This window comes from Camponotus floridanus, unplaced genomic scaffold, assembly GCF_003227725.1.
Source record: "Camponotus floridanus strain SB8 unplaced genomic scaffold, Cflo_v7.5 scaffold182, whole genome shotgun sequence".
Lineage (NCBI taxonomy): Eukaryota > Metazoa > Arthropoda > Insecta > Hymenoptera > Formicidae > Camponotus > Camponotus floridanus.
Window position 1 is genome coordinate 129394 of NW_020229306.1, and position 67743 is coordinate 197136.

At 38.6% G+C, this 67743-nt stretch overlaps 1 protein-coding gene, 2 non-coding genes and 1 pseudogene across 3 annotated transcripts; 3 read left to right on the top strand and 1 right to left on the bottom strand.

Moving 5' to 3' along the window:
- Positions 1-14947: 14947 nt before the first annotated feature.
- Positions 14948-15648, top strand: LOC112637610. The gene is made up of 2 exons (XM_025407662.1): positions 14948-15175; positions 15232-15648. The coding sequence occupies exons 1-2, from the start codon at positions 14948-14950 to the stop codon at positions 15646-15648; spliced, it is 645 nt and encodes a 214-aa protein (XP_025263447.1).
- Positions 15649-30293: 14645 nt separating this feature from the next.
- Positions 30294-31770, top strand: LOC105254363. Its single transcript, XR_003122624.1, has 5 exons — positions 30294-30397; positions 30499-30776; positions 30931-31486; positions 31568-31666; positions 31759-31770. It is a non-coding gene; the product is annotated as a putative nuclease HARBI1 (transcript).
- A 2369-nt stretch (positions 31771-34139) lies between these two features.
- Positions 34140-35547, bottom strand: LOC112637611 (annotated as a pseudogene).
- Positions 35548-58622: 23075 nt separating this feature from the next.
- Trnaa-ggc lies at positions 58623-58694 on the top strand. The gene has a single exon. It is a non-coding gene; the product is annotated as a tRNA-Ala (tRNA).
- The last annotated feature ends 9049 nt before the right edge of the window (positions 58695-67743 follow it).

Sequence of the window (67743 nt, forward strand, 5' to 3'; positions counted from 1 at the left end):
CCCCCCGCCCCCACCCCCACCCCGTTGCAAACCCATGTGAAATTCGGGATGGTGGTCAATCGGGATGTGGTCAATCGGGACGGTGGTCAATCGGGACCGTGGTCAATCGGGACCGTGGTCAATCGGGATCGTGGTCAATCGGGTCGGTGGTCATTCGGGACGTGGTCAATAGCAACGTGGTCAATCGCAACGTGATCAATTTCAACATGGTCAATCGGGACGGCGGTCAATATTAACGTGGCCAAACGGGACGCTCCCTATATATATATATATATATATATATATATATATATATATATATATACAGGGTCTACCAAAAGTGTGGAAACCCCTAAATATCTCGGAAAATATACGTTTTACAGAAAAGTGTTTCAGACAAAAGTTGTATGGTTTCGAGGGGGACATAAGATGGTACCATTAATTTGATCTTGAAGAGTCACATGAAGGTTACGTGAAGATCATTTTCAATTTCTTAAATGGAACACCCTATATATTTTTGCATATTCTTGTAGCTTATCTCGAGAGCTTTCCAAAACACTATAAATAAACATTTTTTCATCAAGTACTTTTCGAATTATGAGGCTTGAAGTAATTTCCTAATTTTACATAAACCATAAAATATCTTGTAAAATATTCATTTTTCGATTATCTTACCTTAATATTTTTATGTACAAAATAATGAGAGGAATCAATTGGTGTAAAGAAAACATACAGTTGTTTTTAAGAAAAAATATGGAATTGTTAATTGCAAATTACATATTTTTTTCTTAAAAACAACTGTATGTTTTCTTTGCACCAATGGATTTCTCTCATTATTTTGTACATAAAAGTATTAAGGTAAGATAATCAAAAAATGAATATTTTACAAGATATTTTATGGTTTATGTAAAATTAAGAAATGATTTCAAGCCTCATTACTCGAAACGTACTTGATGAAAAAATGTTTATTTATAGTGTTTTGGAAAGCTCTCGAGATAAGCTACAAGAATATGCAAAAATATATAGGGTGTTCCATTTAAGAAATTGAAAATGATCTTCACGTAACCTTCATGTGACTCTTCAAGATCAAATTAATGGTACCATCTTATGTCCCCCTCGAAACCATACAACTTTTGTCTGAAACATCTTTTTCTAAAATTAAAAATAAGAAAGTTATTTGGGGTGGGGCATTAAAATGGGACACCCTGTATATATATACAGGGTGTCAATTAAGTCCCGGGACGGCTGAATATTTTCTCATGTAAGGTATTTTTGAAAAAGGTCAAGGTCATTTCTGAAGTAATTTTCAACGAGGAATTCAACGGTGACCTTCAATTTGGCCTTGAGCTTGACCTTCAAGGTTATTTGAAGGTCAAAGTGTTTTTTTTAAATAGGAACCCCTATTTTTGATTGTATATTCTTATAGCTGACCTCGAGAGCTTTCCAAAACACTATAATAAAATATTTTTCCCTCAAGCATTTATCGAGTTATGATGCTTCAAATCATTTCTTAATTTTACATAAACCGTAAAATATCTTGTAAAATATTCACTTTTCGATTATTTTACCTTAATACTTTTATGTACAAAATAATGAGAGGAATCAATTGGTTTAAAGAAAACATACAGTTGTTTTTAAGAAAAAATATGGAATTGTTAATTGCAAATTACATATTTTTTCTTAAAAACAACTATATGTTTTCTTTACGCCAATTGATTCCTCTCATTATTTTGTACATAAAAGTATTAAGGTAAAATAATCGAAAAGTGAATATTTTACAAGATATTTTACGGTTTATGTAAAATTAAGAAATGATTTGAAGCATCATAACTCGATAAATGCTTGAGGGAAAAATATTTTATTATAGTGTTTTGGAAAGCTCTTGAGGTCAGCTATAAGAATATACAATCAAAAATAGGGGTTCCTATTTAAAAAAAACACTTTGACCTTCAAATAACCTTGAAGATCAAGCTCAAGGTCAAATTGAAGGTCACCGTTGAATTCCTCGTTGAAAATTACTTCAGAAATGACCTTGACCTTTTTCAAAAATACCTTACATGAGAAAATATTCAGCCGTCCCGGGACTTAATTGACACCCTGTATATATATATATACATATATATATATATATATGTATATATATATATATATATATATATAGAGAGAGAGAGAGAGAGAGAGAGAGAGAGAAAGAGAGAGAAAGTAATGTCATAAAAAAATAAATATAAAACTCTTAATATAATTAATATAATAAATTAGTTAATATAAAACTTTTACTGAATAATGACGGGGAAATTTCGTCTTCTATGCATATCTGTGTATCTGTATTATTTCTTGTATGAAATTCTTCATTTACGTCTTTGATTACTTGTACATTACTGAATATTCTAAAAAAAATGATAAAATTCAATTATAAGATATAATACGCATGTTCCGATATATACTGCCAGCACTAAAAATCTTTAATTTATAAAACCTATAGATTTTTAATACTGACAGTGTATACCAGAACATGCCTAATGTCATATGATTTATTGTATTCAAAATTTTAAGCTTACTTTCTGTGTTCTGTAGTAGGTTTCAAAAATTCTATTTGTTTATAATATTTCCAAGTCATTATTTTATTTGTAGCTGCGCTGCCACTTGCAGTATAACTTTTTTCATCTTTGTATTTCCTCAGAAATGTATCTCGCAAATTTTTTCATTTTTTTGACAAATTTTGGGATCTTCATCTATTTAAGAAGAAATGACATATTATAATACATTAAGTTATATGTAACAATTTATAAACTTATAGCAACTAAAGTGTACAAAAAAACAAATATACATATTAAGAGCTCGATCCACTTCTTCCCAAGCTTTTCGAGTTCATTCCTCTCATTTTAATGTCCAATCTTTGGTCCCATAAATGGTCTTTCTTGAACCTCTAATATTAAAATTTCTTCAAATACTTGTGAATTAAGATTTGAAGAATCATCTGGCTGAAAATTTTATATTGGGATCTTGAATAAGTTCTCGCTGTTTTCCAACAGATAGTGTTACCAGAACTGCGTGCGTGTAATTTAAGATGGTAACGCATCTATAGGGAAGTACTATAAGCAAGCTTGAAATTCAGTGTGTCATTGCGCCGAAGTGTAAACAACTTTTTTTTTTTATAGTGTTAACATGTCGAGTTTCGTGCCAAAAAAAGAGTATTTGCGGGGAATTTTACTGCACTACTTTATTCAAAAAAAATCTGCAGCTGAAGCACACAGAATTCTTGTTGCGACTTACGGCGACCAAGCTCTGTCGGAAACAACATGCAGAGATTGGTTTAGACGCTTCAAAAATAATGATTTTGATGTTGAAGATAAAGAACGCTTTGGCGCACCGAAAAAGTTTGAAGACGAAGAATTGGAGGCATTACTTCATGAAGACTCATGTCAGACGCTAGATGAACTTGCCGAATTAGGAGTTGATCACACAACAGTTTCGAAACGTTTGAAAGTATTAGGAATGATTCAAAAGCAAGGACATTAGGTGCCATACGAATTGAAGCCGAGAGACGTCGAACGGCGTCTTTTCACGTGTGAACAGCTGCTTCAACGGCAGAAAAGGAAAGGTTTTTCGCATCGTATCGTGACTGGCGATGAAAAATGGATACACTACGATAACCCTAAGCGTAGAAAATCATGAGGTAAGCCCGGCCATGCATCAACATCGTCGGCAAAGCCGAATATCCATGGTTCGAAGCTTCTGCTCTGCATTTGGTAGGATCAGCTGGGTGTAATTTATTATGAGCTGCTCAAACCGAACGAAACCATCACAGGAGATCGCTATCGACTACAATTGATGCGTTTGAGCCGAGCATTGAAGGAAAAACGGCCGATATACGAGCAGAGACACGACAAAGTGATTTTGCAACATGACAACGTTCGGCCACATGTTGCAGAACCGGTGAAAACCTACTTGGAAACGCTTAAATGGGAAGTCCTACCCCACCCGCCGTAATCACCAGACATTGCCCCTTCTGATTATCACTTGTTCCGATCGATGGCACATGGCCTGGCTGACCAGCACTTACATTCTTATGAAGATGCCAAAAAATGGGTCGACTCTTGGATAGCCTCAAAAGACATGTCGTTTTTCCGACATGGAATTCAAATGCTGCCAGAAAGATGGAAAAAAATAGTGGCTAGCGATGGACAATATTTTCAGTGACATGTTTTTTACGACTTTTTTAAAATAAAGCATTAATTTTCACGAAAAAACAGCGAGAACTTATTCAAGGTCCCAATATATAAATATAAATAATATATATATATATATATATATATATATATAATATAAATATAAATAATATATAAATATAATATAATATAATATATATATAATAATAATATAATATAATATAATATATGTATATATATATATATATATAATATATAAATATAAATAATATATATAAATATATAAATATATTTATTTAAACTAACTATTTATACTAACTATTTAAACTAACTATTTATACTCACAATTATATTTTCCGTGTCAGATAGTTCCAACTCGAGATATTTATAATTTTCACAATCTTGTCTGTCAGCCTGATATATGGTACATTTACTGTATACTTTTTTATATGTACTAGCTAATACGTTGTAAATATAATTAGAAATATAATCAGCTTCACTTATCCGAGCTATTATATACATGCATATACATATACATGCATATACATGCATACACCAGGGAAAAAAACGAATAAACAATCGTATCTCTGAAAAACGAATAAACAATCGTACCTCTGAATCACTCATCGCGCGCGACAAATCTTCAAACTTGATCAACTTTCATTGCGACGTCGCACTCTACAGTGCGACGGATATAACGTGCGGAAAAGCTGTATGCTCATTGGATATCGCGCATCGTGCCATCGCGCTGGTCTGCAGGAGCCATTACGCGTGCGAGAGACCGTTCGAGGCCGATGACGTTCGCGTGCGCGATCACTTTCACTTGACTCGTCGTTTCAGAGGTCGGGCGCATTCCTCCTGTAATATGAATTACAAGGATTCCTACGTCATACCCGTTCTTTCACAATCTATCGGGTTACGACGCGCACTTCATTATCAAGGATGTGGCTAACGCGTATCCCGGCAGCATCGAGTTGTTGCTGGTGACGAAGGAATCGTACATAGCTTTCTCGAAGACCGTTCGAAACACCGCGGCGGCAGAGGGGGACGAGGGAAACGCCGCGCGTTTCAGATGCGTTAAATTACGATTCGTGGACTCATTCAAGTTTTTAGGCGCCAGTCTCGAGAAGCTGGCATCGTATCTCGACGAGAGCAAACTGACGACCGCGCGAGGCGATGTTTCGCGATCTCGCCTTCCGGCTTCTCACGCGCAAGGGCGTGTTTCCGTACGACAGCGTCGAGAGATTGCGGGAGACGCGTCTCCCGCCGCGCGAGTCCTTCTACAGTTCGCTGACAGGTGATACCGTATCGGAGAGCGACTACGCGCACGCACGTCTGGGAGCGATTTAGCGTCGAAACATTGGGCGATTACAGCGATCTCTATCTAAAGACCGACAGTCCACAAAGTACACGGGAGTCCGCTTCGAGCTGCTCACCGATATCGATGTGATGATGTTCGTGGAACGCGGAATACGCGACGGTCTGAGTCAATGCTCGAACAGGTACGCTCGCGCGAACAACAAGTACATAAGCGCGCACGATCCGTCGCGACCATCGATCTATCTGATGTATCTGGATATTAATAATCTACGGTTAGGCGATGTGTCAACCGTTGCCGTACGAGCGATTCGAGTGGGTCGACGACCTCGAGAGTCTCGATGTAATGTCCGTGACGGAGGACTCGGCCGTCGGCTACATTCTCAAGGTCGATCTCAACTATCCGGCGCTTTTCGCAGTCGTCATGGTTACGCGGATATGTGGAACTTAATACGCGCTAACGCGAGTAACGATTTCAAGAAGAATCTATACAAGTTGATGAACAACACCGTCTTCGGCAAGACCATGGAGAACGTGCGCAATCGCGTGGACGTTCGACTCGCGACTCAATGGGACGGGCGATTCAGAGCCGAGGTGCTCATCTCCAAGCCGAATTTTCACAATAGAAGCGTATTTTCGGAGAATCTGATGGCCGTGAAATTGCGCAAACTGGAGACGAAGGTCGACAAACCGTCGGCATGTTCATTCTCGATATATCTAATTGTAAGATTCGTCTGTACGCGTTTCACTACAAATACATATTACCGCTCTACGGCGATAAGTGTAGAATATTATACATCGACACAGACAGTCTCGTGTATAGAGTCGAGTGCGAGGACGCGTACGAGCGAATGAAACACGACATCGATAGATTCGACACGAGCGATTACGCCGTCGACAATCCCTATGGCATGTCGCGCGCGAATAAGAAGGTTCTCGGTCTGATGAAGAACGAGAATAACGGCGCTCTCATGCTCGAGTTCGTCGGACTCAGAGTGAAGATGTATGCGTTGCGAGTCGAGAGTAGGGGCGACACTAAGAAGAGCAAAGGTATGAGCAGCGTCGTCGCGAGGACGTTGACGTTCGACGATTGCGCGCGCTGCCTGAGACGCGAGATCGAGATAATCTGCGAGAAGTCGTGCCTGAGATCCAAGTTACACGAGGTGTACACTGTGCGCGAGTCGAAGGTTACGCTCGGTCCATACGATAAGCACTACGTCGTGCCGGATTCGACCGACACTCTGCCGTGAGGGCACTACAAGATACCTCTGTGAGAAAGGGCGTGGATAGATCGTAAGCGCGATGCGACGTATTTTTTTATAGATATGCGTAATGTATTTTCTTATCTATAATATTACACAAAAAATACATATTCGTTACAATGCGTTACAACATGCGTAATGTATTTTCTCCTCTGTAATATTACACAAAAAATATATACTCGTTACGATGCGTTACAATATATCAGCTTTATTAATCCACGAATTATGCGACTTGTCCATTCCCAGTCACTTCACGAGAACCGCGTCGCCCTTTCGGCGCAGCACTCTCTCCACGAGATACACGTCGGGATTAGAGACTCGCTGCAACTCGTGCTCGTAGAATCCGCCGGCTATCGGCTCGCCGTGCGAATCCGTCAGCAGATACGTCGCGGGATTCGTCCTTCGCACTTCAGCTACATGGAAGATCTCCGCGGTCCAATTCGACGTATACCCCTTTTCGAACAGCGTCTTGTAAGTACTTACTCACGCGCACGGGATCGTTCGGCCGAAATTTTCTCGGAGCGGCGATCTTCGAGCGGCTGTACACCGTCGACAGGAGTCTCGACGCTCGAGCGGGCGTCACGTCGATCAGGCGCATCCCGATGGTCCGATGCTTGTGAGCGTTGTACTCGGATATTAGACGCACCAGCGCGTCGAACCATTTGTACGTTCCATTCAACGTGAAGTTCCATCGTGTACTTCCACAATCGAATTCTTGAGCGTGCGATTGAAATGCTCGACGATCGACGCTTTCAGCACCGAATACGTCGATTGATTTCGTGTTTATCGATGAATCCCCGCACCTCGGCGTTGTAGAACTCCCTTCCCTCGGTTTGCAAGTTCTTCGAACGACGCCCAGAGATGCGCGTTACGCTCGACAGGGCTCGAGCGACCTCGTTGCCGCTCTTTCTTTTGAGCGGTACCGCCCATGCGTACTTGCTCAAAGCGTCGATGACAGTGAGTATGTAATTGTGACCTCTGTTGTGTCCGGCGTAAGGGCGCATCTCGACGACGCTTGCCACAGATCGTCGTATCCGCGCACCGCGACGCGACGGCAGAGGAAGTTCTTTCTCGCGGGCGCATGCAGTTCGTTCACGAGTCTCCGTTTCGCGGCGCTCATCTCGCTCTCTCTATTTTGTTTTTTTCGTTACAGAAAAGATTCGTCGCGACGCTACCCTCTCTTCGACTGTTGCTTATTAGGAGTTTTAGCGTTCAGTTTTATAACCATCTTATTCGAATCGATCGTCCTAGGAATCGCCGCCGCCGCCGCCGCCGCCGCCGCCGCCGCCGCCGCCGGCCGCCGCCGCCGCCGCCGCCGCCGCCGCCGCCGCCGCCGCCGCCGCCCGCCGCCGCCGCCGTCGTCGTCGTCGTCGTCGTCGTCGTCGTCGTCGTCGTCGTCGTCGTGGTCGTTCCCCTCGCGAATTTGTTCACGTCTTTCCTCAGACACGACACCTCGGCGTCCAGTTCCCACAATTTCGTGTTAGAAGTCAGCGCCTTCGCCGTTAACTCCTACAGCGTCCTGTTGTGACCGCTCAACGCGGCGCGATTTCTCTCGTTGTTCGCCGCTTCATTGTTCACGTGCGACAGAGATCTCTCCAAGGCGCACACTCGCTCTCCTTAAGGCTTCTCTCGTCGATCTCCTTAAGCCGTACGATTGAGGTCTCCAGATCGTGCAACAGTTTGCTCGATGCGTCCCCGTTCGCTCGATTCGTCTAGACGGAGCTCTCCAGATCACTCAGTCGCTTGTCAGCGATCGCGCGCTTCCGCAAGGCTGATCTCTCCGCTTCGGCGACCTTGGATCTTTGTCGCGGCGAGCTCTTGCAGATTCTCCAGCGTTTGCAGCCGATTCTCGAGAGCGCTCCCCTTCGCGCGAATCTGCGAAACGTCGGTTTCCAAAGCGCGACCTTTCGGCGCTCTCGAGAGCGTCGATCCTCTTGTGCAGAACGACGATTTTCTTCACCGACGAGTCCGCGCTGTTTTCCACTCGCATCATCATACCCGTAATATTCTCGCGATAATTGGCCACGTCCACTTTCACCCTGCGTATAACGCGTTCGATGTAACTCTTGTTCGTCGCGTCATCGTCGTCGGTCGGCCAGGCCACTCTTCGTATTTTGAGACACCGCGCGTCATAATGCGACGCGGAGGGAGAGACGTCGGAGACGGTCAGACACAGCGCGTTATCGTGCACGTAATTTCGCAGAGATTTCACGCTCGCGCGCAATCTGCCGTTCGTCGCGTCGCAGCCGTATCCGCGTCTTCTCCGCAGCAACACTCCGAACTTGTTCACAGACATCGCGTCGTCGAATGGCGCGTGCGCACGCGCCACTGCAGCGGTCTTCCGCGATCGTCTCACAGTATCTCGCCCGCCTCGCGAAGCTCCTCGATTATCGACAGGATCTCGTATATATAAAGTATTTAGGCCATATAATAAAAAATGATACAATCACTCCACTGAAGGATAATTTAACCGTTATAAAAGATTTTCCTGTTCCGAAAACACAAAGAAATGTTCGACAGTTTCTAGGTAAAATAAATTTTTATGGAAAATATGTGCCAAATATATCAATTATATTAGATTCTTTACATAATAAATGTTAAGAAAAGGACACACATTTTTTTGGTCAGAAAAATGTCAAGAATCCTTTGAAACAATAAAAAAACTACTTTGTTCAAAACTTATTCTAGCAATCTTTGATCCAGATCTACCGATACATATTTATACAGACGCCAGTATACAGGGTATAGGCGCTATCTTGAAACAACCACAGCACAATGGAGAAGAAAAACCTTGCAAATATTTTTCGAGAAAATTAAACGACACCCAAAAAAAGAAAAAAGCTATATATCTGGAGTGTTTATCAATAAAAGAAGCAATAAAATATTGGCAGCACTGGCTTATGGGAAAAAAATTTACGATTTTCTCTGATCATAAACCTCTAGGAAAAAGAATATTAAGGTTAGAGCGGATGAAGAACTGGGAGACCTCACGTATTATCTATCTCAATTTAATTTGGAATTAATATACTGGAATTAATATACTTGGAATTAATATTTGGAATTAATATACTCTCCAGGAAAATACAACTTAGAAGCAGATAGTTTGAGCAGAAATCCTGTATTAGAACTATATGAAAATCAAGATGAAAGTTTAAAACTTGTGAACGTAATTAAACTAGAAGACATTCAAAGAAAGAAATGAAGATATAAAGCAGAATAAAAATAAATAAAATTAAAAGATAAAATATACTATAAGAAAGTTGGGAAAAAGGAGAAGATTGTACTGACTGAGGAATTTAGTAAAAAATTTATAGAGAATATACATTATCTTTACTGTCATATACAACAATATAGGACTACAGACTAGAACAATATAGGAATACAACAAATGAAAAACAAAATTAAACCATTCTATGCAGCGAAAAATTTAACATGTAATATGAAAAGAATCTGTGACAACTGTGAAATCTGCATAAAAAACAAATCTAGAGGGAAATATAAATTTGAACTAATGTCTCACTTGGGTCCCGCTATTTACCCTTTTGAAATAATATCTATAGACCATATAATATCTATATACCATTGGTGGATTTGATGGTTCTACAAAAACATATTTACACCTTCTGGTAGACCACTTCACGAGATATGTCTATATTTTGACTCAAAAACTCAAAGTTCGAGTGATTTTATAAAGCTAATTCAAAAAGTGACACATGAAAATAAAATTGGCATGATTCTATCCGATCAATATCCGGGTATAAATTTAAAAGATTTTAAAAACTTTTTAGATAGAGAAAATATACCCATTATTTTCACTGCAGTAAATGCACCATTTTCAAATGGTTTGAATGAAAGATTGAACCAAACATTAGTTAATAAAATTAGATGTAAAATAAATGAGAGGAAGGATAAATTAGCCTGGACGACTATTGTTCACGAATGTACCCAAAGATATAATGAAACGGAACACACTGTGACAGGATTTTCCCCAAAATATTTATTGGAAGGAAAAAATGTTGATACTTTACCGGATTGAAACAGGAAATAACACATAATGATTTATTGCAAGATAGAAAAATCGCATTGGAAAATACTATAAAATCACACAACTATAATAAGCAACAATTCGACAAAAACAGAAAAAAATGCGAATTAAAAGTAGGAGATTTGATATATGTTGAAAACGGAAATCGGTTAAACAAAAGAAAATTAAATAAATTAAAAATTGGCCCATATAAAGTTTTAGAAAAATTGTCAAACTCAGTTTACAGAATAAACACAGGACATAAGAAATATGAATCCAATATTTTCCACATGACAAAACTTGTTCCGGTACCAGAAAGAAACATATCCCTAGGGGGGGGGGGAGATATAAATTAAGTCTATCGCACTTCATTAAATTTGAATTTGCCGCGCATTAACTTTGACGTATCATTTATGCTCAATGGTAGTAGCTTTATAGAGTTGGGTAGTACAATGATAGGATGACGGAGAGGTTATGTTGAGAGAAAAGCGCAAGTAAATAAAAACGGTTAATATAATAAGTAAAGGAATTTGTGAAATAGCTTTAATGTTGTTTCTCTTTTCAGGTAAGCTTTGTAGTTAGGTTCTATAAAACGTAATGTAAAATGTAAAAAGAATTTTGATTAATAAAAATATCCTCTTTTCAGAGCAACTCAATTTAGTTTTTGTTTCGCCAATCCAATACTACATAAAGTGTTTATAAAAACACATTATTTATTACACGATATTTAGATTGATGCAACGATTTCGAGTAAACATACACGTTCTCGAATCGCACGCCGTGAGGGCTCTCTAGAAGGCTTATAAGTACGTTCGTTTTACCGCAATTAGGGGGATCGCAGATTATCGCAGCGAATCGCGATCGGTAAGAGACTACCATGTTTTCGCAGTTCTTTGTTCATCGAGCGCGTCGTCGACGTTGGACACTCTTATCGCGATCGGCTAACGCACGAAACGCATCGTTTTTTTCTCTCCCTCTTTTTACGATTCTTTCCCGTTGTCGCGCGAGCGAACCTGCGCGTCAGTGCGCAGGCTCACGCGCGAGCAACGAGCGTACATATAGAGGGAAAAACGATCGCGCCTTAGGTGTGTCCGATCGACGGTGACGCGCTAAAGTTACGCGCGTTTGACGCCTGCGCGCGCGCGATACTTCGTCATGTTTATTCTATTGGTGAACGATTCCGATATTCTCGAACTCAGCGTCGATCAGTTGCAGTACGTTCCGAAGAAGCTTCTGCTGGACAAGTACGGCGATTTCGTCGATCGATTGTGGGACAGATTGCCCATACATCTGAAGGACGATCCGGACGTGCAGCGTTATCGTCTCTGTCATAAGCATCACAATCAACCGTGGCAAGAGACGCACATCGACGGTCCGCCGCTGTGCATCAAAGACTGCGGCATGTGCCAGGAAAACGAAATGGCGTAACGATGAGCGCGTCGACGATCAAAGTGTATGAGATACGCGGAGGACGCCGCGATAGCCGTTGTCGGCCGTAGAAGTTTACTCAATAGAACTATAAACGCCCTTCCTTTCGAACTATATATACCGGGATATCAGTTTTGCGATCCCGGTACTCGTATCGCGAAGCGGCTCGTGCGAGGCGATCGAGGCGTTAATCCGCTGGACACGGCTTGCCGCGAGCACGACATCGCCTATTCACGGAGCGGCGATTTTGCCGATCGACACGTCGCGGACCGAGCGCTCGGAGCGAGAGCGTTCGAGCGTATCCGGGCCGGGGATTCTACTCTCGGCGAGAGAGCGGCGTCGGCCGTATGGGCAGCTATGAAGGCGAAGGCGAAACTAGGAATGGACATGATTGGAGTGCAAAGAGGCGCAAAGAAGAGCGCAAAGAAGAGCGGCGGCGGCAAGAGAAGAACGACCGCGACGAGGAGGATGAGAAGACGAGCTCTTCTCGTGGCGAAACGCGGCGGCTTCCTGCCGCTATTGTCGGCGCTCGGAGCGTTGGGATCGCTGATCGGCGGAGCGGCCGGCGTGGCGAAGATGGTGAGCGACGGCAAAGCCACGCGTCGACAATTGGAGGAGCTGCAACGACACAATCGAGCGATGGAAGATCGCGGTTTGTATCTTGCGCCTTAAGCGTGGCGGAAGCATCGCGAGGCGAGGTAGGCGAACGGTCAAGAAGAAAAAAAAAGTCGCGCGTCCGCGCGCATTAGACGACGTCGTAGCTCCGATCGGCGTTACGACGAACGAACAGTTGAATAGCGCGGTCGCGCGCGCTCGCGTGCGTCACTTCAGAGGTGTGTTCATGCGCGACGCATTGCCCGCGCGAGTTCGTCGCGATGAGAGCGGTATCGTGAACCTGAACGACGCTTCGAGGCCGGGCACGCATTGGATGGTGTATATTAAAAGGGGAAAAGACGCTATCTACTTCGACGCTTTCGATAATCTTGAACCGCCGCGAGAACTCGAGCGCTATCTCGGACGCGACACGCGCATCGCGTACAATCGCAACTTTCAGCAGACGTACGATCAGAGCGTCTGCGGACAATTGTGCCTGCGCTTCCTTCGACGAGTCGATTGGAGAGGAAGGAAGCCCTTCGGTCTTCGACGGTGATCGCGCGCTATCATGTCGCTGATTCTCACGCTGACCGGGAGAAGCAACTTTTTCACGGAGAGCTAATTTCTGCCTCTGGATCTGAGCGACGACGGTTACGAGCTCCGTCTGACCAATTTCGAGACCTACAACACGATTCTGAACGTGAATTCCTCGAACAATAAATTTTACTTCGACGACAACGACGAGACGATCACGATCCCGATCGGATCGTACGAGCTGCGCGACATAAGCGCGTATCTGAGAGTCGCGATTCTTCGAAAACGGCGACGGCAACGACGAGCGCGAGGACCGGGGAGAAAGACGACGGCATCAGCGACGACGACGGCAAATATCTGTATGACATCGAGGAGGAGGAGAACGAGAGCGGCGGGGGCGACGAGCGTGTTCTGACGCTACGCGGTAACGATAATACCATGAGAAGCGAAATTAAATGCGCGTACCGAATTAATTTCAGCCTGACAATATCGGATCGTTATTAGGTTTTTCCACGTCTCGCGTATTATGATCGAACAAATGGTACGCGTCCAATGAGCCCGTGAGCATTATCGCGGTTAACACGATTCGCGTGGAGTGCAACTTGACGACGGGCGCATACGTGAACGGGAGATCCGCCCACGCGATACACGAATTCGCGCCGAACGTTCCGCCAGGATATAAAGTGTCGGAAATCCGGAGGCAGATCATTTATCTGCCAGTCATCGCGCGACTCGTGACCGACATATCACTGCGCGTCGTCGATCAAGATGGTCGATTGATCGATTTCCGCGGCGAGGAGATCTCGATTCGATTGCACGTGCGACGTAGACGATAGAACGAACGCGGCGAGATACGAGGATGGGGAGAATAGGACGATGCTCGTCGTGAACGGAGCTAACGGTACGACGTCGCATCGCGACAGCAGCGGCGGTGACCGTAGTCGCGTCGCGGGAAATTAAGTCGCGCGCTCGAGGGAGAGGAGTGTCGGAAGGTTATCCGTTGCCAACGCCGCTTTTCTGCGATCCATAGGTTTTGCCGTACCGAGAGTCGCGCGATAGTTCGACGATATGCGATTCTGAACATCGGCGGGGAACCCGTCTTTGACGATCGCATCGTGAAGATCGAGAGTCACACGTACAATCGTACGCCAACACCACTTTCGGATACAGCGACGAGATACGTACGAATACCCATACAACAGCAGGACCTATACACACTGCCGTGCGAGAGTTTCCTCTACGTCGAAGGTAGACTACAGATGAAAAATAATCCGCCGCCCGCATCGAGCGGCGAGTCGGGTAAGCCGGGCTCCGCCTCTAAGGAGTCGTCCGCGTCCTCGACATCGGCATGGCTTGTGAACAACTGCATCGCCTTTATGTTCGAGAAGATACGATACGAACTCGATGGCGTGGAGATCGATCGTAATCGCAATGTCGGAATAACGAGCACGATCAAGAACTACACGTCATTGACAGCTGAACGAGGCAAGACCTTGAAGAACGCCGGATAGGATCTCGCGGCTGGATCGAGCAGCGTCACGGCGACGGGCGACTTCAACTTTTGCGTTCCTCTCGACACGTTGTTGGATTTCTGTGAGGATTACAAACGCGTCGTCATCAACGCGCGTCACGAGCTGATTATGATAAGAGCGCGAAACGACAACAATTGTCTGATATCGCGCGAGGAATACGAGCCTAGAGTCGAGCTCACGAAGATACAGTGGCGCGTGTCGCACGTGGTGTTGAATGACGTCAATAAATTATCGCTGTTGCGCGCGTTGGACAGCGGCCGATATCTGAGCGCGCCCTTTCGCTCGTGGAATCTCTACGAGTTTCCGTTTCTGCAGAGCACGGCCAAACACTCGTGGGCCGGAAAGCGACCACGCAGCTCGAGAAACCACGTTACGTCATCTTCGCATTGCAGATCGGAAGGAAGAACGTCCTGTCGCAGGACGCTTCCAGATTCGACGCGTGCAATCTGACCAACGTAAAGTTGTATCTCAATTCCGACTTCTATCCGTACGACGATATGAATTTGGACTTCGATAAGAACAAGATCGCCGTACTGTACGATGCCTACGCGAGATTTCGACGATCGTATTATGGATCCGCGAGCGACGAGACGCTCCTGACTGTGAACAAATTTCTATACTGCGGCCCGCTCTTAGTGATAGATTGTTCCCGCCAAAATGAAGTGGTTAGGAGCGCCACTGTGGACGTTCGTCTGGAATTCGACTGCAAGGACAATGTTCCTTCTAACATCACGGCGTACTGTTTAATCATTCACGATCGCGTGGTGGAATATAATCCGCTGACGAACGTCGTGCGTAAGATCCTGTAAGACGACGCATCGAATGGGGGGAGAGAGAGGAAACTCGAAACCGCGAAGATATCGGGGAGAGACGCGAATAAACGTCAGTCTCTCTCGACGATGATCGCGATGACGGTCACGGGCGATATCACCCCGCTGATCTTTGTCGATCTGCAGGGCTTCGTCGTCAACGAGCGATTCGTGACGAAGGAGATAGCGATACTCGCGAACGGTAGAGATCTGACGCATCACATCTTTCGCGCGCCGATGTCGTGGAATCTGCTGACGAAGAGCGAGAAGTCGCAGGCCTGTTGGCTGACTCTGAATCACCACGAATTCCACTGGACCGACGGATATGTGGAATATAGGCACGCGAGGCAGATCGTTCGCGACGCGCGTCTACCACGCGAAGAATTGCGCCTTAGAAAACGTGTGCAAACTGCACAACTTGTAGTTGGAGAGACGCGATCAATTGGGCGATATGTGAATAGAGACGCATCGCGCTCGCGTTTGTATACATGTAAAGATCTGCGCGCCTCATACGTTTCCTACATCGTAGATTAGTTTTATGCATACTCTTATCGACTTATTAGCGACTAATTTTTTTATCGCGCCTTATGCGTTTCCCACATCGTAGATTAATTTTTTACATACTCTTATCGACTTATTAACGACTAACTTTTTTATCGCGCGTACGTCGATTTATCGCCTACCTAGAAATATATTATTTATACTTGAAAAAATAATATTAATACTTATGAAATAAGCGTTAATTCGTATCGCGCGTACGCGGTTAAACGCATTTTCCCGCACTTCCTCGAGCAATCGAGAATTTATCGCGCCTCATTATATTACCTCGTTACATTTCCGCGTTGCATTATTTTTTCATACCACATTAGATTATCGCGCTAGTTTTCGACGGAATTATAATGACCTGACGATAGTAATATCGCAGGTATAAATTAACGCCGAGACTTTTTCCTCAGAACAAGTTTCGCGATCGCGCTATTAAGTGTTCTCAGTGTTCTCAGTGTTATTTTTTGTGCGAACGATGGAGGATTCAGCCCTTCGAAGATTACTCACTGATTGTATGTTCACAACGTGGATAAACGTGTGGAAAATGAAACACATCAAAAGTTTCATGGACGCGATTCTTAACATAGTGGTGACATGGAATGTGAGTATTTTTTAATTCTTATTTTTATTTTTTGTTCTCCTTCGAAGAAATATACGATAGTCGTTAATCGCGCGATATTTTTTTACAGTTCGAGTAGGAGATAGAGATCAAAGGATTCATCAACATGTACCACCGGCGTTGGCTGCAGAGGAAAAGGCGGGCGCAACGCCGATTCTTAGACTTACTGTGGTGTGACCGACCATTTTACAAGAAATGGGAGAAGCGCGCTCCTAACATCTTCGTCGATATATTTTGCTTGCGAAGATTATTCGACATGGAGCCGCACGTCCCAGATCACGCGTTCAAGTGTGAACATCTCTACACGACGATTCTTCCATAGAAATGTGGAGCGGTGGTATGAGCTCGATAGATGGAATGAGCTCCGTCCACACGGGCGACGACGAATTTTAATCGAGGTACGTATCTCTTTTCGTCTAACGCGCTCTTTCGTTCCGTGTACCTCGGTACGATCTATTAATATGATACTTTATATATTTCAGACATCTTGCCGATTTCGACGCCCGAAGGACAGTGCCTTCCCTCCCGATCTCCGTTCGCATCGCTTTACGCATTTTTGCATCGCTTCACGTACAACTATATGTATTAATCTGCGTATCACCCTATATCATTCCACGCGTCACATCGCTTCGCGCGATCATAGGATGCGTTGCTCTATACGTTACCTCGTACCTTAGTTCATATCGTTTTTTTTTAGACAGTACTCTACGTATCAATCTGCGTATCATCCTATATCATTCCACGCGTCACATCGTTTCGCGCGATCATACGATGCGTCGCTCTATACGTTATCTCGTACCTTAGTTCATATCCATTCGTGTATTTTTCGTATATATCTCTTTGCGTACGATAAAGATTGAAAAACTTTTATAAGAATAAAGGATCACTCTTTTTTAAAAACAAACGATCATTCTTTCGATTGCCTTTCTCGCGCGTCCGAGCGTATCTTCTCCCCTCCTCTTCTCCTTCTCCTTTCGTCCGACTTCCCGTCTGCTTCGTCCGCTTTCTCGCGCTCTCGGGGAGCGAAGTATCGCCGAAGGACTCGCGCGCGTGCGATAGTTCGCGATCGTCCCGACCCCCGCGCGCTCGCCGCTCGCGAGAGTCATGACGCGCGTCACGCTATCGCTCGCGCTAGCGATATCCCTGTTTGTCGCCGTCGCGGCGACGCTGACCGACGATGAAGTCGCGGAGGCGTCCTGTTATCTGCGAACCTACGGCTTTCTGGAGAACGAAGAGAATCATCAGCAGTCGTTGTCCTTGGACAACGCGACCTCCCTGAGCGACGCGTTGTCGTTATTTCAGGAATACTATGGTCTGCCGGGAAACGGCGTTCTGACCGTGGAAACGATTCGCGTCATGTGCAGGCTGCGATGCGGCGTCGCGTATATTCACGCTTACAACCCGTTGACGCGAAAGTGGCCGAAGACGCATCTCACTTCAGATTAGCGAGCAGAGATACTCTGCGCACGACTCAGAGCGCGTTCGATCTATGGTCCGAGCAATCCTTCCTGACGTTCTCGCGCGACACGCTGCGACTCGATATAATGATATCCTATCAAGCTGGTCCTCACATGTACGAGAACAGCGATAACGGGGATTCGTGCGCGTTGCCGTTCCGGAATCGGCCGTCGCTTACGTGTTCTTTCTGACAGGAGCGCCCAATCATGGAGATACACGTCGACGAGACAGCCATGGCACATCACGCTGGCGAGACCGCCGTCGGATAAGCTGTATCTCCTTCAAACGCTGACGCATGAGATCGGTCACACTCTGCGTCTGATTCAGTCTGAGGGAAGATTCGGTCATGTACGTGTATACGCCTTCGGAGGAAAGGCGATATCCGCTTAGACTGAGCATAGAGGACGTCAACGCGCGAAATCTTTACGGATCGAGAGAGACCGCGAATCCTACGATCGTCGGCGCTACTCCGACGATCGCGGCGGCGACGACGATGACTACGACGGCTACGACGACGCTCGCTCCCGCCAATACCGTGGATCTATGCGCCTTGACGCGCATAGACGAAGCGTTAATCATGAATCATCGCTTGTACGTCGCGCGTAAATGCAACGTATGGCCTATCGATATGAGGGAGAGACGCTACAAAGCGCCCTTCTCGTTCGCCGACTACTTCAAGTTTCTCCCCCGCAATCTCACTCGCATATCGGCCATGTATCATAGACCCTCGGGCACGATATTCGCCGGCGACTCCGTCTACCTCGCCGATTCGAATTTTCAACTTAAAGCAGGATGGCCGAGATCCGTCGAATACGTCCGATTTCCGCGCAAGGCTAGGATAAACGCCGCAATAAACACGCACGCTGGACGTAGCTACATCATATACAACGACGATAAAATAACCGAGATAAACGACTGCGCGATGACCGCTACGAGGCACGGCGCTCTGTGAGATACGTTTCCCAGGATACCGGCCGCGATAACGGCAGCCTTCCGCCACGCCGACGGTAATCTCTATTTCCTGAAAAAACGCGAGTATTACGCGTACAACGAATTCACGGACGCGATAACCTCGGCCGATCCCTTCGATCTTCGTATACTGGGAATAGAATGCCCCGCCGATGGCATTCTGCATCGATTGAGCGAACTCGTCTCCAAGCTTTATCGTCTGGAATACGCGTCTTTCGAAAGACCGCGCAACGATGACGACGATGACGACGACGACTAAGATCAGGAAATCCTGAAACCTAACATTAAGATTACATTTAACATGCTATTCTAAATCGCTTCCGCTGCATTAATTAACGCGCATAACGTGTACGTCGAGAAAAAAAGATATCGAAACAGCGATCGAAATCGCGTATATAAGACGCGTCTCGATCGCTGCGCGCGATATTTCCCGCGATACTCCAGATTAACGCGCGTCCGAATCTAAGCGAGTGTCTCCGACGAATCTATCTCTCTCCTCGCGATAACCGACATTAACGACACCGCCGCTGCCGCCGCCGTGTTTCCGACGAGCATCGAATCCTTCTTCGCGAGACCGATCATGTTCGCGGGACTCGGACAGGAGTACCGCTGAGTATTCGGGGATCCATCCGTGACGCCCGCGACTCCGTCGGCGCCGCCGACAGCGAGCCCCTTAGTCACCCCGCCGCTCTCGCCTAACCGTCGAGACGACTACCCGGCTTTCGCCAAGGACGAGGATACCTCCCGCGATCCGACACCCTGCTCGTGATCAAGAAAGCTCGACTGTACACCGAGGACGAATGAGTATACACGACGCTTCGTGAATTATCTCGCCCGAGCGCTCGAGTTTCGATTTCCGTCACGATAACGCGTCGACTTTTTTTTCTGATCTCGACAGGTGGACTAGAAATTGGCTGTTCAAACGCGAAATCAATTTCGCGAAATATCTGATTCGCATATTGGGAAGACGATATCCGCTGACCAAAACGGTGTACAAGTACATCGACATCGCTGTCGTCGTGAAGCGCGAATCTCAAGTCGATATCGTTCTAGGAGACTGCCATGGAAAGGAGATATCTCTGACGCCCGACATGTGGAAAGATCTGCTCACTCTGCGCAACGACGTACTACCGTATTTCGAAACCGACTTGGACGTGCCCAGGCTGTGACGCATCCTCCGACGTCCATAATCGTCCGTGACGCTTTTATTCGGCAAGATAAACAATCTAAAAACGTTGCGATTAGAGACGCCGAAAAATCGCATAGCTATGTCGCACTCCACCATGAAGGCGCTGTTGACTCTTGAGCTATGCGTCAATCGCATCGTCGCGTCGTTGACCGGCGTACTCGAGGTCGTAGACGCCAAGTTATCGCGTTTCCTAGATATCGCGACGGAGACCGACCACCCCGGCGATATTCCGGACGCGATTCGTCGACACGAGCATTTCAACGCGAACTACCTGATCGATTGCGAATTACACGCTCTGCTCTTCAGACTCTATCACAATTTGTAAAACTCTACGCGCGAATCCGTCGTCTGCGCGCGACGAATAAATGTATCACGATTACGATATCGATCTCGACCTATATACTTACCCGTATAACTGCGTTCGAATGAGACGAAACAATTGCGAATACCGTATTATTCTCGACATATGTATCTACGCATGTAACTTTATAATATAATAAAGATTTTACGTAATTTATTCTCTCTCCTCGATATAAGTCACATTTGTCTCTCCTCGATACGCATCCGATTTCTCTCTTCGATTTACGACGAATTTGTTCATCCTCGAAATACATCTAATTTATATCTCTCCTAGATTTACGTTGAATATATCTACTTTTTTATTAACGTCAACTTTATCTCTATCTCTGTCTCGCGCGTCGAAACGACGCGAGCCGACGGAAGCGCTCGCGGTCGCCTATCGCGCGCGCCTCGCGTCCGAGGGAAGAGTCGCCGCTTATCGCGCGCGTCTAGGGTGCCGCGTCTACAAATGCTCCCGACGCGTCGTATCCAGGGACGCTCTCGACGTGCCGCATTTAAGGACGAGCGCGCGCTCTCTCCCTCTCTCGCCCTCGCTCGCCCCTTCGCCTCACTGCCCCCTCGCCCTGCCCGCCGTGTGACGTCACGACCCTCCGTTTACCCACCCGACGGCGAGCGGCTCCCCTCGTCCTACCTACCCCTGCTCACCCGCACCGCCATTACCCTGCCCCTTAGATATCTTTCTATCTCTCTCCCTCTTACGGCGCTCTCTCTCGCACCAATGGGAAAATCGAGTTAGAAACGGCCTCTCCTCCCTACTATATATTGTTACGACCGCCAGTTCGATATATGTATCGAAGCGCGTTCGCAGCGCGACGCACTCTCGGCACACGATTTCGCTCGCGCACCCGCACACTCGTAAATGAGAACACGGTTCTAGGAACACTGGCACTTTATTAACAACACAGGAACACAGAACGATAACACGAAACGATATTATAACGGCTCGAAATGGTAATACGTCAGCTCAGCTTGACAGCCGGGTTCGGACTCAAAATGACAGACGCTGCTGTCTACAACCTCTTGACGACGAACTTCTTCTCTTTTCAAAACGGACTCGATGGCGACTCGAACCAGGGATGTAACAATATAATAAATAATATCCAAATTTTTCACCATCAAATGGATGTTTTAACAGAGTCATTCCTGATTACGCTTATTACTAATCGGACATAATATTTCTTGATTGAACAAATCTATCGGATCGATCATCTATCGATCAACAAATCTATCGACAATCTTGATCGGACACCAATAGAACATATTTCTGATTGAACACATGCAGTTGAATACAGTCTCGATCGGACATAATTTCGATTAGACAACTGTATTTGATAGAGACTGTGTCAATCTACAATTTTACACATTTGCGATCATATATGTTTACAATTGGATACACACTTGGTCAAGCACAGTTTCAATTAGACACAGTTCCGATTATACACAATGCCAATCAGATATAGCTGCTATTTGATACAGTTATCGACAAGATAAAGTAAACTTTGCTGTGTATGATAAGTTACAAACTTATGTATTATTGTACAATTATTATTGATCTCGTCAATATGGAAAGTATTAGTCTATATGAGTGAACTTCGCTTTACATAGAAAATTTGATTAGGACTACGCTAGTTGAAACTAAATCTGCAATTTCCAATTGAGATTGTGTCTGATCAAGACTATATTCAATTGTATTGTATCCAATCGGAAATGTGTCCGATCAAGATTATATCCAATCTAAACTGTATTCAACTGAAACTATGTACGATCGAGACTGAGTTCAATTGGAAAATATTATCGTGTCGATCAATAATATGTGCAATCAGAACAATCCTTTAAGAATATTCATTAAAATTTTTGGAAATTGTTATGATCATTAGTCAATATTCATAGTTTTTTTCTTATATTTAAAATCATCTTGAGTGTGATCTTAGATTCGGTGGTCCGGATTGCGGTTTTAAGATTCAATCAATGAAATAGTTAGTATAATATTTAAACTTCATTTAAGACGATCTTAATGAACAGACTATAAATACTGGCTATATTATCAATATCAAAATCATTGGAATTGAACTCCATTTTCTAAAATTTTACTAATTTATTAATTCATGAATTATAATTTATTAATATTACTTTAATTTATTAATATATTACTATTAATTTAAAACATTGCCAATTTATTATTTTCAAATTATTTGTAGATTTAAAATAAAGTAATATAACAAGTTTCTATATTGTCTTGTATCTGTAACTATTACTTTTTCATTTTCATAATCAGCTAATATATTTGCGAATCATAATATTTTTTATTTTTTTGAAATTTAAAAATAAAACAGTGATAAAAGAATAATATTTTCTATGTAATAATAGATTGATTATAAATCTACTTGTAAAATTACATACACTTAATATCTTTATTTCTAATAACACAAATGTAAACATTCAATCATCCAACTGACAAAGTAAAGCTAATCCTCTTTTGATCCAGTGATTCACGGGATAATCTGTGTCTATAAAAATTGATAATATATAATTCGAAGAATGTCCTGTAGTCTTGAGTACACCAAAACGCGCCGACGTTATATAAAGAGGACACTCGTATCGGTCTCCAATACAAATGAACGCCGCTTCGCAAGGTTTGATCCATACAATTGGCATAGGGTCCCACAATATTTTTGGATAACTTTCGGCTAGCAACATTCGCTGGAAGTCCCATCGAGCTCCGCTTAAAAACGTTCCATAAATGTAAGCTCCATCAATGGACGGTATTTTGGATTGATGCGTCGAAATTACCTAAAGAATGTCGATTTTCATTCATTAGCTAAACAAAAAAACCTTTGTAATTTGTTTTACAAAAATAATATATATAATTATCTGTATTATATACAGGATGGCCCACGTAAAGTGTTACAAATTTATATCTCGGAAACGAAGCATTTAGAGAAAAATGTTTCAGACAAAAATTGTATGGTTTCGAGGAGGACATAAGAAGGTGCCATTAGTTTTGCCTTGAAGAATCACCTGAAGGTCACCTCCAACTTTTTAAATGGGACACCCTATATGCTTATGCATATTCTTGTAGCTCATCTCGAGAGTTTTCCAAAACATTATAATTAAGTTAGTTTTCATTAAGTACTTTCCGAGTTATGAGGCTTGAAATCATTTCTTAATTTTACATAAACTGTAAAATATTTTGTAAAATATTCATTTTTCGATTTTCTTACTTTAATACTTTTATGTACAAAGTAATGAGAAGAATCAATTGGTGTAAAGAAAACACATAATTGTTTCGAAAAAAAAAAGTAATTTGCTATTAACAATTATATTTTTTTTCTTAAAAATAACTATGTGCTTTCTTTATACTAATTGATTCCTCTCATTATTTTGTACATAAAAGTATTAAGGTAAGATAATTGAAAAATGAATATTTTATTAGATATTTTATAACGTCTAACGGTAGAGGGACAGAATCTTGGAAAAAGTCAATTGATTATGCGATCAACTAATTCGACATTCGACGGACAAAACGGAAATCGACAATCACGAAAGACTGACACTCAAATAAATTACGCGGTCTTAATAAAGAAATATAACAAATTTATTAATAAGAAAATAATATAAAAATAAAATAAATAATAAATCAAAATAAGAACGGATATTCACAATAAGTTCAAAGCTCATATGAGATAACGAAATATATAACAGATCAAATCGATAGCGGTAGTAATAATGATAATTCAATCGAATCGAATGTTCGCTCGAAATCGACAACCTAAGAGAGCGCTAAGGCATTTCTGTTATTTGCCCGAGCGCGTTTTTATGGCTGGAGTTCACCAGGCCGAACAATATTTCCCAAAATGTAATGGAATTTCGGCACCTAAATCGACGTCTTATCGTACCTTTTTCCTCGTAATTTCTTAGCTCGCTATTCCACAGCAAAAGGTTCGACAGCTTGACTAATAATTGAGCGATAATAATTACGGATTCTGCAAAGACGAATGATCTCGTTTGCAACAGGCACTGTTACGATTGATTATCGATCGCCGTCGGACGCAAATTACGCAGCTCGCGCTATACTTCTCGACTCTTTACTCACGTTATTCTTAGTGCAACCGACTCAAATTTCGACAATAACTGAATTTTTCGGCGATTATCTCGCACCGCGACACATTCAACGCACGATAATTATTACGAAATGAACGTAGTCCATAGACGTAACGAGTACAACAGAGACGGAAAGACATTAGTAAATGTATCACTAGACACTCACATACATACACTCTCAATAGTCGATTACACAAAACGCTGCTAGAAACGACAATCGCTCGTAGATCGTTTGCGAGGATGTTTTACGCGGCAACGACAGCGATACGACAACATAGGTGGCGTACACGTTCACCGCGATTTACCGCGCACGCGATCGATATTCGGTAGCCGGTTGCTACACGTTTTTAACACCCCGAAATCCGGAGAGAGACGAACGGTACCCTATCTATTACTGCCGACTGTCCTCGATACCTCGGTCGCTTGTCTCCGGTCGCCCGAAATACACAAAAAATCGACAGCTCGGCACAAGGCCTGAGCGGCAATAAGACACGAAAATGGCGATGGCGACAGAACGGCTGATCGTCGGACCGAATCGCGTACATGGCTCACACAATAATAATGGGCAACTTCACCGATATGTATCCTCGCTGCTGGGAGGTGATCCTCGGCTCCGTCTTTTCCTCGATCACGACAGCAATAGCGACACACAAAATACGACAGCGACAATTTCTTTCTAAACGACTAATTGCGTCGAGCGCCCGCTAGAATGATTCCCTAGATCTTCCGATCCAGATCCAGTGTCGATAGTTGCGTCAATTACTACGCGCAGCGGTGCGTAGCTTCGCGGCCAATCACGCCGCGATATCCTTGCGCCTCGCAACACGCGAGGTATTTCTGCGCCTTGTGAGAATGCCGTATTGGGGCCGTAACGGCCCCGAATATTTAAATTCCGGCTGTCGTGGACCCTGTTTTTGGTGATCCTGTGGAGGCCCATCCTTTGTCCTCCACTTTTGGAGAGTAGTGCCGATCGGGTCCTTCCTTGCTTAACAAGAGGCGATGTTCACCCATGGCGTCTCGTGGCTCGGTTATTCGGGCGCTAGTTCCTCCGCTCGTCGGCGGGGAGCGCCGTGTCGTAGGCCGCATAGGAAATTCCTCAACATTATTTTCGCTTTCCGGATGTTCTCCGGCGGGTTGTCCGAAATTCCATCAGATACAAATTTTTAAAAATACAAATTTAAAAAAATACAAAAAAATTAGTAAGGGCGCGAAATACAAAGAATCGCTCGTCTCTCCGGAGAGTTCGATATCGTTTTCGCAATCCTTTTTCTGGCGCGGCCGCTCGGCTCGCGCCCCGTTAAGATTGCCGGGGCGGATGAACGCGCGTCAAAACGGCAACGTCACAATATATATATATATATATATATATATATATATATACACACACACATATATAGGGTGTCCCATTTTAACTTGGACAGTATAATATCTCAAAAACTAAGCCCAGCAAACAAAAATGTTTCAGACAAAAGTTGTATGGTTTCGAGGGGGACATAAGATGGTACCATTGGTTTGACCTCGAAGAGTTATTTGAAGGTCACATGAAGGTCACCATCAATTTCTTAAATGGAATCTACAATCTTTTCTCATTACATATTCTTGCAGCTTATCTCGAGAGCTTTCCAAAACATGTAACGATGCATCCCCAGTGCACGTTACGAATTCCCGGAACGAAGATCAGCCGGAAGTTGCCGCCCGGAAAAACATCCGTCGGGCAAAGGCAGGGGCGCGCCGCGCCAAATCTCTGTTAAAAATTCGAACATCTCGAACGGGTTAAACCGAAACGAGCAAGAAAACCGGGGGCGCCCGATTTACCCCGGATAGAAACCCCGCGCCGGAACCCGCCACGCCCCACCAAGCGGGCCCATACCGTTACCGTTTTTTAGTCGCTCAATGGAGGCACCCGTTTTTGTACGCCGGCGCGGGATTAATTAGCCGGGGTATAAAAAAGGCCCTCGAGTCAATCCAGATACCAGATCCTGGTTCCACTTGCGACAAGCAAAGTAATCCGGATCACAACCCATTTCTAGAGCAAAGCCAACCAAGCACCGAATAGAAGGTAGAACGTACTCTGTCTCAGCTGAGTTTTCTCAGTTTCGGACTTAGAGCCACGCTTTCTAGACCAAATCTAACTCTGTCTAAGAAAACCGTGGAGAGTACTCCTGCACCGTCGAATAATCTCGACCCAGGCAATATATCCCTTCACCGTATCGCCGTTGCAAATTTATCAGGAGGTAGAGAGCAGAGCTGCCTCCGACGAGTGTTCTCGTTCGCACGGCGGAATCCCGCGGCATTCATCCATGGCGAAAACTTATTAAAACAATTAATTTAAACCTAATTCCCGCAAACCGAGCGTCTCGAATATAGGCATTTATAAAAGCCGAGATACGAGCCGCGTCTCGCGAGGGCATTGCCCTCAGGCAAAACAACAACACAGCTGACGTTTTTTTTGTATACACGTCGGGCTTTAAACGCATTCTAATTCCCGAAACTTGCGATTTATAAACGATATTGATCTACTGCACCGATTATCCGTCACATTGTACGCACCGGCAGGAACGGTGTCCTGCTATGCTTGTGTTGACGCTCACTGACGTCACACTCACACAAGCGAAGCGCACATGTACGCGAGCCGGGTAGCGGGAGAGAAAGTGGGGGTAAAGTAGTGGGGGGCATTCCAATGTTCCGTCATTCGCGCACGACATAAGAGCGAGAGAGAAAGCACTATGAGACGTGATACCGAGTTAGTGATGTCCGACAGCCGTCTCTCTCGCTCGGCGCTCGAATGAAAGAGTGCAAGCGAGACAGCTATATACCGCACGGGACACCGCGCTGTCTCTATACGCGACTCCCGCGCTTTAATATCGATATCGATATATTTTTCATTTCTTTCTTTAACGGAGTGAAAATGCGGTTGAACCGCGTGCACCGGCGTATTCTATTAAATATTAAATTAAATAATAATTATATTATATAAAGAGAAAATTTAATGAGCAATAAATTCTTATAACTAATTGTTATAATAATTAATTTTTATAATAATTAATGTTGTAATAAATCTCATAATTCATTTAATCATTTAATTTTGTAATATCTTTAATATCTTTAATCTCTTTAATATATCTTTAATATCTTTAATATCTCTTTAATATCTTTCATATTTTTAATTCTTAATTCTAATAATTCTAATAGATTTTATGATAATAAATTCTTTCTTTTTATCCTACAGTCACTCAACAGTCCTTCACTCACTTAATATTCGAATAAAGAGTGAGAGTAAGACAATTATGCTGGCCAGACATTGCCGTTTGTGCGCCATAGCTGTCTCACTCGCACTGTCTACTCGACTATTCGAGCGAGTGAAACGCCTATAGGCGCTTCTCGCAGTGTGAAAGTTTTATTGGCCCTGAAAAGAGTCGATCGTGGGACAAGCTGCGGAAACATGCATATCAATAATCCGTCTAGTATCCGGACCGGTCTATTACTTGATTGAGTCGATTAGGTATCGAATCGAGGAAATTTGGTCGGAATCGAAGTTCTTCTCAGATTTCTTTCGCATGGTTGACTAACGCTGCTATCGTCTCCTTTCTTGGTTCTCATCGTTGAACCATTTGTGCCCAGACATTTTCGATTAAATTTAGATCTGGCGAACGAGCAGGCCAATTGACCAATTGTATCTCCGGATGATTCCGAAACCATGTTTGTGTCTCAAGAGAAGTATGGACTGCGGAATTATCTTGTACTAATCAGATCACTGGCATGTCCTCTGCGGAGTAGATTGCGCGTACTGATGGAAGAAGAACATCTTCCAGTATGCGAATATACTCCGCAGAGTTCATGCGGGTGGGAATTTCCACCAGTTCACCGATTGCAGTACCAGAAATCCAACCCCACATTGCGCAAGAAATCCTTCCACTTCTTTGTAAAGGCACAACACGGTTTGGATGCAACCGTTGATCTCTTGGTCACCATACGTGAGGTTGATGATCGGCAGACGATACAAAAACCTTTTCATCGGTCCAGATTATTGCCTCTCATTCCTCACGACTCGTTGCCAGGTTTTCCAAAGCGAACGCGATGCACTGCCCCCGATTATCGGAAGTCAACATAATTTTGTGGGCTGGACGATGAGTGATACCCAGCTTCGTTAAGTTGTCGCCGGGCGGTCCTCTCGGATGTCTGAACGTTTGCCGCGTTGAGATCCTCTTGCACAGTGCCGAAGGGCTGCTCAATAACTGCGACAACGATACGCTCGTCTTGTTGAGCCCTTGTTTTACGAGGACTATTGCGTCGATAATCATGCAAAGCATGATCACCGTTCTCAATGAATCGTTCTATCCATCGTCGAACAGTTTTTGCAGAACAGGGAATTGCAGCAGCAATTTCTGCTACTGTTTTTCCCGCCTGCTATTGTCCAACAATACGTCCTCGTACTTCAGGACACAAGTTTTCAGGCATCGTTATATCGCGATTTTGCACTAAGGTCAATGCTATGGCACGTCCGTTCAATGCTATGGCACGATAAATAATTTAAGAAGAGAAAAGTAGAAAATGAAAGTAGCAACAAATGAAAAGTGCGTGGAATAAATAGAAAGCGCGCAAAATATGAAGCCTCTTAAAACTCCGCACACGATAAAGAAAATATTAAAAATAGAAATAAATATTAAGAATTAATGAGATTAAAGATATTAAAGATATTAATTATTACAAAATTAATTGTTATGAGATTTATTACAACATTAATTATTATAAAAATTAATTATTATAACAATTAGTTATAAGAATTTATTGCTCATTAAATTTTCTCCTTGTATAATATAATTATTATTTAATTTAATAGAATACGCCGATGCACGCGGTTCAACTGCATTTTAACTTCGTTAAAGAAAGAAATGAAAATATATCGATATCGATATTAAAGCGCGCGAGACGCGTATAGATACAGCGCGGTGTCCTGCGCGGTATATAGCTGTCTCGCTCGCACTCTCTCATTCGAATGCCGAGCGAGAGAGACGGTTATCGGATACCACTAAGGGTCGGTTGTTCCAACTCCTTGGTAAATTTACTTGTGAATTACCTGTTAGGTAAATATCAATAACTGTTGTTTCATCTATTGGCAAAGTTTACCTATGGGTTAAACTGTTATTACCAAGAGGTAATTTTACTCGGTACTCTAACCACCGAGTAAAGCCTCTATGTTTCAGGTAAAGTGAAAATCTTAGGTTATGTTTTACGTATTATTGAAAATAATGTGACATTTTAGGTTCTGTTTTACTTACTACAGAAATGGCTTTAGATGTATATGCAGAACTTTTTGAACATGAAGATGATGAGGAAGATTATAATATAATAATTTTAATTCGTAAACCATATACTGTTCGACCGCGACCAGATCTTTTAAATATGTATGATGAAAACGAATTTATTGCACGATTTAGATTGTGTAAAGAAACAGTTCTTAGAATAGTTGATATTATTCGTGATAAAATACAAATAAGAACAATGAGGTAAGTACAATAAGTAAAATAAATAGAATATCTATTATAATTGTATTATAAGATATGATTGATTATAATATAATAAACTTATCTCTTTTTTATTTTTTTAGGAACAATGCTGTAACACCATTACATCAATTATTATTGACATTGCGTTACTATGCAACTGGAACTTTTCAGATTGCTATAGCAGATTTTGCAGGAATTCATAAATCAACTGCATGCAGAATTATAAAAAAAGTAACAATAGCTTTGGCTTCTGAATGTCATCGTCATATACATTTTCCAGAAAACACAGAAAAAACACGTCAAGAGTTTTACAACATTGCTAAATTTCCACGTGTCATTGGTGCAATAGATTGTACTCACGTCAAAATTCAATCTCCAGGTATAGTAATTAAATCGTAGAATTTAGATATGCAAATTAAAATAAAAAGATTTTTATTAAAATAAAAAGAACATTACTATATATTATTATTATGTAAATTATATGTTTTAATAATTTTATAGTTATTGTAAATATGTTTTTATAATTTATTTAGGCGGAGAAGAGGCAGAAGTTTTTCGAAACAGAAAAGGTATTTTCACTATTAATGTGCAAGCTGTGTGTAACAGTAAATTGCAATTTCAAGACATAGTAGCTCGATGGCCTGGTTCAACTCACGATGCTACAATTTTTGATGCTAGTTATTTGCGTGCCAAATTTGTTCGGGGCGAAATGCAAGATGGAATCTTACTAGGAGATATCCCTGTATAAAATTTTTAATGACTCCTTTATTGCAAACACATAATCGTGCTGAAGAATTGTATAACGAGTCGCAAATACGCACTCGAAACATTATTGAACGTGCCTTTGGAGCATGGAAACGCAGGTTTCCTGTATTAGCAGTAGGCATGAGATTGTCCATAGTTACTGTTCAAGCTATTATAATTGCAACTGCAATATTACATAATATTGCTCGTCAAATGAACGATCCTGATCCACCAGTTAATTTCGACATGGAACAACTAATTGAAGCACTGGAAAATGATGAAAATAATGCAATATTAAATAACGCTCGAGCTGATACAGCTAGAACAGTATTAATTAATACATATTTTAGCAGGTTTGTAATATATTTAAAATATTATTTAAAAAAATTCTTTTTCAATATTAATATATTTATTTTTATTTTTTAGATTATGTTCGCGAAAGACTTAGCCGTGGAGACAGGCGCGACGATAAATGACGGCAATGAAGACACCACAACTTCTTGCAATAAAGACGAGCCACGACACGTATATTTTTTTGTTCTTTTTATAGATTTTTTATTTTTAACACCACACAATTAGAGAAATAAAGTTTACACAAAATATATATTTGATTACAGACACTGAAGTGAAGCGAGAATAACGAAAAGTCCGAGTGAGTAAGCGGTCGTGTGCAATAAGCGGTTTTTTAGCGAAGCGGTTGAACTGAGAAAGCGGTTTAGCGAAAAGTGCGAGACTTCTTCGTGCCCTCGCGCTGGGCCCATTATATACCGGGCGGATTTTGGGCCTCGTTGCGACGTGGCCCAATTAACTTTAAAATTTGGCGGTGACCTCATGGCGCCGCACATAATTGGCCGCCGATGAGGTCAGGAAATAGGCGGTTAACATTTGTCATGCGTACAACTTTTTCCGATCAGCTGATTGGCGATCAGCTGATCGTGACGTACGGGCGCGCATGCCCGTTCGTTGCGCGGATTTCGGCGACAGTTGACAATGTTATTGTCAACTGTTGTCACTGAGCGTTTTTGTGCGGCGCAAAAAAAAAGAGAGATGACTTGAACGGTTGGCTTTTTGTCAACAATCGATTTTTCGAGAAGTTTCTCGCCGCCTGTTAAATTCGAATTTTCGGGATTACAATAGAAAATGCGGATTTCATTGGTACGCGAATTTTTCCGCATATGCATTTCGAACAGATTACGACTGTGACAATATTCAAATATGCAGTTCCTCCGCCAGTTTTAAACATATTAAAAATTGTGTGTAATTATATATATACATATATATATATAGTGAAATTAATAATAATGTATAGTAATAAAAATAAACTAATTTTTTTAAACTTTGTAATATATAATATATTCTTTTCATATTAAACTATATATAATATAAAATAAACTTTTTATATCTTTGTAATATATTATATAATCTTTTTCTTATTTAAACTTTCTAACTTTCTAAAAATAAAATTTTATAACTTTTTATAACTTAAGAATGGCGAGACAAAGATGCATGTTGGTCAACAATAACTGACGAATTAAATTCTCGATGTGGAGAAGCTTTTCGGAAAAAAAAGCGTAAAAACAAAATATTGGGTTGGCAAGAAAGTAATTTCGGTAATTTTAGTGTGAAATAAAACTCTTGAGTTTTTTTAACGAATACACTTTAATCAATTATATATTTTCCATTTTGGTCAATGACCTTTTGCCATCTTTCTGGCAATTTCATAATGCCGCGCTCATAAAATTTTTGGTCCTTGCTATCAAAAAACCTTAACAAGTGCGATTTGAGATCATTGTCGTTATGAAAATTTTTTCCATTTAAGGAGTTCTGCAAACTTCGAAACAAATGATAATCTGAAGGTGCGAGGTCAGGGCTGTAGGGCGGATGGGACATGAGTTCCCAACCAAGCTCCAATAATTTGCCACGAGTCATTAAAGATGTGTGAGGTCTTGCATTGTCCTGGTGAAAGACGATTCCTTTACGATTTGCCAATTCTGGGCGTTTTTCTTTGATGGCTTTCTCCAGTTTCATCAGTTGTTGACAATAGACATCTGAAGTAATCGTATGGTTCCTTGGAAGCAGCTCAAAATACACGACGCCTTTGCAATCCCACCAAATTGACAGCATGATCTTCTTTTGATGCATCTCTGCTTTCGATATGATTGAAGCTGGTTCATCACTCTTGGACCATGATCGTTTCCTGCTGATGTTATTATAGACGATCCACTTTTCATCTCCAGTAATAATTCTTTTCAGAATAGGGTCAATTTCGTTGCGCTTGAGATGCATATCGCAGACATTGATGCGCTGTGTTAAGTGAATTTCTTTCAATTCATGGGGTACCCAAATGTCGAGCTTTTTGACGAGTCCAAGACGTTTAATATGATTTTCAATGGTTGTATGTGATACCACTTCTCTGCAATCTCTCGCACAGTTATGTGGCGATTGGATTCAATTAGAATTTTAATTTCATCGTTGTCAGCTTCAGTAGGCCGACCGGAACGTTGGTTATCTTTGAGCGAAAAATCTCCTGAACGAAATTTTTTAAACCAATTCTGACATGTGCGTTCTGTTATGCAATCACCACCATAAATTTCACAAATGTCTTTATGAGCCTCAGCAGCTTTCTTCCCTTTGCGGAAATAAAAAAGTAAAATGTGACGAAAATGTTCGTTTCGGCACTCCATGTTTAAATCAATCCTGAATTAATAATTGCAAACAAAATAGCGCGCGATTTGCTTCTTAAATAAGCTAGAGGTGCCATCTGTCAAATGTCAAAAAAAAAAAGTTCTGACAGTAACAGAAACACGTGACCGCAAACATGAGACCATCTATATGGTAAAACCGAAATTACTTTCTTGCCAACCCAATACAAAGATTTGAAAAAGAATTTAAAGAAAAAATTATCCAAAAATAAAATGGAAATGTTTAAAACTGGAAATACTACTACTTATTTGCATTAGTCTTTGAAATCTCATGTTTTGTAAAAAATAATTTCTCTTTAAAGCAGTCTTGTAAATTGTTGTTTTTTAATTTCTACTTCTAATTCTTTAAGTTGAACATCTAATTTTATGAGTTTTAATTTCTCTTTGAAAATTTCTAGTTCTGTTTGTAAAATCTCTTTTTGTGTATCATCATTACTTTCTTTTATTTTTATATCTGTTTCCAACGCCATTTTTTGTAATTGCACTAATTCTACTTTTGCGTTTGCCAAATTGGCAATATCATTTTTCACAAACGATTTTGATGTATTTCCTACTTTAAGTTCTTTGCTGACTTTTTTTCGTAGAATATCAATGCCTTTTGTTTGTTTTGTACAATTTTCTGTTGAATTGGAGGCTATTTCCAAAGCGCTCACATATTTTGCCTGTAAATTTATAAAACAGTTACAATATAATTTAAAAACTAAATTCTAACTGTAAAATTAGTAAATGTTATCTTACATTATTATCATTAATGTCATATATTTTTATTTTTTTTGAATGTGCATCTGGAATTTCTTCTGCAGCTCGCTTTTTATTTATGTAATTTGTAATTTTTTCATTATTGGAATAGATTGTGTTTTTTTTCTATATAAACATATAAATAAATTAGTAATTGAAGAAAAAAATATATATATATATTTGAAAAGTGTAATTGTACTTCTTCATTAACTTCATCAAGTGTTTCATAAATCCATGTATCATTTTCATCAGTATTATCCAAATTTTGCAATTCATCTATATTGTCCTGTGCAAATATTTCCGCTACAGTTATTTCGTTTTGTTCATCTGAAACATATTATTAATATAAAATATACATAAAAATAACAAAAGAGAATTATACATTATTTTAAATAATATACATATACAGGGTGTATCAGACCATCCGTGCCAGCCGTACTAATATTACTATGTAATTATTCGAAACCTTACAACTTTTGTAGGAAACATTTTTGTCTGTCATTCTTGGTTTTTGAGATATTCGGTTGGCACGGGTGGTCTGATACACCCTGTATATATAAATTAATACCTAATCTTTTATCAGAATCAAAAACAGAAGGCAATCTTTGTATTGTTGAGGGTAAAAGAGATAAAAGCATTTCTTCTGCGGTAGTAAGTGATTGTATTTTTGCAGTTCCTCCACCAGTTTTAAACATTTCCATTTTATTTTTGGATAATTTTTTTTTTTAATTCTTTTTCAAATCTTCGTATTTTGTTTTTACGCTTTTTTTCCGAAAAGCTTCTCCACATCGAGAATTTAATTCGTCAGTTATTGTCGACCAACATGCATCTTTGTTTCGTCATGGTACTATCAGTTTTTTTACATTCGATTATATGTTTATATTTTTTTACAATTTCGATTAATGTAATGATTTCATTAACTGTAAAATTTACACTTCTATCTTCTTTATTAATGGATTCTTCCATTTTTAGTATAACTGCAGAAATGAAATGTTAAATTATTATTTATAAATTATTATTATTATATATATATATACTAGGGTGGTCCTTAACAGGGGTGTTTTCAAATTTCTATGCTCCCAGGGGCTCAAAAGCTTCCAAATCTATAAAAAAAAATTCCCTGAAAATTTGAGCTCTTAATATCAACTCTAAGATAGTCCGCATTCCAACCTAAGTTTCTTATGGAAATAACATGAGAAAAATTTCCTTCGTTATTTAGAATTTTATTATTCGGGAATAAATGGATCTATCATGATGATTCATACATATTTTTATGAAGAATTTAACGCTCTACAAAAAAGGTCTCTTATAGTTTTTCGCTAAATCTATTAGTTTAAAAGTTATTCGAGCTTAAAGTTTAATTTATATATAACTATTAATATTATTAAGTATGATTATTAAGTAAATAATTATATATTACAAATATATTAAATATTTCTTGTAAAATTTTTATCTATGATCAAAATAAGCAAATGCCATGTTTATAATTTTCGTGGCATTATGGACTGACAAAACTTGTGAGTCACTTACGCCATCTATAATAGTATTTGTGTACTCAAATATTTCGACCTTTAAAAATATTTCTAAATCACTTAACCTCTAATTAAAATAACCAACCTGTGTGAGCTGTCAAAGAAAATATTTATTCATCATGACATCAAGAATAATTTTACGTCAAAATATTTATTTGATTGGTGATGTGGACACTCAAATTATCGGTAATAAATTGCCATCAAAATTACAAGTGCTAAAAGTTTTTTTTTATCATATACGTATTCTAAAATTAAAATTACGTGAAAGTGCTGAAATCTGTGCAGAAGAAGTTAAAGTATTTTGGCACAAAGCTCAGATACCAACTAAAAGAAAAGATCATTGCATAGATCAGTTATTAAAATTATATGAACAATATCAGCTTCTCCAAAAAAGTATGAACAGAGACTCAAATAAAATTAAAGAGGACGAATTTAAATCTTCATTGTTAAATTTATTCGACATTGCCCATGCGAATGCGGCACAAATGGTCAATGAAAATATAATGCATTTTTTGACTCAACAACGGAAAGACGGTAGAGTGGGCTATATAGCTAACATTGAGTCTGATGATAATGAACAAACCCAAAAAATGAAGGATGAACTACTACAGCTACGTTGTGAAAAATTGGAGAGAGAAAAAGCTCGATACGGTAAAATTGATTTTAAAATCATTTATAAAGTTGAATTTATTTATTAAAAATGATTGTATCTTAATTTCAATCACAAATTTTTATATTTATGACTTTTATGTTTATTAAATAGATGAATTTGTGGAATTTACATCGAGCAGCGAAGTGGAAGGAGTAAATCCATTAAGTCAAAAAACAATATCGTCTCAATCGTCTGCTTCAAATTTTTCCGATGAACTGGCAACTATTCAGCATCAAGAATCAACACAATCTCGTGGCACAATAAATATCGTAAATGATAAATTAGTAGCGGTCTTCGATCATTGTAAAATAAGCGACCGCAATGCTGTACGTTTGATTGTAGCTTTATGTTCATCATTAAATATTAACGTCAATCCATTAATAGTAAATCGATCATCAATTCGTCGAAGCAGAGAGAAAATACGTGAAGAGAAAGTTAAAGAAATCAAAGAACTTTTCAAAACTGAAGACTTGAATGCTAGTGTCCTACATTGGGATGGAAAAATTTTGAAAACTTCAAGTGGAGAAAATAAAGAACGACTACCAGTTGTATTAAGTTGTGGACAAATCGAAAAAATATTAGCGATCCCGATACTAGATGATGGTACAGGACAGTCTCAAGCTGATGCAATGTTTGACGATGTTATTGATTGGGGTATTCCTGACTGTATTAAGGCTCTTTGCTGTGATACTACTGCTGCAAATCTAGGATCAAGTAAAGGAGCTGCAATTTTACTTGAACAGTTACTCGAAAAAAAACTCCTGTATTTGCCTTGCAGGCATCACATGTTTGAGCTTATTCTAAGGGATGTTTTTGAACTTAAAATACCTACAACTTCAGGTCCTGATGTACCTTTGTTTAAAAGATTCCGAGAGAATTGGACAGAAATTGATACAAGTCAATATTCTACTGGCATTGAAGACTCGTACGTGCAAGACAAAATACAGAATCATATTGAAAACATCAATGAATTTATCCAAAAGCAACTTGATTCTGAACAACCAAGAGAGGACTACAGAGAATTTTTGGAGCTTGTTCAGGTATTTATCGGTAAAGTTCCGTGCAGTGAAGTAAAATTTAGAAAACCGGGTGCATTCCATCACGCTAGATGGATGTCGAAGGCCATATATACTATCAAAATATATTTATTTCGTAAACAATTCAAAATAACCGTTAAATTAATCAAATCAATTTCTGAAATTTGTATTTTTATTGCTACAGTGTATATCAAAGCATGGTTTACTTGTCCTCTAGCCTCTGAAGCTCCAAATAATGATTTATCATTTTTAAAAGAACTTATTGATTATAAATTGACAGATGCTAAAATATCTGAAGTAGCATTAAAGAAATTTAGCAAGCATTTGTGGTATTTAAATCCAGAAACTGCAGCTATGGCGTTTTTTGACGAAAGAATATCACTAAACATTAAGAGCCAGATGGTAATTATGTTAAAAAGTATTGACAAAAGTTCAGAAAAATTGAAACGCTTTGAAATTAAAAACATTAGAGACGTATATAATTGGAGCATTGCTTCATTCATATCATCAAGATCACTCCAGTTTTTCGAACGATTTGGGATAAATACAGATTTTATAAATTTAAATCCATCTGAGTGGTGTCGAAATGAAGATTACCAGAAGGGTTTGCTATTGGTAAGAAATTTGAAAGTTGTTAATGATATTGCTGAGCGTGCAGTGAAACTAATTGAAGAATACCATAGTATACTAAGCAAGGATCCAGAGCAACAACAATTTATAATTCAATTTCTATCAGAATATAAGCAATATTATGCTGATAGTCGAAAATCTACAATAATGAAAAATATGAAAATTGATTAAAGCTAAGTATCCAAATGGTATCATATTTCATCCGTTCTTTTATTTTATTATCTTGAAAATTAAATAACTATCTGTTTTATTTATTTCAAAATCACATATATTAATCACAATTCTACGGATAACATTATATTTGCTTATTTTGATCATAGATAAAAATTTTACAAGAAATATTTAATATATTTGTAATATATAATTATTTACTTAATAATCATACTTAATAATATTAATAGTTATATAAAAATTAAACTTTAAGCTCGAATAACTTTTAAACTAATAGATTTAGCGAAAAACTATAAGAGACCTTTTTTGTAGAGCGTTAAATTCTTCATAAAAATATGTATGAATCATCATGATAGATCCATTTATTCCCGAATAATAAAATTCTAAATAACGAAGGAAATTTTTCTCATGTTATTTCCATAAGAAACTTAGGTTGGAATGCGGACTATCTTAGAGTTGATATTAAGAGCTCAAATTTTCAGGGAATTTTTTTTTATAGATTTGGAAGCTTTTGAGCCCCTGGGAGCATAGAAATTTGAAAACACCCCTGTTAAGGACCACCCTAATATATACATTATTTAAATTTTTACACCAAATATATATGAATAAATATACTTACATACCAACTTACATTTAATTTTAATATTTAATTTTTAATAATATTAATTAACCTTACTTTAATGATCTGAAGCTAGCATTATGGCTGTGTTCCAAAATTCACTACCAGTATTGAAAATCTATAGTGTATGTTACGTAAACTATAGATTTTCAGTATTGGCAGTGAATTTTGGAACGCAGCCTATATGAATCGGAAGTGCATTTTCATACTTACCTGCAAGGTAATTACCAATAAGTATTTTCATCATGGAACAACACGTTCAATAAAACCTATCGGTAAACTGATAGGTATATTTTACTTGTAAGGTAGCCACCTATCAGTTAATGTGATTTTGCCAAGAAGTTGGAACAACCGGCCCTTAATCATTTCACTACTCTCTAGCTTCATCTTTCTCTCTCCATTACCATCTGCTCTCTCCTAACACCTTTTCTCCTCCCCTCCTACCACTCCACTCAGCACTTTATGCCCGATTTTTATATCTCGCGAAAGTTCTCCTTCATACGTCTTCCTATGCTGTCTCCATTTTTTTCTCTTATCCTTCCTGCATCCATCCACCTCCTCCCCCATCTTCAACCTTTTTCTCCGCTTCTATTCATCTCAAAATCCTCTTAATCCTGCCACTTTTTCCACACTGTCAAGTCCAGGAAAAGACAGGATGTCCAAGTGGCCAACTCATCATGGCCGTCCCGGAACATGGTACTTTTTATTACAGATTCGAATTGTACATGAAAAAATAAGAAAATTTTGTATCAAACGTTTTTTCTCGAAGTGCCTCTGTCAATCTTACAGTTTCAGTTTTACAGTTACTTTCAAGATCAATTTTATGGTTGACAGAGGCACTTTCAGAAAAAACGTTTGATACAAAAGTTTCTTATTTTTTCACGTACAATTCGAATATGTAATAAAAAGTACCATGTCCCCCTAAAAAAATTCAACTTCCGATCCGGATGACGTATTTCCGTTCGAAATAAAAAATTGAAAATATCACCATTTGATAGACCGTACCCGATTTATTTAAAAGTTGTTCGCGATTTTTTAATAAAAAGCCATTTATTTTCATTTTAAAAAAAGGTGTATGGATGGTCTGAGATACCCTGTATATTTCATTTTTGTATCTCTATTATTGTAATATAACATTTATCTTTTTATGTCAAAATTTATGTAAAATTTATTTATTAATTATTATTTATTAATGTTATACATTTTTTATACAATATATAAAGTTTAAATAAAAGAATTAATAGGGAAAGATTATTGGGAAAGATTATATGATAATAAACGTCACACATTTTACATCGCCAACTCGAGATTTCGAGGATCACATAACTATTGTATTCAGAGAGATAGGTAATATACAACAGACTTCTCAGGAGAGAAGGGAACAGAAGCTAATCTATCTGTCTTTCTTTGTAAACCGAAGATAACCGAAAGTGGCTGAACATCGAGCCACGGATAAGAGCTCATGCCTTAGTGTGCGAAAGTGGTGGGGATACGAATCGTGCTGCCGCTGGATGCTGCGTTGGTAATCTGGTAGCCTTGCGCCGCACCACCGTTACAATCAAATCATCGAGGTAGAAAGGAGAATATTTTTTCGTATGTTTTATATTTTTTGAGATATTTGCCTTAAAATGAGATACTCTAAATAGTATTATAATATTAAAAATTAAAGGAAGATGCAATAAATAATGTTTTTGCGAGTGAACGCGGATTGCCGCGACAGCGAAGAGTTTGAGAGCGCAATGCTAACAGACGACCACAATTAATAAACTAACACGTCGAAGAAAAATTGTTTTCTTTGCGTCATAGTTCGTTAATTAATATTGTTCTAGCAAAATGTTTTTTTACCCCATGGTACCTCCCAATCAAACAATTAGAGAGGACGTCTCACACGGAGTTTTGCTGTGGGTTAAGCACTTTTCGGAATGGTTGATGGACGCCTGCTAATGCTACACACGATCTATGCTAAGGAAAAAGATTTTGTAACACACGAACCGTTTTTTAACTACTTTTGCGATATTCTTAGTTTTGTATTCGTTAGCCTTTAATGTTAATTTTTTGGATTATTTGCGCTGAAGAAGACTTGAAAAATCAAGTTAAAACGTTCGCTTTTTATCGCTTTTTATTTGTTCTCTATTTGTTAGTTATGTTTAAATTATTTGTAATCTTTTTACTGACATTTTATTGCGACGCCATTTATTTGTTTCCTCTTTATTAGTTATATTTAAATTATCTATAATCTTTATACTGATACATTTCATTTTGATTTTCCTCATGAACACTCTACATTTCACATTTAACTTTGACTTGTACTTTTCTATTTTTCTGTTTATTGTAAAAATTTCATAATACAGGGTTAATTCAAATAGACTGAGCTCTTAATGCCTCCTTACTATTGAACTTATACTTTTAACAAAGAACTTCTTACTTTATGTTTTAATAAACTAAGTAACTTCACATGACACGTAATATTTTTTTGTATTTTTGATTTTATTATAAGACAGCGAGAACACCACAATTTAATAAAGATATATATACAGGGTGATTTTGAACAAGCGTGCGTTTTTAAAATATGAAATTTTTGAATGAATTCTAAGACGATTTTTCTTTTACCAAAATTTTCTACGAGGTTTAGTTTTTAATTTATTAAATAAAATAGTTTTCGAATTACGGAACAAGTACAAGAGGTAGACAGGAACGGCGCAACTCACCGTCCGATACAGGCGATCATGCGGGGCGCTCAACGCGATCAGCTGATTGCTGCACACGATGAGTGTAACAATCAGTGTGTGTGTGTGTGTGTGGTGTATTTATGCACACGTATTCACACCGTTCTCTCTCTCTTTCGAAAAAAAATATGTAATTTGCAATTAACAATTACATATTTTTTCTTAAAAATAACTATGTCTTTTCTTTACACCAATTAATTCTTCTCATTATTTTGTACATAAAAGTATTAAGGTAAAATAATCGAAAAACGAATATTTTACAAGATATTTTACGGTTTATGTAAAATTGAAAAATGATTTCAAGCCTCATAACTTGGAAAGTATTTAACGAAAACTAACTTAATTACAGTGTTTTGGAAAGCTCTTGAGATGAGCTACAAGAATATGCAAAAGCATATAGGGTGTCCCATTTAAAAAGTTGGAGCTGACCTTCGCGTGTCCTTCAGGTGGCTCTTCAAGATCAAACTAATGATACCATCTTATGTCCCCCTTAAAACCATACAACTTTTGTCTAAAACATTTTTCTCTATCTTGCTTAGGTTCCGAGAAATTTAGGTGGTCAGATTAAAATGAAACACCCTGTATATACACCGTGGCCCATTTTAATCGACGCACCTGAATATCTCCGTTGATAAGCCAAATACAAAAAAATTGTTCAGACAAAAGTTGTATGGCTTGAAAGGGGACATAAGATAGTATCATTGGTTTTATTTTGAAAAGTTGTTTGAAGGTCACATGAAGGCCACCTTCAATTTTTTTAATGGAACTCCCTATTACTCTAACTCATGCATTAGAGGTTGACATATGTCATGTTGTCATTTAATCATGATACTCAGTCAGAAGTTGGCTATATCGCAGGGCCGAAAATGAAATGGTGGATGTCGCCCGCGATACTTCAAGCCGGAAAATCTCGTATAATATGTAAAATATTTACATTAAATCATGCATCGTTATATTCGTTTCAAACAGCGCTACAACTTTTATTATATCAAAATATCTGCATTATTATAAAAAAATTATACATATCTCTCCGTTCTTTAATACACATAAATTTTGTAATCAACCACTATGCTCACAATAAAGTTCAGTTAAAGCCATTTAATTTCATATATATTTGATATGGTCTATCTCTTTTAGTTTAAAAGATAAAAGGGGGTGGCCACTTCTAGATGGTACACCCTGTATATATATATATATATATATATATATATATATATATATATATATGTATAACGTTTTAGGCACTGAGATTTCGAGAAAGTTATAAGTTCGACTATAAAGCGGCGAAACTGAGCGGTTTAAGCAAGCAGTTTCTCAGAGCGGTTTTATTTGGAGCGGTTTTACGAAAATTGCGAGACTGCGAAAAATGCGAAACTTAGAAGTGCTCACGCGCGGTGCTCGTTATATAATGAGCAGAATTTTGGATCCATTGCGACGTGGGCCAATAAATTTCATATTTTAGCGGTGATCTCAGGGCGCCGCGTACAATTGGCCATCGATGAGGTCTGACGTCATTATTTTTGCAGTTGCCATGCACACGATCTTTTTCGATCAACTGATTGCCAATCAGCTGATCGTGACGTATGGGCGCGCATGCTCGTGCGCTGTTTAGATTTCGTCGACGATTGACAATGTTATTGTTAGCGTTGATGACAAGCGTTTCTTAATCGATGAAAAAATGTAAGATAACTCGAGCGGTCCAGTTTTTCCGATAAATAAAGATTTCGAGAAGTTTCTCGATGCCCGTTAATTTCAAATTCTCGAGTTTTTAATATCGAAAAAATGCGGATTTTTCTCAATGCGAGTTTAGAACTAGAACAATTTTATAATTTTCGAACATAATGATTATCTTCGATATTTCAGTTGAATGAACTTTTTATATAGTCATTATAGAAGATGCAATTACAAGGATACAAAATAATTTTAAGATATTTTATAAAAATTTAAAAGGATATAATAACTTATATTAATAAAAAAATTAGAAGCATTTTGTAATTAATCCAATATTAATTAATAATATTCACAAGCAGTTTGACATACCTCGAAGTCAAAATCGATTTTATCGATTGGTATCGTGTATTTTCTGGCATAATTTTGAGCGATCGCAGTAAGGAAAGCATGCACAAATGAAAATCCGGATATCCAAAACATCGCTGGTTTGTCATGAGCTAGCCAACTTTGCAACATATCAAATCGTTTCATGAGATCCTCCACGAAACTTGGTAGTCGTTTCAAAGTAGGATAGGCGCTTGCTTTAATCCAATTGATTGGAATTTTTGCATTAAGCATATTATTAGCCATTTCCTGTCATTAAGATAAATATATTATTAAATAAATAAATAAATGCGTGTGTGCGCGTCTAAGTATAATAACTATTATTATCTTATCAGGATTGCATAAAATACGGCGTAGATACGGCATATTTATATGAATATGGCGCAACTTTACTTGATTAGGTCAGTATCAAATCTAGATACGGATATTCATTATACATATACTACACAACAAAATTATCGCATAGATCTTCTTCTTAGTCCTATTGTTCGATTCCGAACGTGGTAACCTCTCTTTCATATACTTGTGTTGCGCACCAGATTATCACATGTATATGGGACCTACAGTTTAATGCTGGTTCCGAACGGCTAGATTAAAGAGATTTTCATGGCTAGATTTCTCGGTGAATTGCCTTTCGAAAAAGGAACAAGCGTATAAAATTTTTCGATTCTATCGGGAATCGAACCCAGAACTTTTGGCTTTATAGGCTAGTGCGCTACCTACTATGCCACGCTTCGCTCTCATCGCACAGATAACTTTATATTAAAATTTCCCATTTATTTCCAAGAAGTGGAATCAACTTTTCTCACAAAAAGTATGATGGCAAATTTCGCCTATTTTTTGGACTTCGAATTTCAAACTTTTTTCATGGCAAATAGTACTATTAGATGAAACATTAATTCCAGTAAAATTTCAACACAAACATAGGCACGGTTCCGGAGATACAAAAGGGTGAAAGTGATGATTTCCAGTCAGAGTGTATTGCATAAGGAAGAATGCGTGGCTGAAGTTCACGTAATATTAAGAGTATTTTCTGTCGAAAAGATCATCTACGATTCATTGTTTAGAGAATGAACGATTTACTATTTACCGCTATTTCATTTATGAGGGGGGAGGTGCTTTATAAAGCACCTTGAAAATACGTTTTTTATTAATCATTGACCAAGTCTTTGAAGCAATCCAATTACCAAGGAAATATTCAAATTGAAAGATAGTCTCTACATGACACACTCACAAGTTCTCTCGCAGTTGAAGTTGTGACGTGACGCTTTTGAGCTCCATCACGGTGACTCCGCCGAGAGGAGAAAGCGTGCGCGGGGTCGTCCCTCATGCCTGAGGGGGCCGATTATCTCTAAACTCCGATTATCCGCTAGAGTTAATTTTGTTATAGATTTAAGATACTTAAACAGAGTGCGGCGATCTGAGCGAGCGCGCAATGTATTTAAAGATCCCGGTGGATACCGTAAGGAAGAGAAGAGGAGAGGAAGAGTGGACCAAAGCCTCCGCGAATAAAAGTCACGTAACGAGATCCCGCGCCGCCGCTAGTCGTATGTCAGCACGATATTAATTCCGACTAATTTCAGAATAATAACAGCGCGAATAATCCTGACGGCGAAATGACGAACAACCTCCCAGGCTGCAGACTGGGGAACGGAAATATTTTCGGAAACGGACAAGGATACGGCCTGGCCAGCCTATCGCGTCCAAGCTGACAAGAAGACAATACCGTTAAACTACCGTCATCATCGGATTATGGATCCCTGCGAAAGGGCAACCCGCCGTCCAGCAGTTTGAATTTTAAAAGGGCGGAGAATATCGACCCCTTCTCGCTAAAAATCGACGAGATGCGCGGAAAATCGGCGCGGGACTCGAGGGCATCGTGGAGCCATTCTTTTGGAGTCACTGTTCGGTGACCCTCGCTAGTGTTAAGATGATTCCGACTACCACGAGGAGACGACCCATGCAGGACACCGCCGCAGCCGCCGACTAATTGTAAGCCGTCGCTCAGATAGCCGTATGATTCTTCCCGGAAGCAGCTGGTGTCGTAATTTTCTGGATATCGTCGCAGAGCGACGGTGATCTCGTTACCGGTTTGCCGTAGAAAGCCTGTGTGCTTTTCTCGCGTTTTGTTGCCGGACGCCAGCTGACACCGGGTATCGCGGATTTGTCCCTCTTAGGGGGTTCGTCGCCGACAGCTATTTTACCGTATCGTCCGTTTCGTACCATATCGTATCGCATCGTATCGTTTTCGTTTCGTATTTTGTTATATCGTTGCGTTCCGTGCCGAATTGTGAACTTTAGCGTGATGACGAAATTCAGGCATTTCCGTATTGCGTAGAGAATATCGGGATTTGCATGAGAAAATTCTTTGCGAGCAAGAGTTACCGTATATGCGAGATCTGCTCGGTAAGAATTGTGTAAATCGCGAAATCTGCGTTTGAATTTTATGTCCGTAACGTTCGTTTTGTGTTATCTCGTTCGAGAGTTAAGTTTGTTTTCGCTGAGCGCGAAAGGTCGTAACGATACCGTTAAAGAGTATGAGACAATACTCGTGCCTGTGTACTTGAAATTATCGTTACTAATAACCTTCATTATATTTTTGAATTTATTGTCGCAAATTATCGCCGACTATTATCAGAAGTTTAATTCGATTTATATCGAAATCTTTTATGAGGCTCGTGCCTCTGAATGTATTCTGAAATCATACTCGTTTATTATATTCTGTTCGTTATCGGTTATTTTTTTCTGAAAATCAGTATCGTAAATTACCGCCGATTATTATAGAAAGTTTAATTCAATTTATATCGAAATCTTTTGTGAGGCTCGTGTCTCTAAGCATGTTCCGAAATCCGATTCATTATTATATCTCGATCGTTACAGATTGCCTCGCAGTCAATTATTAGTTGATTTTACTCATCGCGGTTCGTGAGGTTTTATATTCGTTTTCGTTTTGCTCTCATCGTTGTCTTATAATCACGCATTATATATAGGTCATTTTCGTTACAATTATATTCGATCTTCGTGTCATACGTCATAAGTCTTATATCCCTTTCCTTTCAAACTCATATCGTCATTCGTTATATTCCGACGTTCATCTTTTCTTTCTTTTGTTCTTTTCTCGTCTATTGAATCTTGTCTATTATATTCTTATCATCTCTGTTACATCGTTTATTTTGTATCATAACTGTTCAATATATTTTAAATAATTATAAGTAAGATAAACTGAGTGTCGATTATTTCTCTCTCCTGAAAGTCATCTAGCGTTCTCTCTCTAATTCACAAAGAATCCTGCCCTTTTGCCACATACTGAGCTCTGGGTTATCGAACCTTTTCATTACCGTACCGTTCGTGGCGCGGAAAAACGCGCCCAATTTCGCTCTCCTTTAGGGAGACTCGTAAGATACCGTAACGTTACCGTATTTTTAAGATGCCACTTTAAGAACTTATACATTTAATTCTCGTATCGGCCAAAGCTTGCACGCTACCTCCTCGGAATTCCATTGGCGTTCTCGAGGTGGGCAACGGCGTAGCAAAGTATAATACTTTATTATTATATGAAGTATATTCTACAGATTGTATGAACAAACAATCTTATGTATTTGCGTGTCGGAAATCATTATATTTTCGACAAGTCTAATTGGGGTTGTTCAGATTTTATTCTCGATTGTCTTTCGACTTCGCGAAATATATATATTCTCAAAATACATATGGATTCTCGATCTACCGCAATATTTACCGCAATATTTACCCTCTCTCTCGCCTTGCCTTTCGCACCTCGCGCCACGCGACAGAACAGCTGACCTTGAAAAACTCACCGGTATAATTGCTCTCGATCGTTCACACTTCCCAGAAGCACTGTTTTTTGTCGACTCGGTTGTCCCTCGCATTGATAACGGCTTTTCGATCTCGCGTTTCTTTTTCGAAATTGTTATGCTGCTCGATCTGTTTTTCGATAAATAAAGTTAAGTTTATTGTGATAAAAGACAGTGCACTCTATTCAATAGAATTTTCCTTCAATCTCCTAACAGGAGTCCTTTTTTACAGTTTGTCTCGCTCAAAATTATAATATTCTTAATTGATTTTTCGTTTATTCTGATGTTACTTGTTCCTTTGTTCTCCATTTTCTTATTGGTTTCATTTTTTTATTTTTTCCTCTTGTTTCTTTAGATATATTTTTTTCATATCTTGACGATCGTTGATTCTTTAATAAAGCAATGCCTTTCACTAAATGTTTAGGCTGTAATGATAAAAAAATACCTAATAATGATACGAAAAATGATAAATTTTTTCCTATCAAAGACATATCAAATTCGTTGATGATGGTTAAAAATTTGCGGCAAAATAATCCGAAGAAATGGAAATTAGAAAAATTGAATCACATTCCATCACAGAGCAAAATATTTTTAACTCCATTTATCTCGAGGAATTTTCATGCTAGACGAAATCTGAGGTCATATTTGAATCCGATGTCAAAAAATCCATAAGAAACTTCGAGGCACTATCTCCCCAAAACTATTCACGTTTGCTTTGGGAGATATGTTTAAGATGCTGAGATAGAAAAAACGTGGAAGGGCGTATTGATGGTCAATACTTGAATGATCATAGTTTTGCGGATAACATAGTTATCATCAGAGTCCGCACTTGGAGTAAAAAAAACGGCACCAAGATCCAGTCTTGGTGCCGTTTTCCCTACTCCAAGTGCATGCTAGCAGCCGAGTGCCGCGAAAAGCAGTACCGTCTATGCTGATCTAGTGATAGTAGCAAAGAGGACACCGTCGCGTAGAAAAAGAAAATATAACAATTTATTATATTATTTTATATTTTATATAATATATATATATATATATATATATATATATATATATATATGTATATATATATATATATATATATATATTATTTTTTATTATATTATTTTGTACATTATGTATAAATTAATTATAATATTACAATATTATAAATATTATAAGTATATATTATAATATTATAAATAAACATATTCTATGTTAATATATACAGGGTGTCCTAGACCCGTACACCCCTTTTCTTTCAAAAACTAAGCATTTTAGAGAAAAACGTTTTCGACAAAAATTGTATGGTTTTGAGGGGAACATAAGATGGTGTCATTGGTTTGACCTTGATGGCATCGTTAAGGTCAGGTCAAGGACACCTTTAATTTCTTAAATGGAACCATCTATTTTTTATTGCATATCTTATAGCTTATTAAGCGTACGTGTGAGTTCGACGCCTGCGCACTATGATTACACTCACATGTCCGCTCAGCTGTAGTTGCGTGCTGCTGGCGTATGCAGTCTGGCAACAGCGTGCGAGAGCTAAGACGTTTTAATAAAAATCTTGTGTTCGCGTAGTAAATTAACAGTGAAAATAAAGTATACTCTGCAGGAATATACGGATATGATTGTAGCATACGGACTAGCGAGAGAAAATACTTATCGTGTGGCCGCAATTTACATGGAATCATTTCCCGGGCGTGAAAACCAAGTGGCCGTACAATTTTACATGTTGTGCAATAATTATGTGAAACTGGGTGTCGTGCATAATATCGGGATAACCGGTCTAACAGTGCGCCTTCGTGTACAAAATGAAGAAAGGATTCTTGAAGCATTTTATCAACGTATCATTATTAACGTGTGCAATACATTTTATCGAGGGATTTTCAACCACGGATCAATTTTTGTAAAGGTACTGTCACCATCAATTTTTTACATTTAAGATACATTCAGCGTATAGTAATGGTATTTTGAATAATTTTCAAATTGAGAGTGGAATAGGCCTATGGAGGAAACCAATAAAAAAAGCCGTGCTATCTACCGCAAGGTGGTGTGGAAATGATAGCGCATCATTTTCTCGCCACTAAATGGACGGGTTATTTTTCGGCGCGGTATTGCGATATATCGCAAACCACCATCATCGTCGGAGAGCGACCCGCCCACCGCTTCGCCGCGCTCGTAGTATCAGATTACAGTGGGAGGACTCTCGTCGCCGCGCGCTTCTACTCACGCAGATTGGCCGATCTTCTTTATTTAATTTTTCGTTAATTATTGCAACAATCACAAAACAATACAGGTCATTCCTTTTTAATTTGAGCCAATCTACTTCCTTATTTCGTCAAGGTCGAAAATTGACAGATACCCTGTATAACCCTGTATAATATATAACATATATAATATATAACATATGTTATAATATGTATAATATATAACATATATAATATATAACATATATACACGGTGGGCGATTTTAATCGATGCACTCGAATATCTCGAAAACAGCACTGTTCAGAAAGAAATGTTTCAAACAAAAATTGTAGGGTATGAAGGGGGACATAAGATGGTAGCATTGGTTTGACCTTGGAAAGTCATTTGAAGGTCACATAAAAGTCACCTTCAATTTCTTAAATTGAACCCACTATTTTTCATTACATATTCTTGTAGCTTATCTCGAGAGCTTTCCAAAACACTACAGACAAATGTCTTTTCATTAAGTACTTTTTGAGTTATAAGGCTTCAAAGTTTGCAGTACTTCGATATAAAATGCAAAATATCTCGTAAAATATTTAGTTTTCGATAGTCTTACCCTAGTACTTTTATGCACAGGATAATGAGACAAAACTATTGGTGCAAAGAAAACGCATGATTGTTTATAACAAAAAGTACATTGCAAATTACACATTTTTTATCATAAACAATCATACGTTTTCTTTGCACCAATAGTTTTGTCTCATTATCCTGTGCATAAAAGTATTAGGGTAAGACTACCGAAAACTAAATATTTTACGAGATATTTTGCATTTTATATCGAAGTACTGCAAACTTTGAAGCCTTATAACTCAAAAAGTATTTAATGAAAAAACATTTGTCTGTAGTGTTTTGGAAAGCTCTCGAGATAAGCTACAAGAATATGTAATGAAAAATAGTAGGTTCAATTTAAGAAATTGAAGGTGACTTTTATGTGACCTTCAAATGACTTTCCAAGATCAAACCAATGCTACCATCTTATGTCCCCCTTCACACCCTACAATTTTTGTTTGAAACATTTCTTTCTGAAGAGTGCTGTTTTCGAGATATTCGAGTGCATCGATTAAAATGGCCCACCGTGTGTATATATATATATATATATATATATATATATATATATATATTAAATATGTTATATATTATACAGGGTATCTGTCAATTTTCGACCTTGATGAAATAAGGAAGTAGATTGGCTCAAATTAAAAAGGAATGACCTGTATTGTTTTGTGATTGTTGCAATAATTAACGAAAAATTAAATAAAGAAGATCGGCCAATCTGCGTGAGTAGAAGCGCGCGGCGACGAGAGTCCTCCCACTGTAATCTGATACTACGAGCGCGGCGAAGCGGTGGGCGGGTCGCTCTCCGACGATGATGGTGGTTTGCGATATATCGCAATACCGCGCCGAAAAATGACCCGTCCATTTAGTGGCGAGAAAATGATGCGCTATCATTTCCACACCACCTTGCGGTAGATAGCACGGCTTTTTTTATAGTGGTTTCCTCCATAGGCCTATTCCACTCTCAATTTGAAATATATATATACACGGTGGGCCATTTTAATCGATGCACTCGAATATCTCGAAAACAGCACTCTTCAGAAAGAAATGTTTCAAACAAAAATTGTAGGGTGTGAAGGGGAACATAAGATGGTAGCATTGGTTTGACCTTGAAAAGTCATTTGAAGGTCACATAAAAGTCACCTTCAATTTCTTAAATTGAACCCACTATTTTTCATTACATATTCTTGTAGCTTATCTCGAGAGTTTTCCAAAACACTGCAGACAAATGTTTTTTCATTAAGTACTTTTTGAGTTATAAGGCTTCAAAGTTTGCAGTACTTCGATATAAAATGCAAAATATCTCGTAAAATATTTAGTTTTCGGTAGTCTTACCCTAATACTTTTATGCACAGGATAATGAGACAAAACTATTGGTGCAAAGAAAACGTATGATTGTTTATAATAAAAAATGTGTAATTTGCAATGCACTTTTTGTTATAAACAATCATGCGTTTTCTTTGCACCAATAGTTTTGTCTCATTATCCTGTGCATAAAAGTATTAGGGTAAGACTACCGAAAACTAAATATTTTACGAGATATTTTGCATTTTATATCGAAGTACTGCAAACTTTGAAGCCTTATAACTCAAAAAGTACTTAATGAAAAAACATTTGTCTGTAGTGTTTTGGAAAGCTCTCGAGATAAGCTACAAGAATATGTAATGAAAAATAGTGGGTTCAATTTAAGAAATTGAAGGTGACTTTTATGTGACCTTCAAATGACTTTCCAAGGTCAAACCAATGCTACCATCTTATGTCCCCCTTCACACCCTACAATTTTTGTTTGAAACATTTCTTTCTGAAGAGTGCTGTTTTCGAGATATTCGAGTGCATCGATTAAAATGGCCCACCGTGTATATATATATATATATATATATATATATATACAGGGTGATTCAAAATAACCTCTGTGTCCGTGAAATGACACATTGTTGAGTCAATTTTAAGACGATTTTTCCTTTTGCAAAATTGTCCGAAGCTTAGTTTTCGAATTATTAAAGAAAGAAGTTAACGCATGACGGGTCGGATACAAGAGGCAGGCAAGGGTGACGCGAGACCCGTCAGACGCGGGTACTTACGCGGGGTGTCTGCTGCGATCAGCTGGTCGCTATACACACAGACACACATGCGAACACATACATTCTCTCTCTGTCTGCCGTCTGTCTGTCTGTCTGTCTCTCTCTCTTTCTCTCTCTCTCTTTCTTTCTCTCTCTCTCTCTCTCTCTCTTTCATTCGCTCACTCTCTCTCACGTATATAGGGTGGGCCATTTAAAATTTTGAATTTAATTTGGCTCTAAAAAAAAAACGCATGAATATTTTTCAAAGTTTATGGCTTTATTGGAAAAGTAGTACATTGCCATTAAACATGAAATACAATTTCATTCAAATGACTTCCACGGCTGACTGCACAATACCCCATTCTATTAACCCAATTTTTCAGTATATTTTCCACTGTATGGGCGTGTATTTCATCGATGGCAACTTTGATTTCATGTTTTAATTCTTGAATCGTTTCCGGCTGGTTAGCGTAACACTTATCCTTGACGGTTCCCCATAAAAAATAGTCCAGCGGAGTCAAATCGCAGCTGCGAGGCGGCCAATTGACATTAGCATTTCGGCTGATTATGCGATTTTCGAAGACAGTGTGCAAAAGATCGATTGTAACCTTGGCTGTGTGGCAAGGTGCGCCGTCCTGTTGAAACCTGTGCGTGAAATGTTCAAGTTTTGAGAACGATGGCGAATTGATGTTGATGGTTGTTCAAGCACACTTTGAACAACAGCAGCAATGTTTTCGGTTGACCTTACTGGACGAGCGTATAGCGACCCATTTCGTAAATGTCAAATAAAAAACTAAATTTCTGATACGTCATGAGTGTCATTATACCATTCAAACTCAAAATAACCGGTAGTTTAAATTCCAAATGCTAGATGGCCCACCCTGTATTTTTTTTTTTTTTTTTTTTTTTTACGAAAGAGGGGAAAATGCATTTTATGCATACCCACCGGTCGATCTAGTGAGTTATGTGGGAATCGAGTACCAAGTCGAATTACCAACTCGATACTCCCTACCCACTAAAAACCCCTCTCTTTTCGCGAATTTTCTTTGACACACTGTCCCTCTGTCCTTCCCGAGATCCGTTTTCACATAACGTCAAAAAATAGTTATTATTACCTTGTTCGATAACTTCTGATGTATTGCTGTAATTGCTTGAAGGAGAAATGAATTTTCCGATAGATCGTACGTTCTCAAATTTAACGTAGATATCACGTTGCACAAGACAGAAATCCACACTAAATTATTAACTGAAAGTTTTTCTTCTTTTATGAACTGCATTCTTTTATAAACTTTAACGTAATCACATTTATTTATTCACTCGATGAGACGAAAAATTTACTAATGACTCTATCACTAATCACTGTCGAATAATAACTGTTAGCGATTAAAAATCACTCGATGAAAGAAACACGCGCGGACACATTACTACACGACGCGACAATGCGACGATAATTACTCGGCGACTGCAAGTGCCGTTTCCTTGTCATGGTAGGTTGCGGTAGGTTAAGGTACTACTGGCGCTATCGAACGCGATCATGTGTTCGATTGAAGAATGCGTGGTAGACGTAAAGAATAAACATTTAACATATATAATATTATTATCATGAATGTGTGTGATGTCCATACATCGTATGATATCTATTTAAAAATTAATTAGATTAAATAAGTGTTTTTAAAATATTTTGTTTTTAAAATATTTATTACTTTTATACACTCATATTAAATATTAATATTAAATTTTTATTTAATTATTTTATCTATATTATTTACTATTTTATTTAACTATTTTATTTAACTATTTTATCTTTAACTATTCTATTTATTTATTTATCTATTTCATCTATTTATTTTTAACTATTTATTATCAATGATCGAAAATCGGTCATTGATAATAAATAGTTAAAAATAAATAGATGAAATAGATAAATGAAAAAATATTAATTAATCGCGTTTTATTCTCTCTCCTCTCTTTTTCTTGTGTTTTTAATTGCAAAATAAGATACTTCATACGTTAAAAAATTGGTCGCTCTGAAAAGAGCGGATTGTTTTTAATCGCCTTAAAAAGGGCGGATTAATTTTGAACATTTATAATAAATGTTCGAAGTGGCTCCCATCCATTCTAACGCATGTTCTCATGCGCTTCAATAAATTTTGTTGAACATTTTTCATTACGTCTTCTTCTGTGGACCATATGGAATATCGCAATTTTGTTTCCAAATCTTCTACATTTTCAGGGAGCGTTTTGTATATCGTTTCTTTGCAGTATCCCCAAAGAAAAAAATCCAATGGATTTAAATCCGGGGATCTAGCAGGCCAACGTATCGGACCATATCGGCCCATCCAACGTGCAGGAAACTTGTCGTTTAAAAAAGTTGTCACAATCCTGGCATTGTGTGGACCAGCACCGTCCTGTTGAAATATAATTTCTTCTCTTTCCGATAGCGGCACTTCTTCCAGGAAATCTGGTAAATTATTCTCTAATAATTCCAGATATGCTCCGCTGGTTAAAATATCCGGGAGGATAACTGGGCCCAGTATTTCTGTTCCCATAATTCCTGTCCAGATATTGAGCTTCTAACGAGTCTGAAAATTTGTGCGATTATTGATTTCAATATCGATTGTCTCTCCGTATTTATACGATCCTCGCGGGGGTCCATGCCCCCTCCACGCCTCCCGCGATGAATCCGCGGGTCGCGTGTCGCGGGTATATTACGAAGAAGATTATCCTCTGAGAAGAACATTTTCTGAAAATTTTCTCAGAAGCGTAGAAAGAGATCCTAGATTCCCTTCTCGAATAATATTTAGCGATAAATCGCTATTTACACGAGAGGGAATATTTAATCCACATAACATGCATTTGTAGAATGAAGAAAATCTTAGAGCTACACGAGTCAGAAATTTTCAGACTCGTTGGAAGCTCAATATCTGGACAGGAATTATGGGAACAGAAATACTGGGCCCAGTTATCCTCCCGGATATTTTAACCAGCGGAGCATATCTGGAATTATTAGAGAATAATTTACCAGATTTCCTGGAAGAAATGCCGCTATCGGAAAGAGAAGAAATTATATTTCAACAGGACGGTGCTGGTCCACACAATGCCAGGATTGTGACAACTTTTTTAAACGACAAGTTTCCTGCACGTTGGATAGGTCCGATACGTTGGCCTGCTAGATCGCCGGATTTAAATCCATTGGATTTTTTTCTTTGGGGATACTGCAAAGAAACGATATACAAAAACGCTCCCTGAAAATGTAGAAGATTTGGAAACAAAATTGCGATATTCCATATGGTCCACAGAAGAAGACGTAATGAAAAATGTTCAACAAAATTTATTGAAGCGCATGAGAACATGCGTTAGAATGGATGGGGGCCACTTCGAACATTTATTATAAATGTTCAAAATTAATCCGCCCTTTTTAAGGCGATTAAAAACAATCCGTTCTTTTCAGAGCGACCAATTTTTTAACGTATGAAGTATTTTATTTTGCAATTAAAAACACAAGAAAAAGAAAGGAAAGAGAATAAAACGCGATTAATTAATATTTTTTCATTTATCTATTTCATCTATTTATTTTTAACTATTTATTATCAATGACCGATTTTTGATCATTGATAATAAATAGTTAAAAATAAATAGATGAAATAGATAAATAAATAAATAGAATAGTTAAAGATAAAATAGTTAAATAAAATAGTTAAATAAAATAGTAAATAATATAGATAAAATAATTAAATAAATATTTAATATTAATATTTAATATGAGTGTATAAAAGTAATAAATATTTTAAAAACACTTATTTAATCTAATTAATTTTTAAATACATATCATACGATGTATGGACATCACACACATTCATGATAATAATATTAATATGTTAAATGTTTATTCTTTACGTCTACCACGCATTCTTCAATCGAACACATGATCGCGTTCGATAGCGCCAGTAGTACCTTAACCTACCGCAACCTACTATGACAAGGAAGCGGCACTTGCAGTCGCCGAGTAATTATCGTCGCATTGTCGCGTCGTGTAGTAACGTGTCCGCGCGTGTTTCTTTCATCGAGTGATTTTTAATCGCCAACAGTTATTATTCGACAGTGATTAGTGATAGAGTCATTAGTAAATTTCTCGTCTCATCGAGTGAATAAATAAATGTGATTACGTTAAAGTTTATAAAAGAATGCAGTTCATAAAAGAAGAAAAACTTTCAGTTAATAATTTAGTGTGGATTTCTGTCTTGTGCAACGTGATATTTACGTTAAATTTGAGAACGTACGATCTATCGGAAAATTCATTTCTCCTTCAAGCAATTACAGCAATACATCAGAAGTCATCGAACAAGGTAATTATAACTATTTTTTGACGTTATGTGAAAACGGATCTCGGAAAGGACAGAGGGACAGTGTGTCAAAGAAAATTCGCGAAAAGAGAGGGGTTTTTAGTGGGTAGGGAGTACCGAGTTGGTAATTCGACTTGGTACTCGAGTCCCACATAACTCACTGGATCGACCGGTGGGTATGCAAAAAATGCATTTTCCCCTCTCTCGTAAAAAAAAAAGAAAAAAAAATATACGTGAGAGAGAGTGAGCGAATGAAAGAGAGAGAGAGAGAGAAAGAGAGAGAGACAGACATACACACATACAGCAGACAGAGAGAGAATGTATGTGTTCGCATGTGTGTCTATGTGTATAGCGACCAGCTGATCGCAGCAGGCGCCCCGCGTAAGCGCCCGCGTCTGACGGGTCTCGCGTCACCCTTGCCTCTTGTATCCGACCCGTCATGCGTTAACTTCTTTCTTTAATAATTCGAAAACTAAGCTTCGGACGAAATTTTGCAAAAGGAAAAATTGTCTTAGAATTGACTCAACAATGTGTCAAGAATCTGTAACAAAAACTGACGAGTTCCATTTGAAATTTTTTACGTTATTTGTATGCAGCTCATAAGGGTCATTTCAAGGTCATGCCGTCTATGCCACATAATACATCTTTTCATACCATAAAAATTATGTCTAAGACATTTTGTCGAAAAATGAATAGTTTCGGAAATAATTGTTTGCTTCCATACTTTTTCCCCACCCTGTATATATGCATGTATATGTAAATAAAATATGATATTATCTCAATTCAATATATTTAACGCAATGGAAAAGATTGCATTTTCTATTATATTATGCATGCTTCAAATAATAATGTCGGTACTAGCGTATCTAAAAATGTCGATATTATCGATATTATCGATATTTTTAGTTACATTTAGATGGGTGCGCTAATTTGTCGGAGTTCGCCCGTCGCGTTAGGATCCCCTTAATTCATTTAGTATTGATTATGAATTAATATCACATAATTTATTGTACACTGAAAATAAAATTTATTCAATCTTAATAAATATATTGATTCAAATATGATATAGTCATATTAAGAGATTAAATATCAGATTGTAATAAACAATAATTTATTTTAAATATATATGTAGACAAATTAACAAAAGACTTTATTCAATGTGCAATAATTATAAAACAAATAACCAATAATTTTTATTAAGATAATCATTACTTAAATTGAATAATTTAGTCTTTAAAATTGAAAAATCTCATATAATTAAATTAAGGAAATAATTTTAAGTAAATATTTTTTTAAACTAATCTTTTAATGTACTTATTAATAATATGCTATTTTATAAGGTTATTTTATTCAAAGAAAGAAATATTTCTTTTAAAATATTAAATTATTTTAACACTGTTTATTCAAATTAAAGACTCATTTTTTAAAATTATTTTTTTGATATTATAAAATTGAGTAAAATTTTTGAATATTTATTTTTTCTAATTAATTTTATAATTTATTAAATAACAATAAAGAAGCAATTAAGAGCCTTATTTATTAATTCGTTTTTTAATTTAGAATTTACGCGGGAGCGAATTGCGGTCTTTATTTAATTGAGCGAAAAAAGTATCGGTGTGGGGCTGAATAGCTCAATGGTAAGAGCAGTCGCCCGGCAAGCGACAGACTCGGGTTCGATTCCCGATTCAGCGACTTCGCTCCAATATTTTTCTCGCCTACATCTCTTCAGAGGGGTAAAGAGGGGTCTTATAGTATTCTCGATTTGAGAATCGATATCTTGGTTTATGCACCAAGTAAAATATAGGCATATATGTTTTTTCAAATGTGATTTAATTCGCGGATTTCTAATCTCCGAAACTTCACGTACTACCATCCGCGTTGGCTCTTAATTGCTCCTTTTCTTATATATATGATTTCTTTGTTGAATACAATACAGAGCCTAAATTTCTTTATCTATTTATTAATTCGTTAGAATTTACGCGGGAGCGAATCGCGGTCTTTATTTAATTGAGCGAGAAAAGTATCGGTGTGCGGCTGAATAGCTCAGTGGTAAGAGCAGTCGCCCGGCAAGCGAAAGACTCGGGTTCGATTCCCGATTCAGCGATTTCGCTCCGATATTTTTCTCGCCTACATCTCTTCAGGGGGGTAAAGAGGGGTCTTATAGTATTCTCGATTTGAAAATCGATATCTTGGTTTATGCACCAAGTAAAATATAGGCATATATGTTTTTTCAAATGCGATTTAATTCGCGGATTTCTAATCTCCGAAACTTCACGCATTACCATCCGCGTTGGCTCTTAATTGCTCCTTTTCTTATATATATGATTTCTTTGTTGAATACAATACAGAGCCTAAATTTCTTTATCTATTTAATAAATATCATTTAATTTTAAATTTTGATCTAATTTTAAATATTTCTTCAAAATAATTTTCTGATACACTGATTTCAATGTCAGTCGAAATGTATCTTTGATTACGCGGATTGAGAAAACCAACGTGTGCGAGTGAGTTAATATGTTAGACAAAACAACATCGCAAGCCGCAATTGAGAACAAGTGAACGATCGGTACAATCAGGCACGAATAAGTGAGCAAACGTATGTCGATATATTTCGACATGTGTTTTTTATTTCTTTGCTAAACGTACAAATAACACGGAGGCTATATACATCCGGCATAAATCGACGGAAATTGAAAGCGCGAGTCATCGAGACAAACAGTCATCGAGGCAAAACTATTAATTGTGTGAGAAGTAAGTCGGTACAAATGCCGTGAGTCGAAAACCGGGATTTTTGTGAGCGAAGTAAGTAGACATAAATAAGATAGACATTTTTTTATCGGCATTGTTGCTTTTCTTGGATTAGATTAATTGCATAAAATACGTATTGTGTGTATTTTTCTGCTAGAGATCTAACAGAGGACATATGTGTTTTTCTACTAATAGACTTGAGTGCTTCCTATTTATAAGGAAATAATAAATATAGCTGATGACGAAGTTAAAAAAATATTACTAGATTTGGATTTGGAAAATCTGATTGATACATTCGCAAGTAAGTAATCATTGCTTATTCAATTCATGAATTTATGCTAATAATAAGATAAACTTCTTTTTATACAAATGTAAAATTTTATGTTTTATAGAAGAACGAATTAATATAAAAGCATTAAAAAACTTGACAATATCTATGATCAATGAATTGATCCAAACAATAGGTGATAGAGCCATTTTTATTGAATATTGGCAACGTAATAGATCATTAACAAATTCTGAAAATAAAAAGATGCACAGCCTACATTAAAAAAAAAGGTAAAATAAATTTTATGCATCTCAAATGAAAAGTTTCTAAATTTATTTAGTTCTGTTATTCATTTATTTAATTTTGTTTATATATATATATATATATATATATATATATATACATATATAAACAAAATTAAACTAATGAATAACATTATATATATATGGGGCATTCCACGCCAAATCGGACACCATTTAGCTTTTGCATCGCCGATTTTTTTGAAAATTTTTTATGTTTTAGTATTGGTTGAAAGAGGCCTCCATGATTTTTTTCAATTTTTTTTGTCGAATCGTTTTCAAGATATCGATTTTTCAAAAATTACGTTACTTTTTCTTTAGACGTCCATAAGTTTGCGAAAAATGGGCCAAATGGGACGTTTTTTTTTTTGAAATTTTTCTTTTTAAACGCACTTTTGATAAAAAATATCGAAAAAATTTTTCAAACCGTATTTCTATAAGATTTTCAAGTTTTAAATATAAATTGTTGATTTACCAAAAACACGTACTGATCGATTTTCTTAAAAATTTTTTGTAAAAAACTGTCATTCATTCCACAACTTTTAAGCCTAAGTAGATAATGGGATAACGATGGGATCTATTTTTTTTCGATTTTTTTATTTCCATATTTTAATTATCCGTGTTGAAAATAAATATTAATCTTTTTTTCAGGCTCACCGGCAACGGTCATTCTTATTTATTAAATAAAATAGATATATCTTAATCATTTAATGAACGATAACCGATAATTTTTATTTGAATAAACCACAATATATACAAATTTCAACTCTTCAACAATTATATAACTGGGCAATAAAACCAAATTCTTTGCCAAATATTTATGCTCAATTCTTCTCTAACGAAGAATACATTCGAGCCAAAGAATCATTAGAGAAACGATATATGAGAGCAAAGACAATAACAGGGACGCAAAAATATCATTGTGTAATTCCAGACGGAGAAGACACTTTGAGATTGAAAGAATTTTCGTTATCTGTTGAATCTCGAATTTATAAAATATTTAAATGTGTGAGAAAATAAATGCTACTGAATAAAAAAAACTTTATCAAGCATAATAAGTACTTTATTTCGCCTGTATCTTTTTCCTGAAATCAATCTGTGAACTAATTAATAATCACTATGTGTCAGATAATTATTAATAGTAGCTCCTATGTATAGTATTTTTTTTTTCAGATATTTTTCAACAAGGATAACTTAAATATGGAAATAGAAAAATCGAAAAAAAATAGATCCCATCGTTATCCCATTATCTACTTAGGTTTAAAAGTTGTGAAATGAAAGACAGTTTTTTACAAAAAATTTTTAAGAAAATCGATCAGTACGTGTTTTTGGTAAATCAACAATTTATATTTAAAACTTGAAAATCTTATAGAAATACGGTTTGAAAAATTTTTTCGATATTTTTTATCAAAAGTGCGTTTAAAAAGAAAAATTTCAAAAAAAAAAACGTTCCATTTGGCCCATTTTTCGCAAACTTATGGACGTCTAAAGAAAAAGTAACGTCATTTTTGAAAAATCGATATCTTGAAAACGATTCGACAAAAAAAATTGAAAAAAATCATGGAGGCCTCTTTCAACCAATACTAAAACATAAAAAATTTTCAAAAAAATCGGCGATGCAAAAGCTAAATGGTGTCCGATTTGGCGTGGAATGCCCCATATATATGTATATATATATATATATATATATATATATATATATATATATATATATATATGTATATATATATATACAGGGTCTACCAAAAGTGTGGAAACCCCTAAATATCTCGGAAAATATACGTTTTACAGAAAAGTGTTTCCAACAAAAGTTGTAGGGTTTAAGAAGATCTATATACTGATTCTATCAGTTTGACCTTGGATGGCGTCGTCAAGGTCAGGTCAAGGTCACATTGACTTTTTTAAATGACACCCCCTACATTTGATTGCATATTCTTATAGCTTAATTCAAGAGCTTTCCAAAACACTATAATAATGTTCATTTTTATTAAGTACTTTGCGAGTTATGAGGGTTGAATGATAGAGTAGCGCCGGTATTAACATTATCCAAGGTGTACTACATGGAGGTTACTCGCTCGGATTTGCATCTGTTGTGTGTGTGATCCAGCTAACTAAGGCAAGATCGATTCCTCAACATATCCTCATATTTCGCTGAAGTCAAATTGCCAAAAAATTGCTCCATAAAACGTGTATGAAACGTCTCGTTAGTTCCTTCATTTACCGCTATGTGACGCACTACATGCAGTCTAACTCGCATTTAAAATTCAACTAAGAATGTATAAAGCTATCAAAGAACGAGCACCTTCTAACTTCAGCTTTGAGCAAGCAGAAATTAATTGTTATCGTCCAAATACAACGTACGATTAATTAAAATTAAACGTTTTAAAAATGGCTGGCGACTTGTCGGAACGTGAAAGAATCACTATCCTCATGATGCGTGGATGGGGTGATAACGAAAGATCGTTCTCTGATGTCGTTCGATTATTTAATGACACGTATCCGAACCGTCGAATTAATAAGTCCACTGTGTTAAAAACAATAGAACGTTTTAGACAAACTGGTAGCGTAAGAAATCGCTCTAAGTCAGGAAGACCATTGTCTGCAACCAACGAAGAAAAACAACTTGATGTTCTGCAGACATTTATTGAAGATCCCAATTCTAGTGTTCAGAGAGTCGCTCAAACTCACGATATTGCTCCCATGTCGGTTTGGAGAATTTTAAAGAAGAACAAGTTCCATCCATATAAATTGCAATACGTTCAAGAATTGCAAAACGGAGATGAGGAGCGTCGTATACATTTCTGTGAAAGAATGATGGCACTAATAGATGTCCGGCCCATCTTCCCTTATCAAATTGTTTTCACAGACGAGGCAACTTTTACCTTAACGGGAGAAGTTAATAATCAAAATTTTCGTTTCTGGTCAGATGAGAATCCGAATTGGGTGCGGGAAACTCACACACAACATCCACAAAAAATAAATGTATGGTGCGGAATAATAGATGGCTATTTAATAGGGCCGTTTTTTTTTGAAGAATATTTGAACGCTCAAAGGTATGAGAGATTACTTGTTGATCAAATAATTCCAGCCATACAGAATACTTTTCCAAATAATTTCCAAGAAATATGGTTTCAGCATGATGGAGCTCCTGCTCATTTTGGTGCAGGACCACGTCGTATTTTAAATGAGACTTTTCCGCTACGGTGGATAGGAAGAAGGAACGGAAATGAGGGAGGAGAGGATTGGCCACCTCGGTCACCAGATCTAACTCCTCTTGATTATTATCTATGGGGATATCTGAAGAGTAAGGTTTACAGAACAAAACCTAAAACCATTCACGAATTGATACAGCGAATAAGGGATGAAATGGCTTTGATACCTTTTGAAACGAATCGTAAAGTCATTTCTACATTCTACCAAAGATTAGCATATTGTCAGGAAGTAAATGGCAGCCACTTTCAGCATTTACTTTAACACATTGAAACACATTTGCAATCGTTTGGTGCAACCTAACCTGATCTCTGTATACACGCACCGCACGCACGCACACGCACACATTTCGAACAATTATTATGATAAATGAGCATCCACAAATTTATTTACTGTTTACTATGTCGATTGCTTTCCAGGTCTTTAAATGCTCGATTGTAATTTGGTTGGGTCTTTGCTTTTGCTGACTGGATCCACGACCGATCTTGCCTTAGTTAGCTGGATCACACACACAACAGATGCAAATCCGAGCGAGTAACCTCCATGTAGTACACCTTGGATAATGTTAATACCGGCGCTACTCTATCATTCAACCCTCATAACTCGCAAAGTACTTAATAAAAATGAACATTATTATAGTGTTTTGGAAAGCTCTTGAATTAAGCTATAAGAATATGCAATCAAATGTAGGGGGTGTCATTTAAAAAAGTCAATGTGACCTTGACCTGACCTTGACGACGCCATCCAAGGTCAAACTGATAGAATCAGTATATAGATCTTCTTAAACCCTACAACTTTTGTTGGAAACACTTTTCTGTAAAACGTATATTTTCCGAGATATTTAGGGGTTTCCACACTTTTGGTAGACCCTGTATATATGTATATATGTGGAGAAATAAAAAAAGCAGGAATAAAAAATTTTATGCTAAAATTTCAAAAACAGTAGAAGAGATTGAGAACAATGTTCTGAAAGGTAGCATTATATTTATTTTATAGTATGTATAATGTTGAAATTTAGCTATTGCAAAATTTATAATTTTTTATAGAAAAAGTTGATGAAAAGATTTTAGAAAGTATGAAATGGTTAGAAGTTAATAAAGCTCCTTGGACAGAAATTTTATTACACTGGTCTGCAACATATGATTTAAGAGAAAAAGATTTATACAGTAATCAAGATAAAGATGTGTCTGATATTTTCTCAAAATGGACACATTACAAACATCCACGAGGTTATAACCTTATAATCCAAGATTTCAAAAAAATGTCTGCTTCAAATGTTTTAAGCGAATCAAATTTTACACATTTTTTAAATATCATTCTTCAAAATTTTTCAATTAATCCCAAGGATGATGATGGATATCAAATGCTCGATAAACTATAAAAAGAAGATTTAAATAATAGTACTTATTTTTTATCATTATCTATACATTATTATGAATATTATACATTGTGACGTGGCCGTCACGTCGCGTACATCCGCCCCGGCAATTTTGACGGGGCGCAAGTCGAGTGGCCGCGCCCAAGGTCAAGAGAGAGAGAGAGCTATCGCACTCCCCGGAGAGCCGAACGAATAATGCTAAATTGCGTAAGATGCTAAATGCTAAATTGTGTAAGATTAATTCCTTTTTTTTACTTGTGTCGAGTCTGGATTAAGGCACCTCACCACCGAATACCGAAGAACAGGGGAGAGCAGCATCGCCTCCCCGCGACAGCTAAAAACGACAGCCGAGGGACATTTAGAAGAGACGAGGATCCTGTCCCAGAGAGCCCTGCATCGTGAATCCGGATAGGGAAGAGCATCATGGCCTCCCCTCGACAGCCGGGAACGACTGCCGATACGACAACCATCCTCCAAGAGAGGATCAGCGAGGGAAGGACCTCACCCGGGCCGAACAAGGGCCCGGGACAGCGTTCAAGCTTGGCGCTATTTCGCGCGGGGCGCGAAAATGCCTCGCGTGGCGCGCGAGGCGCCAGGACCTCGCGCGTGTCGGCCGCTAATTGGGGGTCCGCGCATCCCCCTGCGCGGCCAGCGACCCCGCTATCGACCCTGGATCGCGAGATCCAGGGATCACTTTTGCCGCGGCCGCTCGACTGACGAGTCAAGAAGAAAAGTATACGGTGTTTGGTCGTGTGGGCTTGGGACAGACCGTGAAGGATGAGACCGAGGATCATCCCCGCAGCCGGGAGAAGCCTTCGTCGGTGAGGTTGCCCACGTAATTTTGTACTCCGCGAGCGTGATTGTGTCCGCTCGCCGGCCGTTCTGTCGCCGTCGCCATTACGGTTTATCGCGACCGCTTGAGCCTTCTGCCAAGTCGGTCGAATTTTGTGGATTTCGGGCGACCGGAGATAAGCGACCGAGACAGCGCGGACACTAGCGACGGAAGTGCGTATCGTAGGGTAATTCTCGTCTCTCTCCGGGTGTCAGGGTGCGTAATACGCGTAGCATTCGACCGTTGGGTATCGACCGCGTGCGTCGTAAATCGCGAGCAATGCGTAGTTCGCACGGGCTGTCGTTTGGTTGTCGAAGCCGCGTCTCGCACCTCTGAAATATGTCTCAGAGCGAGTCTGTGGAACGTAATTGGTCGTGATTAATGTGTCTTCGTGTAGTATCATCGTCGTTCGTGAATATTGCGTGAAAAGGCGTATTATTGTCACGCCCATTGTGTGCGTGTGAGTTGTTCGTCTCGAAAAAAGAAACGTAATTCCTCGAAATTGTCGCGGGGTGCGGGTATCGCACGATTTTAAGTATTGATATCTGAGGTCAGGAAATTCCTGGCGAATATTGCGGCTATCGAAGGAGGCGCGGTGCGGGACTGTCGCCTTCCTTATTGCCTTGAGATCGAGAAGATAATTAATTCTCCAGCTGTTGAAGGTATCGGGGGTGTGACACGACATTGTCGCATCGCCCCGATTGCCAGAAAAATCTAAGTTGCGAGCGTCGCAGAAAAAGGCGGAAAAATCTCCGACCGCCGCCGGCTATCGAACTTCGCCGGTATCGTCCGCCAATCGTATGCGAGATCTCTCCTCGCGAAACTAATATCTTTTCGCTTAGTGCGTAACTAATCGGCCGTCTTATTTCTGGGTTGTCGACTTCGAGTACGCTCGGAGGAAATTGCGAGATACGCAGCTAATTAGTAAGATCTCCGCGAGGCTGTCGAAGCTGCGAATGATAGGCAGGCACTATCGCTCTCCTCTCTCTCTCTCTCTCTCTCTCTCTCTCTCTCTCTCTCTCTCTCTCTCTCTCTCTCGCGTATGGTACGACCGTTATCGAGAATTCGAATTATCAAAATTCCGTTATAGAAATTATTGTTCTCAGGAGCTTCGACTTTAGGAAGCATCCGTAATAGACGCTCTTTGTTAGACCGACTTAGAATATCGCGCGTTTTTCTAGCGTTTCGAGATTTATTGTCAGTTCATGTCTAGTACATTATTTCTGTTTCCATTCTGTATCGATTTTTACTTCTTTTTGTTAATCACTTCTCTTATTATTTACTTTCTTAATAAATCTGTTAATTTTTTTATTAAATCTCGCGTTCTTTATTTGGCTGGCGATCATCTGGGATTTCTGTGTCCGTCTTTGTCTGTCAATTTAGTAAGCTCGCTCAATCAATTAACTTTTTCTTTCAAACCCCGCCCCTCTACCGTTAGGCGAGCTAGCCGGCCCGTGGTGAAGCAGGTTGTCGTATTCTTTCGCGCTTTTCGAAGAGTTTGTGAAAACTGGTACGTGAGAGACCGTACCTGGCGCCCAGTTCTGAGGTAACGAGACGGCCTTCGCTCCGCCGCGGCTCGCGCGCGGACACCCTCCATCCCTGTCCCGCCGATCGCGAGTACACCAAAACCCTTGTGTTTTTGACGGCGCTTCCGCTCCCCGCGAGAAGAAAAATTAGAATTGAAAAAGCGTCGCAACATATATTATTATGAATTATACGTTACTATAAATTTAAACATTACATGAATATTACATCAAATGACAAAATCTGTTACATGTTTTAGATAAAAAAATATTGACAATGTTTAAACTTTTACCTCATCTAACCCCCCAAAACAATGAAAAAAATAGAGTTTGTAAAAGAACTTTTCTTTATGCTGCCGAGAAATGCATGATAAGGATTGTGAAAGTATGTATTTAAGAAAATTGAACTTTTATGTTCTATTACACTTCTGTTTTGTTTAAATTATAATTGGCTGTAGATTTTTTTTCATTATAATTTATTTT

Coding starts and splice junctions, on each gene's coding strand:
- LOC112637610 (XM_025407662.1), top strand. CDS start 14,948: ATGATAAGAGCGCGAAACGACAACAATTGTCTGATATCGCGCGAGGAA. Junction 15,176..15,231: donor GCACGGCCAAACACTCGTGG/GCCGGAAAGCGA, acceptor TTCGCATTGCAG/ATCGGAAGGAAGAACGTCCT.